The 71,815-nt window shown below is 38.9% G+C and overlaps 5 protein-coding genes across 8 annotated transcripts; 3 read left to right on the top strand and 2 right to left on the bottom strand.

Annotated features, from left to right (window-relative positions):
- The first annotated feature begins 6 nt into the window (after positions 1–6).
- On the top strand, positions 7–3,891 carry LOC115765015. Of its 2 annotated transcripts, XM_030708368.1 has the most exons (10): positions 7–477; positions 531–640; positions 705–855; positions 914–1,097; positions 1,294–1,964; positions 2,018–2,154; positions 2,548–2,737; positions 2,794–2,841; positions 3,545–3,653; positions 3,711–3,891. In XM_030708368.1, exons 1-10 carry the CDS (start codon positions 351–353, stop codon positions 3,766–3,768), a joined length of 1,785 nt encoding a protein of 594 aa, XP_030564228.1. In that variant the 5' UTR covers positions 7–350; the 3' UTR covers positions 3,769–3,891. The 2 variants fall into 2 exon arrangements, with proteins under 2 accessions (XP_030564228.1, XP_030564229.1); XM_030708369.1 differs by lacking the exon at positions 7–477 and having other exon boundaries at positions 587–640; positions 697–855; positions 3,711–3,889.
- A 3,048-nt stretch (positions 3,892–6,939) lies between these two features.
- LOC115765065 lies at positions 6,940–8,826 on the bottom strand. The gene is made up of 2 exons (XM_030708439.1): positions 8,158–8,826; positions 6,940–8,088 (listed from the first exon to the last, which is right to left on the bottom strand). Exons 1-2 carry the CDS (start codon positions 8,824–8,826, stop codon positions 6,940–6,942), a joined length of 1,818 nt encoding a protein of 605 aa, XP_030564299.1.
- Positions 8,827–11,233: 2,407 nt separating this feature from the next.
- On the top strand, positions 11,234–18,824 carry LOC115764947 (uncharacterized protein DDB_G0283357). Its single transcript, XM_030708268.1, has 5 exons — positions 11,234–11,610; positions 16,738–17,199; positions 17,281–17,368; positions 17,437–17,708; positions 18,354–18,824. Exons 1-4 carry the CDS (start codon positions 11,481–11,483, stop codon positions 17,630–17,632), a joined length of 876 nt encoding a protein of 291 aa, XP_030564128.1. The 5' UTR covers positions 11,234–11,480; the 3' UTR covers positions 17,633–17,708; positions 18,354–18,824.
- Positions 18,825–39,923: 21,099 nt separating this feature from the next.
- On the bottom strand, positions 39,924–59,436 carry LOC115765023 (transcription factor SOX-8). 3 transcript variants are annotated; one of them, XM_030708378.1, is made up of 3 exons: positions 59,111–59,436; positions 42,620–42,766; positions 39,924–42,005 (listed from the first exon to the last, which is right to left on the bottom strand). In XM_030708378.1, the coding sequence occupies exons 1-3, from the start codon at positions 59,296–59,298 to the stop codon at positions 40,697–40,699; spliced, it is 1,644 nt and encodes a 547-aa protein (XP_030564238.1). In that variant the 5' UTR covers positions 59,299–59,436; the 3' UTR covers positions 39,924–40,696. The 3 variants fall into 3 exon arrangements, with proteins under 3 accessions (XP_030564238.1, XP_030564240.1, XP_030564239.1); XM_030708380.1 differs by lacking the exon at positions 59,111–59,436 and adding an exon at positions 43,398–43,691; XM_030708379.1 differs by lacking the exon at positions 59,111–59,436 and adding an exon at positions 43,570–43,691.
- An 8,345-nt stretch (positions 59,437–67,781) lies between these two features.
- LOC115765029 (discs overgrown protein kinase) lies at positions 67,782–70,368 on the top strand. The gene is made up of 3 exons (XM_030708392.1): positions 67,782–67,878; positions 67,992–69,389; positions 69,936–70,368. Exons 2-3 carry the CDS (start codon positions 68,088–68,090, stop codon positions 70,023–70,025), a joined length of 1,392 nt encoding a protein of 463 aa, XP_030564252.1. The 5' UTR covers positions 67,782–67,878; positions 67,992–68,087; the 3' UTR covers positions 70,026–70,368.
- The last annotated feature ends 1,447 nt before the right edge of the window (positions 70,369–71,815 follow it).

Raw genomic sequence — 71,815 nt, 5'->3', positions numbered from 1 at the left:
ATCGAGCTTGTTGACGACCCGAGTACGGAGCCGGTTTCGTGTCGCCTCAGTGAATTATTTCGAGGGCCGTTTTCGGAAATGGAATACGTTTAACAAGCGTAGCGAGCCCAATAATTATAAAACCAATTAAATTAATACATTTGATTTATGTTATAAGTGAAAGCTCAAAATAAAAATTAATTTAATTATTTTGCAGATGAGTGCAAAAATTAGTCAAGGTTAAAAAACAAAGATTTTAATTAAGTTTGTGATGAAATAAAATAACGAAATTTTAGCAATTGTTTATTACTAAAAAAAAAAATAAAATTAACACAAATATAATTCCTTTAAAGTGCTTTGTCTAAAAATCAATGGTTGAGAAAGTTTCTATATCAACGGCAGTCGATAAGCTGAAAAGTTTGCCATGGCGAGAACTATTCTACATGTTTTATATAGAGCCAGTTGTATTTATGCTTATATTTTCGCATCTGCTGTCGGGTAAGCATTCACTTTTTAATAGGAATTGAATAAAACAGTATCAAATATTGCAGGCACTGTAATGCGTAATCAAATTATATATCAGACATGCCGAGTAATATTTCATTACAATGAGACCGACTGCAGGCAGCTGGATGACAAAGATGCCAGCCATGAAATTCATGTATGTGCAGTCCAATTAATGACACAATGCGTGAGAAATTATTTAAATGTCATTAGGTTTTCAGGCCATTGAAACGGAGATTCAATCGTATGTGGCCGATATGTTTCTCATCCGGACCTTAATGGAGAGCATTGTGCCAGCCGTTTGTGGGCTATTTATTGGCTCCTGGTCGGATCATTATGGACGCAAGCCATTGCTGGTGGTTTCAATGATTGGTAGGCAAGGCTCAAGCGCAAGCCCTATCAACCTTTAAATCCTTTGATGTCCTTGCAGGTTTCTCTGGCTCTGCGTTGATAAATACCTTAATATGTGCGCTATCCAGCAGTCGGGACATAAATCCCTGGTGGTATACGATGGCTGCAGTGCCGCACTCCCTGCTGGGCGGCATGTGTGTATTTTCTGTGGCAGCCTTTTGTTTTCTATCGGATATTACAGATATTAGAACCAGACCCTACAGGTGGGTACGAGCTCTGCACTCAGAGAAAAAGGATGGGAATTTTGTACCTAAGTCAAGCACAAATATTGCCAAGGGTTTTATCTTATTATTACAATGATGAGTTATACACAACTAAAGAATATTCATAGGCAAAATTTACAGAATTTTCTAAGTGTACCTTATGAAGTATTTTATACCTTTACTTTTCGCCCTATAGAATGATTGCCATAGAGTTTCTAATGTTCATAGCTATCAGCAGTGGCTCCTTGTTGTCCAGTTATGTGTATGAAGCCACCAGTGCATCTATAACCCAGAGCATTTCAGCAGCCATTGTCGTATTGGCCACATTATTTATTGTATGCTATGTGCCAGAGAGTTTGCACATACGCCTGGAGAAGGATGCGGCAGAGAAGGCTGAAAAACCCGAAAAGGATGTGCCCCTTTCAGCATGCGATTTGCAACTAAATACTGTGTCCATTGATTGTCCAAATGATGTTATAGATGACGAAAAGAAAGAGCACGACAAAGAGATAGTTCCTATAGCCAAAGAAACAAGGCCAAAAGCCGCAACAGATACCAAAAATATAAGTTTATTTGGACTCAAAATTAATGACAAGCAAGAGGGTTCGACAAATGAGCTTTACACATCTGAAATACATTTGGACGAAAGTAAGGAGCCTAAGCAGCTGGATTCTGTGGCCAATGAAGCGAAGCAGCAGCAACAACAGACTGAGCCGGAGGCTGCCACGGATGCTAATAATATGGGTCTTTTCAGCTTGACCCACATCAAAGATATGTTCAGAACCTGCTGCAAGCCACGTGACAATCACGCACGCGAAATCATTTGGCTGGTGACCTTGGCCATGTTTATGGCAATGTTTGTTGTGGGTGAGTGGTATTATATGAATTAACGTGCTCATATCTAATTGCCTTCCATTTAGATGGTGCTATGACAGTCATGTATTTGTTTGTGCGCCAAAAATTCCACTGGTCCGTGCGGGAGTTTACCTTATTTGAGACTATCAGCCAAATGGTGCCCATGGTAGGCGCTCTAATTGGTATTCTTTTGCTGCGCAAGGTATGTTACAAAGCTTGTGTAACTTGTTAGACTCTTGTTGAGGGTATTGTAATTTCATCACGGAATTTATAGGAGCATATATGCATTCTTGATCCATATCATCAACCAAATTAGTGTGTACATGTACTCTCCATCCATCCGTCTGTCTGATTCTCTCCGGACCACTTATCCTGTCAAAAGATACGTTATTGTATAAAACAATATTTGTTGTACGGAAAATATTCTGTTTTTCTAGATATGTATCTTTGCCAAACTCAGCATTAGCGAACTTCAATGGTCGCCTAAGGCGGACTATTATGTGGCTCCTTTGACAACAAATTGAAAATATCCTTTTTTTCCTACAAGCTAATTTTTATTTATTTATTCACATTAATTTTATTTGCAAATTTTTAGGTTTTTGGTCTTTCTGTGGTCACCTTGGCTCTGCTCTCCCTGTGCTCGGAAATATTAAGCAATCTAACCAGAGGTTTTGCTTCTTTGCCTTGGCACATGTATTTATCAGTGGCTTTTGGCATATTTCGTTCCATTGGCGGACCCATGTGCCGCACTATTGTCTCGAATATAGTGCCCGCCTCTGACTTGGGCAAGTATATGAAGCCTTATAGATATATACCTTAAATAACATAAATGTACTTACAGGTAAAATTTTCTCTATCAAGAATGTTTTTCAATCCTTTGCGCCTTTCGGTATGTGCCTTACTTAAAAGTTTTGTATTCAGTTTATTATACCCATTAAAAATGGGCAAAAAGGGTATTTCTGCAAATGTATGTAACAGCCAGAAGGAAGCGTCTCTGGCCCCATAAAGTATATATATTCTTGATCTAGCTAAGCCTGTCTGTCTGTCTGTCCGTCCCTCCGTCCGCAAGGATCTCTGAACGTATAAAAGCTAGAGTCTTGAATTTTGGGATGCAGGTCCTCCTAGTGTCCGAGCAGTACGAGCTTGTTTCTGAAAATCGATAACTTGCCCGATTACAGGTAATCGATGAAAATCGATACCGAAATTATGTTTTTTAAGGAAATCTCGGAAAACTTGACGTTCTTCTAGAATAAATCAAGGAAATAAGCCATTTTGTATTGCCCATTTTCATTAATTATCTTGGCTAATCGCGGAATTTATTAGTTTTACTATGCTCCTCATATATACGTAAAATCTTAGATAAGGGTAAAAGCACTATAATCATTATGAAAAGGTTTGGTCCGCATGGGTATTATATCTTCGGCATGCCGAAGATTATTACTGCTAAAACAAAGGAGCGTTTAGCGCGATCTGCGTTTGGTTTTGGTAGAAGAGGGTTAAAGGTATCCCCTAGTCGGCAACTCCCGACTAGAGCCTCTTACTTGATTTTACACTATTACATATCTAATTTACAATATTTTCATTTTTATCAGTCGCCGCTCCGCTCTATACATTAATCTATCAGCACTCGTTGTCTGTTTTTCCGGGTCTCTTCAATTTTCTTAGCGCGGCGCTCTTTTTGGTGGCTTTTGTTGCAATCGGGTAAGTCACAATTTAAAATTGATTTAACTTCAACTTATTCATTTCGCTTCATTCTAGTTTCGTCTGGCGTTTTAAACTTATTCACAAGCAACATTATGCCGAGCTATTAAAGTAAAGATTCGACCAATTATAACTTTAACCGTTCTGAGGATTGTATTAAAAATAAATGTGAATGAGCAAAACTGTTTTAAAAAAATAATAAAAAATAAAAGAATTCAATTCATTCCGATATGTATGCTTAACGTTATACATGGAAAGCTGAACAGTCCTAAGAACGGCGTGCTTAACAAGTCCCCAAATATGTTTTCTCTTTCCCTTTGCTCAGCACTATACATTATAAACCTATTTGTATGGCAAATCGCAAGGCTCCACCGATCCACCGATCCTATAATTTCTAGTCGAATAGTTACCACTTATTCAAAAGCTGAAATATTCCTAATGCGAGAGCAGGAAAATCCACGCTCCATCCGACGAGCTTCAGCACCGAAAGCAACAAGTGAACGACCCCCGAAATTCTATATACACCAGTAGGTTTCCTTAACCAGTGGTACGTCTAGCTCAATGGCCAGGGCCGTACAAGACAAGCGGCGATCCACAGGTACTGGGCAAATACAACGCACACACTACAATTTTAAGTCATTTTGCTCATACCGAAGGACACACTGATGGACAAAATAATTTAAGAATATATATTAGTTAATCACTTTCAATTTAGTCTTTTCTTTCATAAGGTGCTCAAGCCGTGTGAGATTTATTAAAGCGCTTAAAGCTGACAACACAAATGATTTAAATACATAACTTGCCCTAAAATCTGATGTTTATACTACGATTATACTGTTGCGACTATGGCTCCAGCGATAGTAGACCAACTCAAGCAAAAATACCACCAGACTCGTCGATATGCCACATGCGAATAATATAAAGCCTTTCTCAAAGAAAATCATGGGTAACGGATATCGGATGGGCGGCTCGTAAGGTGCCTCACTAAGAATTCCAGCCTTCTGCGCCTCACGCAGTCCCAGCTGCATCAGCTTTCTAGGCAGACCCGATTCGCGTACTTGGGCCATGAAGTATTTTAAAACTCTCGCGTAGGAAAGGTCCAAACGCAGATGAAACCTCAAATAACGTTGAACGCCGCATAACTTACTGGGGCCCAGTTGCAGCTTGGGCTGGAGCAGGCGCCGCTGGATGAAATCCAATAGCAGCCATTTGTGTGATTGCATCACATAGGCGTAGCTGTCGTTCAGGGCTTGAACATGCTTATCCCTCGTCTTCATATCAACAACTACAAGCCGTTCACTAAGAGCCGATGGTATTTCATCGAAGAGACTGTCCATCTGCTCGGGAAAAACCATGATACTTAGTCCACTGGCCAAAAATGTTTCGGCGTCCACAATTTCAGGCCTTGGAAAACCTGCGATAAGAGCCGTTGTCAAGGCGCCGACCAAAATGCTGTTGACCAGAACATTATATATATTCGTGGAGATCTCCATAAATTTATCTGCCAAGCACATGCGGCGAAATGACCTGCTGCTTACAGTTTGTCCCATGGCGAGCAGAAAATTCCTATATACCAGCACTCCTAATGGCAAGCGTGGATTGGCTATTCGCTTAATCACACCTTGTACGATGGTGTAAAATACAAAGAAGAGAACCAATGAATTGTTGCTGTTGTAGGCTAACGTATACTCCCGTATAGGAAGCACAGTATCGGGCAAGATCAGGCAGGTGCGTGTTGCCAATACTATCGGACTATAAGATGCAACACTCAAGTCCGTAACCGGATTCGCGCCAATGTCAATAGTTCGACCTCCCTTATGACCTTTGGCAATTGCATTCGAATAATCGCGAAATGACAGTGGCATAATGTCCATAGTTCCGTTGACATGGCGCATAAATTCATCCAGCAGAATACCAAGATGACCGCCAAGGGCAACAGTGCCGTCGCGGCTTTTGTACTGTCAAAACAAATATTTTTAGTTTTCGCGGAGTAAGAGCATTAAATCGTGTATATTGGCACTTACAAAAAATGTATCTGGCAAATTCTGGTAAACGGCAACTACGGATCGGTAATGTCCCATATCAGTGAGCTGATGATGAGCACGTTGTTCCTCTTGGCTTGGGGTCCAATTAGTTAGTCTATATATCTTCATTTCTCCTTTCATTTCATATGACCAGATTTCAAACGTGTTATTGTACTTATAAAAAAGCATAATATTGTAAAAATGTCTATTCCAGCACCAGGTAAAAAAGACTTGCAAGTGAACAATAGAGGGCATTAAATTCATTTCCGACTTGTACACAAATATGGTCATAATTGTCTTCAGACTTCTCAAGGTTTCATCCACCGTTCTCAACGTGGAATCATGCATACCATTAAAAAAAATGATCGCTAGATTTTGATCATTGATGATATTTCGAAGCAGCCCAGTTTCGGTACCAGCGACTATCACAGGTCGCTCGAAGGTTTCCATTAGACGTTGCTGCAGCGAAACGGAGGTTCCATATTCCTTTGCCAGCTCCTTGTTATCAGCGTATGTGATAAAGCTTTTGAATTTTACATATCTGTCCACTTTTGAGATGATTGTCAAAAATTCGTTTTGATATTCCTCTTCGGTTTCCACTACGGCCTTTATTTGGCCAATCACCAGGGCCGGAATGCAGCACCACCAGCAGCAGAGGCTAACACACCTCATGGCTGTAGTATCTCGACTGTTTTGCTATTAAAAGGGGTTACCCATTTTAAAGCTCTGCTATCCTTGTGTGCACAGCTATTAGGCACCATAACGTTGGGATTTTCATTTTGCCCCACTGTGCCATTCAATGTTATTATATATCAAGTTTTATTGCCAATGAAACTGGCTCTCGAAATTAAACTGCAATCATTTATGCGGCTTAATAGATAAATAAACAATATTACTTCCTATTTTTATTTCTGAGGTGGATATGAAATAAGAAAAAGCACTCTGTATTCTTTTCAACTCATCGTTCCTTTGTCATGTTTATAATATAGTCTCCCAATACTGTCGCCAACAAAAAGACTAACCTATGCAAAGACGATAACTTTAAAACTGAGAGACTAGCTCGCATAGAAACAGACGGACCGACATGGCTATATCATCGGCTGTTAATGATATTCTATAATGTGGTAGGAAATTCCTCTTTTAATTTAGTACACATATCATGACAACATTATAATACTCTCTACCAAGTTCTATTATAAGCGAAAATTCTTGTTGGGTGCTAAAGCAGTTCGGGGTTTATTAGGGGTTTGGAAACGTTATGTTTAAACTATGATAACAGTATTACGTGTCCTCCAATACGCGCATAGGCACTCCAGCACCAAAGTTACCAGACTCAAAAACATGCCCAAGCTGTAGAAAAAAAAAACTTCTCCATAGAATTTTATTTGCAGCGGCTGACGGATAAGCGGATCGTAGGGTGCCTGACTTAACATGCCGCTCGCCTCCGCCTGACGAAGTCCCAGTTGCAGCCACTTCTTACTAGCTAGCCCCGTCTCGTGTGCTTGGATTGCAAATTGTTTCAGAGCACGCGCGAAGCACAGACCCGAACGCATATGAAACCTCAAATACCGTTGAGCGCTGCACAACGCTTGTGGACCCAATCGCAGCTTAGGTTTGCGCAGGCGCCTCTGGATGAACTCCAATATTATCCATTTGTGTGTTTCCATGACATACGCATAGCTGTTGTTCAGGGAGTAAACATGACGATCCCTGGCACTCTGGTCCTCAACGATTAAACGATTACTTAACGCATGCGGTATATAGTCGAAGAGGCTCTGCACCTGCTCGGGAAAGACCATGATTTGCAGTCCACTGGCCAAAAACGTTTCAGTGTCCAGAATTTCGGGTTTGCGCAAACCTGTAATTAGAGCCGTCGCCAGGGCACTGCCAAAAAGGCTCACAATCAAAAGATTGTAGATCTGCGTAAAGACCTCTATTAACTTCTCTGGGAGGCCCAGACGACGGAATGTACGTCCTGGTATGGATTGTCCCGCTGCGAGCCGGAAACAACTAAACAGGCTCGCACCTAGAGATATGCGCGGATTCGCTATGCGCTTAATCACGGCATACACGACAGTGAAGAATACAATAAATATTAATAGAGAAAACTTCTTGTCGAACGATACTGGATAGACTTCCAGAGCAATCCAACTATCGTAGGGCAACACCAGGCAAGTTTGTGTCACCCTCAACACCGGACTCTGCGGAGATACACTGAAGTTTGATAGCATGTTTGCGCCGATATCAATGCATCTTTCTTGCGTACAGTCTTGTGGAACTTTCTTTATATATTCGTCATATGACAGTGGCAAAATGTCCATGGAGCCGTTTATGTGCTGAATAAATGACTTTAAGAGGAGGCCAGTATTACCGCCAAGGCTAATAGGGGTGCCATTCTTTGAAGAATTGTACTGTCAATTAAAAGTGAAATGATTTAATGGAGATGTAAATGAATTATAGCACACAAATCAATCATTTACCACAAATGCATCTGGCAAACTCTGGAAAACAGCAACCAAAGATCTGTACTGTCCCATTTCTCCGTGATTGCAAAATTTGTGACTTATCGCTTGGCCTATGGTCTTTACCGAAAACTGGAATATTCTCATTCTCCATTTAATTTCAAATGACCAAATCTCGTACTCGTTGTTTCGCTTCAAGACGAGCATCACATTATCGAAATTTGTATTATAGCACCAGTTAAAGAAGGCCTCTATTAAAATAGTTGTCGAAGCCAAAATTCCATCCGTTTTGTACACAAATATGCTCCACATTGATTGAAGCCCATTCAATGATTTATGCGCCACGCTTAGCATAGGATCTTGAATGCCGTTAAAAAAAATCACCGCCAGATTTTCAGAATTTATAAAATTGTGAAGTACCCCGATTTTGGTACCAGCCACAATCACCGGACGCTCGAAGGCTTCCATTAGAGATTGGTGCAACGCTGGAGCCACTGCAAATCTTTTGCCCAGCTCCCGATTATCAAAGTATGTGATGAAATTTCTGATAGGTACCAATCGATCGACTTCTGAAATAATCGAAAGAACTATCCCATTTTCCTCTTCGGTTTCGACTATGCCCTTTATTTGGCCAACCACCAGGGTCGGAATGCAGCACCACCAGCAACAGAAGCTGGCACACCTCATGGCTGTAGTTTCTCGACTATTCTACTGTCCGACGAAGTTACCAATTTTAGAGTTCTGCACTTCTTGTTTGCGCAATTATTAGGCACTATTACATTGAGGCTATAACTTTGCCCCATTGCGGTATTAAATTTGATTATTCACTAGCGAATAGCCCGTGTCCGGGGTTGAGTCTTATTAACACATTTTTCTTTTTTTATATGTGTAAAAAAGAACAAAGGCAGAAGAGAAAAGAGGGAAGACGTAAGAGTGAAAATGCAAGACACTAAATTAATCTGACAGTATGAGCAGAGATAAAGTTAATAAATGTGCCAACACTGCTCACTAATTTGATACTTTTATCAAAGTATGAAAATCTGTGTTACTTTAGTTTATAAGAATCACATAGTAAGGCAATTTGTAAAAATACATGTTTTGCAGATTATTTTGCATGCCAAATGTATTAGTTGATGCGTTAAATAAATGATATGGCAACGTTTTTGTACTCCATTTCCGTTTATCAATTTAGATGCCAACTTTATCTTCGAGCTTACCTGTCAATTCATTTAATTACGGAATATGCCAGCACCTTCTGTATGTTTGTAGTTGTTTTGTTGGATGTATCGGCCATGCATTAGCCATGATAATAAATAATTTATATGACAAAACTTGGGACAGCATAACACAAAGTTCAATTTACATTTGCTATCGATTACAATTCGCTTGACTCATTGACGTTGGCACGTACGAAATGAATATTTGATATGCCCAAATGCCGAAAAGTTCTGCGCTTGCAATTCGTGGCAATTTGAATTGATAATTGCCATATTAATATTTAATGAGTACAGACGATTGGCATATGACCAAATGTTGTCCGGCATGTGCAAAGATAATATTTAAGTAAATTAGCTAATTGGGAAAAACGCATTGCAGACAGAATTTAAGAGCGATAATATTTTTTAAAAAATGTCATATAAATATACTGAAAATATTATTTGCAATATAGTATTTATATGTTATAGTATATAGCTAACCTGCCACAGATTGTTGTTGCAACATTCCAAAGGCAAATATATATTGTTTTATTTTCTTTTAAGAACTACCCATCAGAACAACTCACAGTCATAAGGGGGTAACTTAAGCCTTAGCTTAGAACCTAATTTATTTTATTTTATTATTATTTTATTTTTAAGGTTAAGTCCATATAGCTGATTTCCTATACTTATATTAGCTCAGGTTTTGATTTGATTCTCCTTGCCTCTAACACGCAATCTCTAAATTTTTGTATACTATATCGAAAAATAATTTGATGTATCTAGCTCTTGTAACTGACAAGCTTTGCTTTAAAGCCATGTCTCAAAATCTATATTTAACGATATAATGAAAATGGAATGCATATCGACATATATTTCAAATTTTAAGTATGTAGCTATTATGTTCCCAAAAGTGACGCGTTCATACAGTCGGACTAACATTATTCACATCATTATTCTGATCAGAAATATGAATACCTTAGGAATCGACGATGCTCCCTTCCGTCAGCTTAATAGATTTTTATTTTTAAGTGCACACACATCACCTACTCCCTGCCATTCATCATTTTGAAATATCAAGTTGCACCGTTTGCTGTTTGGTCGTGAATAAACAAACAAAATCGCGTAACTCAAACTATGAGTAAAAGTTGTTCGAGCGCAATGGTAGCTGCTGGGCAGTGCTTTTGTAATTTGTCGTGTGGCACTAAAGTCGCAAACGCTTAATGCTTTTCAGAGCGCAACTAAAGGCGACAATTTGCGGGGCATGAACCCTGGACTTGCACTTGGTCTTGGTCTCGCTCTTGAACCTAATGGCATGTATGTTCTTGTAAGCGCTAAAGTTTTCTCCTGCTGCATGTGCTGCCGGCAGTTAAGTTTTATGAGACATGGGCGTGGCGCGCCATATGCGTGCAGCACACTTTAAATGCCGTTGACAATAGTGTCCGGGTGGCTTCCGGTCCCTGATAGATGGTCAGTTTAATGTGCAGACAGCTGGACTGAAAAGCGCCCATTAACCCAAATGTTAACATGGTGCATCTAGGCGTTTATGTCCCTTTAAGGCTAAACAGTTTTGAAGACCAAAAGTGTTTCAACTTGCAATTGTTGACCAAGGTCAAGTTCAGCATTTAGCATACTCTTGTCGACGTCTGCAGCAAGTAGCGGAAGTGGCTACGTTGGCAGCAAATGCACAGTTGGCAAATCGCTTAAGCTTGCGCTTACGTTACGTAGCGTAATGTTCCGTCAAACGTACGGCTCGACAGGCTCGCTCTCGCCATGAGGCTCTCTCCCTGTGGCACTCTCTTACTTCAGTTGTACGCTCTCGCCTGCTGTCGTCTATAAAAAGGCAGCGCCGATGCCAGTATCAGTCAGTTAGCTGCAGACAACGCGACGCCACGGAACAGCTGCCAGCGCCATTTTGGGCTAAGCTTTTCTATACTCGTCGAACGTATGCGTTCGCGTCGCTGTCTCTCACTCGCTTATTTGCTCGCGCTCGCTGTCATTGCGTCTCATTTGTTCGCGCTTATCGGCACACGCTTTAAAATGCCGTCGCTGCGTTTCGCTTAGTTCGTAGCATACTTTTTAGTGTAACATATCAGACAAGAATAACAACAGCAGCTGCTACTTGCAACAGCAACAACTGAAAACATGTTTTGGATCTTACGTCGCACAGGCGCCGCCAATTTTTTCAACTCCCTCAACAACAATTGCAGCTTCAGCAAAGGCAACGGCAATGGTGGCGCCGGCGGCAGTGGCAACCACAGCAACAGCACCCAGGGTAAGTTGCACGATCCAGGTAGCAATTATATGATTAGATTTCGGTAACAAGGGCTCTAATTGAGTGGACTGCCTAATTAGTGTAACATGACTCAGCTGCCAATATGCTCAGCTCAACGCGCATCTCTGTAATCAAAGAAAAAAGCTGTGAACCCGTGAAGCAAATAACGTCCGGTTCCCGCATCTTGAATTCGCTAAAGAAACACTGTATTGAAACGGATTCGGGTTCAAATGCCAGGCGGGTTCAAATCCCAGGATGGATGTAGTATTGATTTAGTCACGGATCATAGTTAGCCAGTGCTATAAAGTTACGTTAATAGCTAAATAATGATATGAACATCATAATAGTAAAAAAATGCATTATCATAGTATATTAATAATCTGATGCGGCTGACTCAGACACATGTAATGTCTGTAAGAAAAGACAAGATTGACAGACAGGCAGACAGATTTAATAGGGTCGGTGCTGTCTACGGCAATGCAATATTTGCCATGCGCCAAACCTTAAACCGGATTAGCTTACTTAAGAACAGAACAGCCAACCTGAACCATATGTGTATATAAATATGTGCATACAAAATTATCAATTGAAATAAATCAAATTCTTTTAAAAACGCTCAAGCAAAAGATGTAAGGAACGAGATTCAAACCAAAAACTGGGTTCACAGATGTAAACAACTGCTCTTGCGAGCTGAAATTTAAGGATGTAGTTTAAGCCGTGAACCGAACCACCTTATTTTTGTTAGTTTACACTCTTAATATTACATGTTTTACTTAAAACAATTTGTATCCTTGTTCGACAAAGCATAGTTCAATATACATTAATGTTTATTGCTTTAAAACCTCACGCTGTTTATTAACAGGCTCGAAGATAACGCCTACTTATTTTACCAGCTTGTTTTTCCATTAAAACTTAAGCGCAAATACAACAAAGCAATTCTAATCTGAGGTTGAAGCATTATCTTGAACTCATAATACTTCGCACGTAACAAAACAAGTTAATTAAAATTCCCCCAATGACTTGAGAAGCACATAATAATATACACTAACATATGTGTGCATGTGTGTGTGTGGGTGTGTATATTGTACTTAAGTACACACTTGTACCTATTGTTTGCACAAAATCTTCTAGCTCTCTGGCCATGTCGATGCCTGATGGAAAAATGCGAGTCCGTTCAGGCAAAGCAAATACGAGCCACAAAAACTCTCTTAATAATAAGCCCGTCCTTATGGTTTTACTCACACATGTGTTTGAGTGTGTGTGCGTGTATTGTGAGGGAGTAGGAGTGTCACAAACGTGCCACGGATATGACTGTCGAAAAAAACACTTCAGGCATTTTCCCAAGATGCTTTTGTCTAAGCGCTAAGCCTCGCGCCAAATCAAACGCCCAAAGCTCGTGATAAGCCGAGAAGTGATAGGAAGCCCGGAACGGAAACTCTAGATACGTAGATAACTTTAGATAAGAATTTCATTTAGATGTGTAAAAAGAAAGGATGTGTAAATATAAATAACTTTTTGTTAGCAACAATAATATGCACATAGCTTATACAGAAATCGAAATTATATTTATTTCTAGATAGTTTCATTATATAAATTGTAAGCTTATTAGAATAACTTGAGCTTTGCATTTAACATAACATTTATTCTCTTTGCATATTAATGTAACAATTTACATGTAAATTAAAAATAAACATTACATTTCAAAATACAATTGAAACCCTAAAAATTAGAATACTCAAGGAATAATAACACAAATGCATTCATAATAATGCTTATAATTGGCTCATTGATATAAGTATATCGCTTTATTGAACCTTTTTAAATTACTTATTAGCTTATGGAAATAAATATATTAAATGAATTGCTTATTGACAATTGAAATAACCTATAGATAAACATTTTTAATTTAATTGCATATTTGAAAAGCAGAAACAGTATTTTTGCCAGCATAACATCTCAATCAAATATTTATTTATGTATTGTTATATTTAAAATTGAAAACCCACTCGAAAACGTGTTGTTGTATGCCAATATTAACTTTTTCAACAATATTTAAGCTTATGGATGAAATTTCTGTTGCCCATTACTGAAAAAAAAGAATACAAGCATATTTTATTTATTGCGCATTATTTCAGCCAAATGAACAACATATGTTGAGCACACACACAAGCACACACAGGTCATTTATTATGCAAATGCTGGTCAACATATGTCAGCGGCATTAACCGATAATTATGACAACCATTTGTCATTGATATAAATACCCGCCATATTCCCATTTGTACTGACATATTCGTAATGCATTCAATTTACGGCAATTGTTCAACAACAAAAGCAATTATACGCACATTTATGCCATTTATGTGTGTGCGTGTGTGTGTATGAGCCAATTAGTACTGAGACACGCACAAAAAACTTGGCAATTTTTGAAGGCCATACGACTTCTTGTTTTTATTGGCAGCTAATTTGGAAAACTTTGCCTGCAGACACCATTAGCAGAACACCATGTGAACGGGATTGTGGATGGCGGGTGGCCCGAAGGGAATCTACTACAATCATAAATTATGTTGCAGCAGCGTTTTATTCGTATACCCTGTAGCTTATGATGGGCAAGAAAGTCTCTTAAATGAAAGTAAGCAATTATTATTTATTTATGATCATTATTATTATTATTATTATTATTATTATTATTATTATTATTATTATTATTATTATTATTATTATTATTATTATTATTATTATTATTATTATTATTATTATTATTATTATTATTATTATTATTATTATTATTATTATTATTATTATTATTATTATTATTAATATTATTATTATTATTATTATTATTATTACTAAAATTACTATTATTTTAACTTAGTTAAAATTGCATTATATCTTCATGCAAATCATTTAATATACGTGCTCTATGGGGTATTTATCAGTTAGTCAAGACGGTTCGTTAAGCGCATTTTATCTTGTTTTGCTTTTTTTGGATAATTCAAATATTTCACACAGGCTGGCAAATGATTGGGCGTTTATCGGGTGTATTAATAAAGCCGCCAGCCAAAGTTCTGGCCATGATTTATGTTTTAGTAACCCAGAAAGCTGTCAGCCGCCGGCGCATCATTAGTAATCATTTTCTGTTGTAATGCGAAAGTTTCTACATACGCTTCATATTCGATTTATTTCAGATCATATTAGTCGGGGCCCGGGAGCTTTAAGGGCAACTATTTTTGTTATATTTCCTTTTCACTCTTTCTATATATCGATCCCTTTCTCTCGCCACCCCTTCCTTATTTGCTTCCACTTGTGTCATAAATTTCAATCTGCGCGTAGCAAAAGGCCAGCGGCAACTGTCGCACACACACATGCTACATAGCGTTAAATGCTTTCTCGCAAAACTTGTTGGTGCATACTTTTTAGCGCGCTGCTCACACAACGGCAAACTCACACACACACGGACACACACACTCTCGAGCAATAAAAATGAGTTTTATTTGGCTTCATAGGCGAACGCGCGCTTACACAGCTCCACAAACAATTTTTGAATTTTTTTTCCCACCCAGCTTACAGTGTGTTAGTATGCGTGTGCGTGTATTGGTGTTTGCATGTCACGCTTTTTAATATTCATGCTCGCCTTTATTTACTTCATTTTGCTTTGCTAGCATAACAAAATTCTAGCAATAACCATTTGACATTTTACTTTTTCCATCGATTTCAATGAAGACTTCATTCACTCGAACTTAGCGTAGTTCGTGGACTAAAACAATCTATATATAATCGCACATGCTTTAATTAATTTACGGCTTGATTTCTATATGATAAATATATATTAAGCATGTCTAAGAAAACTTGTAAACTCTTTTAAATTGAAACTAGTAAAACCGACACGGAAATGTCAAGAGAATGTGAATTCTATTGGATTCTGTTTCTTAAATAAACTTCTTATATGTGATAAGGCCCAAAATATTGAATAAAATTATTCACATAAATGGTCCGCCTTGAGGCTTTTTTGTTTTTTAGGTTTTGGCTAATTTTAATTTAAGGTTCGAACCTTGCTCGGCTTTAGCTCATTGAACAACCTTGGTTTTATATCGTATACGTCAAGTTTACCTTAAAGTTTTGAACCAGGACCGCAAACTGATCTGTTAATGAGCGCTCAAAAGCCAGTTTTCTAAATAAATGTGTGTCGGTAGCGCCATAAATATGGGTCATAAATAAAAGCTTTGTATAATTTTAAAGGCCGGCTAGTATTTATTGTAAGCCTCAGTCAGCGCGCACACACACACATACACATTCCGACAATGGGCACAATAAATCTCATTTTATCACTTCACCGCTCGAGGACAGGCAGCAAAACTTTTGTGCTGCCCTAGGACACAGGACACGGGACACCAGACAGAAACCTGAGCTGAGTCAAAGTTCGAAACAAAGCCCGCAGGCAACACAAAGACGCACATAAATTGTCAGCTGCAGTGAAAAGAAATAAAAAAGTTTTAATTTCGATGTGGCGAAAATATAGTTTTTGTCGAGCCAAGCAAGATGGTAGGACGCATGTGTTCTAGCGGGGGCGTATCAGGGTGTGGCTGTGCAAAGGCGCCAAAATATTTTACACAAACGAAATGCTTTTCTTATCGTCCTTACTTTTCTCGCTATATCCTTGAAGAGGGTAGTATCACCTTGGCAACAAATGTGAGTAAGAAGATGTCACCGACCACATAAAGTTATATATTCCTGATTGGCATCAACATCCGTCGTGCCGTGTCTTTTTCTTTGCATGCTAGATTCACAGCTTTAAGGCTATCGTCAGACCGAACCACTGTTATCATATAGCCGCCAATGAAATTTCATTAACATTTACTAGTTAAACCATGCTCCAGACTAATTATATGTGTAAAATCTTCTCAACATGGACCTACAAAATCATATCGCTTTATAGAAAGAAGCGATCGAAATAGAAATTTTTGAATTGAAACTTTTTGTTTTTCAACATATCCTTACCAAACTTAGCTTTTACAAAATGACATCAATTCACCCTGCTAAGCTTATGTCTACAAGAGTATTTTGTGTTCGGTGTGCCGAAAATGAACGTAACAGCCTTTTGTTATTATTGTTGTTTTTGCACATCAGACAAATATGTGAAGCGGCCGCCACGCAAAGCTTACGGCAGGCTGAGCGCAGAGGCGGACGATACCGTGTCACTGGGCCATAAAATCGATGATCCATTCGATGAGCTAGACGATTTTGAAATGCTGGCACCTGGTGCCGCCAGCAGCAGTAGCAATGGCAATAACCATAACCACAACGGCAACGGCAACAACAACACGAACAGGAACAACATCAATGGCCATGAGGAGGCCAATGGCAATGAGAAGGGCCTGCAGCTATTGCCATGTACGAATGCCGATTGCCAGGGAAACTTTGTGGTGGAGAACGCTTTATGTGAGCTTGGCCTGTGCCAGACCAAAGGCAAATCATCAAAGGACCTGTCAACGTCTGCCATGTCCATGTCCACATCCAGTAAACAGATTAACGAAAGCACAATAAGCCGCCTCCACGCACTGGCCATGGCCGACGATGATGACGACTATGGTGAGTGTCCCAAAATTTGGGGATTTCACTATGTTTGAGGCACTGATTAGTATAATCTGCGGGCGGGTTTTCAACATACAGATGAATCGCTAACCTGCAATGTGTGTGATCGCTCCTTCCATTGCCATCGGCAGCTGGCCTCGCATCAGCAAAAGAAGCGACACTTTGGGTAATAAACGGTGCCCGCTTCTACCAGCAGCCTCATCGAACATAATCATTCTTGTTTTGTTGTTCTAGCTGCAGCGGCTGCGATAGCTTGTTCCCCTCGCTGATGCTGCTGGAGCACCACAAAGAGGAGTTCGAGCATTGGAGCGACGATGAAATGGGGCGTCGTGTCTGCTGTCGACGCAATCGCTGCGACGATGACTACTTCACGGACACCGACTCGTACATAAGCGATGCGGAGAGTGAGGACCTCGAAAGGTTGTTGTAAACATCCTAACAGCAGCAGGTGCAGCACACTGATGAGTGGCACAGCTGTTGCCGTCGTTAGAAAAAAGCGTGTGATGGTGCGTATTTACCAATATTTTTTCACATTTTCTGTGTATTATATTTTGCACAGCATTTTCTTAAATTGAAAAGAGTTAAACGGGTATCCAAATATATTTTGTGACACGAACAGCCATGACTCGGAACGAAGTGTGCACGTTTTAGAATGTGGTGTCGAGTGTGTTTGCGTTTTTCGAGCTAGCACAACTTATTACGACTTATTGAACACGAAATATCGTTACCAAACACAACTGAACACCTCTTATAATATCACTAAAGAACACGAGCGCACACAATTAAGCACGGCTTATCACGACCATGCATGAACTTTCACGACTGAAATCAACTCAACAAGACTAAGCACGACTTACTTCACACGACTGAACAGCACAGTGAATACGACTTATAAAGATTGATCATGACTTAGCACGAGCTATCACTACTGAACGCAACTAACCATGATTAACACCTTAACAAGACCATTTTCTACTGTTCAAGTATGAACAAATTTTGTATAAGAAATATACTTGCCTGTCTTTGTGAATATATGTTACTCTCATGCCTGAGGTTAAATCTTTATCGCCTGAAATTCCTAAAAGATTTGCATTACCACAACAAAAAAATAAAAATTTAAAAACGAAACGAAATTCTTTTGTTTATTGCAGTCAAAGGCAAAGCCTTTGGGAGCTGGCGTTGTGCGGCGTCGATTGTAAGGACTAAAAGCTGGGTTAAGAGCGCACCAGAAATGGCCGTGAGTATTGCGAGCAAATGTGGCCGATAATGAAAATAAATTAAAGCAGCTGACAAACGGAGTCCGCGAACAATGAGAAATGTGCCGGCAACCTCTGCAGCAGAAATTGGCAAACAAGTCGAATAAATTATTTTCGAAGCAGCACATTGTATTATTTTAAGAGTTTAACTGCAGACCTTTAGCAAATGGTCTTAAAACAAATATGTACATGATATTTATATATATATGTATATGGTATATATATCGAACAGCTAGTTGCTTGTATGCAGTGTGTTAAGATACATTTAAAAGCCCGAAACAATGAAATCATATCATATAATGCATATGTGTCAACAAAACTGAAACTATTTATGTGCGAGTACGTATGTGCATGTGTAATATATATAAAAAAAAAGAAACAAACATGTATTTTTAAAAATCCCAAATAAATATGTGTAAATCGTAAGACCGAAACGCTTTTCACTTGCAGGGATATTTCTAGATTCATTAAAATGCGACGCAATTAAAGGCAAATTATAAATGCGGAGAATTCATATTTAAATTATGTTCTGCGCTGAAAAGTATGCTACGAAAAAGACGCCTGCCTAAGTCAATACCCAAAAGAGACACAATCAACAAGAAGGAGTGGAAGAAAATAAAGAGCATAGCAAATACTGAATGGCCCTGCGGACATTTGTTAAATTATTTAACGGGGCGAACTGAGAGACAAATGTCCCCATCATTAAAAACTTGATTGACTTCATAAACTTATTGGTGAAGGGGGACAGTTGTGGGGGAGTGCAAAATCGCTCTGAAAACTTTTTGTCACTTAAGGCTATTTCGCTATGCAAAGAAATGAAAACGACTTGAAATGTGCGTAAAGTACGTTTTAGAGGTAAGAATGAGGCCACTTGAGACGTGACATTGGGCAGCATTACGTTAAACGATAGTTATAGAACTTGATTGTTAAGCCGTAAGAGCTAGGAAGCTGCAATTTTCTCTGTAAATAACTTATGTGATGGAGATGCAGGGTTTTTCCACAAGTGTGGAAAAATCAAGAATAAATTTTGTAAAAATGAATATATATTTGATTATTAACAAGATCACTACTAACTTATACTGACAGCTTAAGCTAGTTATATATGAAGGGGTTAGTTATATACCAATGAGTATTACACATACCATCCGATAGGCCTCAAATCATTTTCAAAGATCTCTGCTTAAAAATGATTTAAGGAATGTTTTGCACATTTCTAGAAATCCATTCTTTCTTGGTATAAGTAGGAATCAAAGATTTGGTGGGTAAAATTTACTTGTAACGTGATTCATACTTTTCACAGAATTAAAGCTTCCTCGTTAAAAATGCGGCTCAACGATTTTTAAGGCGAAGTTATAAGTCTCGTCCGATTTGTTTTAAGCCTTTTTTCCAAGCCCTACATAAGAACTTATGAAATACGTGTTCCACCGATTTTGAAAATTCCATCCTTAAAACTGTGGTAATTTTCGGAAAACGGTTGCATGAAAGTTTGTTGCTTAACACCCGAAGACATTGCAATTTTCTATGGGCGGGATGAATAAGTAATATTCCAAATTTTTAGCACACATCTTTCCCCGGGCAAGGTCGCTAGTTATTTATTTATTTTGTATACTAACAATCTTTCATAGAACAAGCAAAACTTTACAGAACGCATTCACATATTTATTGACTTTTTCATCATATTATAAAAAATATACCACTTCGTGCTTATCATGTTGTTGTCAACTCGGCGAAGGTCAATTTTAAACAATCGGAAGAAAAACAAGCAAAATATTTCCTTAGTATTTTATTTCGAGTTTATACTATAAATATGCAAACAAATTTCTTGTGTACGATTCGGAATGTGCGAGAGCATCCGTTTTCAGGCGGGATTAAATGAAGCCTTTGTTCTGTCCCCTAGGAACCAAAGGACTGGCATTCGGTTCACGTAATTCATTTCCTGATTGCACAAAGGCACTGGCGACAGCCTTTTTGATTGATGCGTGTAAAGTCCCTTTCAGCTGGCATGCAAATTGGCCAACGCATGGGCTGCACGCCCTTCCCACTCTGCCCCCTCTCCCAACAAAAGCCATATGCGTCAGCCCAACCAAGTGTCCTGCTGCGGACAGCTCATTTGACAATTTGATAGATGCAGGGGCATAAAACTTACTGCGAGTAACCAACCGGACAGGCAAAGAGACACGCGCAGCGATGTTGGGGCGACAGGGGCGAAACACATTCCCAGGACATTAAATTTTGATATGATTTTATTACGGCACTCGTAAAGGCAAACATTTTATGCGTACATCACACGCCCTGTTAGCCAGGCGACTATTTACCATTTACCATACACATAAAACCAAAAGAGCAGTCATTGGACAACCGGACGGCAGTGAATTTGTAATGGTCGCAGTTTTCCTATTTAAATTAAACCGCGTAAGCGATCCTAACAGCTTGCGTTTGTGTAACGACGCTATAGCGATCAGCTTTTGTCTGTCATGGTCAGCTGCGAATGAGTCAGCCGCTGCTATAAACCGCCTGCGTGCACGTTGGCAGCGCAGCTATCTTCCCTCTAATCCGGGAAAGAAAAAAGCTCTGAGACCCTATATAAGCCTGCAGGTCCCGGATATAACCCTTTTTTTTTTCAAAAGTTACTTTACCATCGAAGGTCTGGCTACGGCGGTGCGGACATAGCCCCACCAAAATATTAATCTAAAAGCAACAAGTTCGGGCATCAGTCGTTTAATTCGTTTAATTTAAATTCCAACTAAATTGAACCAAAAACAACAAAAAAATAAAAAGAAAAACCCTAAAAGTAACCGATTGGCGAAATAAATTTTTTTTGTTCATTTGATGATAACCTTTCGCTCCGCCACCCGGCCACCAGCACCTCACCGGCATATATTTCTTTGTGCCAAGATCTGGTCACAGTTTTAACCAGTTCTTGCTTGCCTGCCGAAAGTAATTTTTGGAGGAATAAATCTTGCCGCCGCCGTCTCTGACAGAAAAACCCACTTATTTTGAGGCAGCCGCCACGTGTGCCAATTGGACGGCACTGTAATTTCTTGGGACGGCAATGACATTTCTGCCCCCATTAAATAGACGTCAGCCTCAACGGCGGATCAGCTGCCATACCCTTGCTCATGCCAGCAAGGGCAGGCGCCGTTTCCACAGTTTGGAATCCGGAAGAGGCAGTAGCCTTCTGGGCCCCATTGACGCGCCGCTGATCAGAAGCCCAGATGACATCGCCAATTAAGTTGGCCGGAGCGTGCAGATGCATGAAAATTGCTGTTAAATGTTTTTAGTAAAAAAATTGTTAACTAAATCTTGTGAGAGACTTCCAAAAGTTTGTGAAAAGTGCATTTATTAGGCCCTCAAAAAACCGCGTGCAAGTGCAGTGAAAAAGAAAAATTGACATCTATATACATAGCTTTATATATATAGAAAGGAATACTAGTATAAATCTATCCCCCTTCTTGTAGAGTCCAAAGTCATTTCAGAATTTTTTTTATATTTTTTTTCCCACTTATTTTCGGAGAGTATCTTCTTAGTACTCACAATTTAAAAACCCTCCTGTGCCATAATAATATAATCAAAACAATTTAAAGCCCCACAGAAGACAAAAGAAAACAAATGAAAAAAAAATTAAATAAAATTTGCTGCAAACTCTCCGCTGGAAGGCCTTTCATCGAGGAATACATGTAAGTTTTTAACCTTTTGTTTTGAGTATATTTTCTTATTTTGGCACAGATAAGCACAGCCAAACTGACATGCGCACCTGCTGAGTTTTTTTTACTTTCTGTTTCACATTACGCTTTAGCTCCGATCAATATGTTTATGACCGTGTCAGTCTGGTGAATGCTTATCATCTTTGATTCTACCTACACCCCGCTCAATTACTAGCTGAAACAGAAGCAACCTAAAAGAAAAGATTTTTAACAGAATCAAATATATGTACACAAAGATGTATCATCGTATTCACCGATCAGCTGGTTGCGCTGCGCTCCGATTTGCCCATGCGCTTTGAGCTTAACCTTCTGTTGCCCATATTTTTTTCGACCATACAATTAACCATCAACTACAATTGTATTGACTCTATTATAATAACTTTTTTTTTTGCTTTTGCCGAATACACTTTAGTTCAATTTACGAATGTCATTTTTTTCTTACCTAGCTATATTCTATAATTATTAAAATGCACTTTAGCGAAATTTGGAGAGTTTCTTTTTGATCAATAAGAAAAAAAAATATTAACTGAATAGTTTATAAAATGAATTATTTTTGAAGAATCTTTGAGACATTGTAAAAATATTAACGGACTAGTTTTAGTTACTGAATTATTGTTGAATCATTAATGCCACTTGTAATAAGATGCAGATTATCTAACGGAAGGATTCAGTTTCATTGAATAATGCTTTTGTTTATAATAAATATTAATTACGGATTTTGATTATGAATTGCTAAGTTTTCTTTCCTGGTGACATGGTGATATAATGTAGTAGAAGAATGTTTTTTTTGGGATCTTCAAAACCTTAAACGCTGAAGATCATGGTTGGGAGGGTATCGAACGCGAGAGTCAGCTTACATCCAAGACTTCGCCTCTTCGGAATATATATGCCCTAATGAAAGCTATCACCATTGTATTGGCACTTTAAGTGCTCGTTAAGTTATGCCTGTTTGAGATTTTGTTTCTGCGGAGTATCGGTCTCCAATTTAGATTCTGTAGGGATCCTAAAATAAAATTGTGTATGCAGGTCGAGACATGGCAAAAAGAACCCCCCCACCCGAAAGAGCTAGGGAACAAGAGGATCCCGCCCTGCCATGCTAACTCAACCACGAGGGGCCTCGGTGACTACTTCCCGAATTATTTTGTGAAGATTGGCTGCCAACCGCCGTCACCGTTGCTACCCGATATGTATTGCTAGAGTAGCTTCACCACAGTACTTGCTACATAAATTTTTGGCGCCCAATCATGGGGCCCGAGGTTGTCTATAAAAAAAAAAAAAAATAAAAAAAAAAAAAAAAATGAGTCTTTATATTATTGTCCACGCACGCTGACGTCGATGTGACTGGTTTAGTCTATCTTCCGCATGCGCAGATACTGGTAGTATACAAGATAGTAATTAGGACTACGATGCTTACAATTCAGAGCTTGAATTATGCCGAGAATCTGACCTTACTATATTGTTGAGTGCCTATATATAAACACGACTATAGTTATTAACACCAGCTATACAATCGGTCCCATACATTTGCTCGTTTTCTTTCTTATAATTTTGGAGAAACAACAGATTAGGTTTGCTTAGGTAGAAATACTTTCAAATGCAATTTTAGAATACTGCATATTTTGCTAAGATATCAGTACTGATTGCTACTTGATAGCTTGTTGATGGTTAAGTAAATCTCAGTCTTCGTGGAGCCAAAAGTTATAAAGTTAGATTGAATGGTTTTGTATTAACGATACTATCAAAGATAGTTAGAATGTTGCCCGGAACTTGGCCATATGCTGCTTTGCATATCCTTGCCGAACATTTCTGATTAGATTAAAATGTTGAATATTACAAACCGCTTTCTATAGTAGTTTCAATAAACCAGATAAATTACCTACTTTCATTGAGGCGATTATATTTCGTAATTAAAAAAAAAAAAAAAAAAAAAAAAAAAAAAAAAAAACAAATAACTTCGACTTTATTATATTACCAAACCAATGTCACGAATCAGGAAAATATGAATGAAGCATGTTGCCTTTACGCAGCCCACAAAATGTACAGCCGTCGTCAGAGACCGCTGATAACCACTGTGTTCTATGCCAGTTAGTAATGGACAATACACAGTCTTGCTATTGCACCCCTTGTAGGCATGTTTTCCACAAACTTTGCTTGGAAGGTTGGTTGGTAAACCATGCTAAATGTCCCAGTTGTAGTGCTGTGATTGATCCAGCCTCAATTAAATTAGTTGTTGGAGATTGCTCGCCGAGAGGAAAACAATCTGCCCCACCTCCACCTACTAACATAGGGAGAACGGTAACGCGCAGTCTAGCAAAATCTCTTAATCCTGGTCCGACCCAGAGTGGCGAGAATCCAACAGCAAGGTTATTAGATGTTAGTGATGTACCACAATCAGGACTCGACGCTAGCAATAGCACGAATCCACCTGAAATCGCTCCTGCACGACCAGCTCCTGGTGTAAGAAGAAGAGGAAGACCCACTCAGTCCAATTATACCCGCCAAAATCTGGGAGTGGACTATAGGATAATTCAGGAGATGATCGAACAATCAATTACTCGCGTTATGTCATCACTGCAAATACAAGCACCACCCTTTCCAAGAGTGTTGCCAACCCCGATCCAGGTGTCGCCTAGTAGTTCGTCATTCCGAAATGGGAAAATTGCTGACACCATGCAAAAATGGAATCTTCATTTTGATGGGTCTACCGAAGGATTAGGGGTAGAAGAATTTCTGTATAGAGTCAAAACATTGACTGATGAAACTTTGGACAGCGACTTTATGGGTCTCTGTAAGCACTTACATGTGCTATTTTTAGGCAAAGCCCGTGACTGGTACTGGCGGTACCACAAGCAGGTAGACCACATAGTCTGGACTGAATTTTGTACTGCACTTCGCCATCAGTACAAAGATTATCGGTCCGATTTTATGAGCAAAGAACTGGTAAGAGCTAGAAAGCAAAACCCTGGGGAATCATTTGTGTCGTTCCATGACGCTGTAGCGTCACTGATCGATAAATTTGCAATTAAAATTGACGAGGAGGAGTTAATCGAAATTTTAAAAAATAATTTATTACCCGAAACCCGACATAAACTGCTATACCAGCCAATAAGTTCAGTTGGCCATCTACGTAGATTGGTCCAAATGAACGAGAATTTAGTTCATGAGCTCAGTTGTCGCACTGATGGTATGAATAAATCCAGAACTATTGGCCGTCGCCAAGTATATGGACTAGAAGAGTCTTTTAATGAACCGGAGGTAGAAAATTCAGAAGATACAAACTTTGACATCGCAGCAATTCGTAGATGTCATACCAACTTTAAATGTTGGAACTGCGAAGAGCAAGGGCATCTGTGGGAAAATTGCCTTGCTGACCGCCGTATATTTTGTTACGGATGCGGGGCACCCAACATTTATAAGCCCCAGTGCCAAAACTGTATCCGTAAAGCTTCGGAAAACCAACAGAAGGGTGCATCCAGCAGCAGTCGGATGCCCCCAAAAATCTAATTAATTCCCATACGAACTTTGTAACTGTGGACCGAAGCAAAAGCTTGGTCCCTACACCGACTTTAAAGTCACATTCCAACAATTTAGAAATAGCTAAAACTATTAAATTACGATTTTTACCGTATCATGAACGGTTAGCTAATTATTTGCATGTCCGAAATAAGATTTTTTATGAAGAAAAACCCCGTATTTCTCAGCGTACGCAGCGCTTGAAAAATTATTATTCAAAAATCAAGCAACATAGCAAGCTTTTAGTTTCGACCGTTTTTTGCAATCCCACCGATATGCGCAGCTATGCCGAAGTGTCGTTTTTAACCTTTACCGAGCTTGGTCTATTGGATACAGGCGCGAATATTAGCTGCATAGGTTCTACGCTTGCGCAACAAGATTTTACCGTAATGCCGGAATTTAAGCCTATTAAATCGCATGTCAGAACAGCAGATGGCCATAGTCAGAAAGTCATCGGAGTGCTTGAAGTTAAAATGCAGTATAAATCGGCTACCAAGTCCTTGAAACTGTATGTGATTCCTTCTATAAACCAAAATCTAATTTTGGGTCATGATTTTTGGAGAGCCTTTGAGCTCGCACCAAGCATTATAAATTCTGTAGAACTAAAATCAATGGAAAAAGAGCAGGAAACAGAGTCGATTGCATACCCTTTAGATAGCCAGCAAACGCAACAGCTGCACGTAGTAAAGCAGTTGTTCCCCAACGCTGTTGATAGATTAGGCCGCACAACATTGATCCAACACCGTATAGATATAGGAGACGCACGTCCAGTGAAACAAAGATTCTATCCTGTAAGTCCGGCCGTAGAAAAGTTGTTATATGCAGAAATTGATCGCATGTTGCAGCTTGGAGTTATTGAGCCGTCGGTAAGCGCCTGGAGCTCGCCTATGCGACTCGTCCTTAAGCCCAACAAGGTTCGCCTTTGTCTGGATGCTCGAAGACTGAATGACGCCACAAAAAAAGATGCTTATCCTTTGCCGAGCATCGATGGCATTTTTTCGCGGCTACCTAAGGCGAATATAATTTCCAAACTAGATTTGAAAGACGCCTATTGGCAAATAGAACTTTCCGAGGATTCAAAGCCTCTCACTGCTTTTACGGTCCCCGGAAGACCGCTATATCAGTTTAAGGTCATGCCCTTTGGCCTTTGTAACGCGCCTTCTACCATGTGTCGGTTAATGGACGAGATAATTCCTTCTGACCTGCGCTATTGCGTGTTTGGATATTTAGATGATCTGTGTATTGTGTCCGAAGATTTCAGTTCACATCTGGCGGTATTGGTTCGCATCGCTGAGCAGTTTAGAAAAGCCAACTTGACTTTAAATATTTCGAAAAGTCAATTCTGTGTAACAAGTATCAATTATCTTGGCTACGTGATTGGTAGCGGAGGTATTTGCACAGATCCGGAAAAAGTAGCTTGTATTGTAAATTGGCCGCCGCAAAAAAACTTGAAGCAAGTTCGAGGATTTCTAGGAGTTTGCGGTTGGTATCGTCGGTTTATATGCAACTTTTCCGATCTCACTTGCCCCATAACGGACGTATTATCGACAAAGAAAAAGTTTGAGTGGACCCCTGAAGCACAGACCGCAATGGACAACTTAAAAACAGTGCTAACATCCTCGCCGGTTTTAAAAAATGCTGACTTTAAGAAGAAATTTTTCTTACATTGTGACGCTAGTGATTTTGGCATTGGCGCCGTTTTAGTACAGATGTCTGAAGATAATGAAGAACAACCGATAGCTTTCATGTCAAAAAAATTAAACCGTGCGCAGCGAAACTATAGTGTTACCGAGCGTGAATGCCTAGCAGTCATATTAGCCATCGAAAAGTTCCGATGTTATTTGGAACTCCAGGAATTTGAAGTGGTTACCGACCATTCTAGTTTGCTATGGCTTATGCGCCAGCAAAATATATCGGGTAGACTGGCACGATGGGTTTTTAGACTGCAACAATTTAAATTTTCCGTCTCCCATCGGAAAGGCAAAGACCACATTGTTCCCGACGCTTTGTCTCGGTTGCCTGAGAATGAAATCGCTCAATTAGACATGGGTCCTGTAATAGATCTTGAGTCCGATACATTTATGGACGCCAGCTATGTACAAATTAAAGACAAATTTTCCCAAAATTTTACTCAGTTTCCGGACATAAAAATAGTTGATAAGTTTTTGTATGTACGCACCGAACATTCGAGGGGAGACTCGTCACAAGAAAGTCCTTCGTGGAAACTATGGGTGCCTGATCGACTTAAAGTCGATGTGCTCAAACAAGCCCATGACAGCATAACGTCGTCTCACGCCGGCATGCAAAAAACCATTGAGAGAATCCGCAGACATTTGTTCTGGCCAGGATTAGTTAAAGATGTACGTGAATACATACGAAATTGCGAGATATGTAAAGAAACTAAGGCTCCAAATTATACCCTTCGGCCACCTATGGGTGCTCACATCCCAACTTGCAGACCATTTCAAAGGCTTTATATTGACCTGCTTGGGCCATACCCTAGAAGCAAAAGCGGTCATGTGGGATTGTTAATAGTCTTAGATCACTTTAGCAAGTATCATTGGTTGCAGCCCCTGAAGAAATTCACCTCAGCTGTGATACAAAAATTTCTTCTTGAACAAATTTTCCATTGTTTTGGTGTGCCACAAACTATAATAAGTGACAACGGCACCCAGTTCAAAGCTCGTGAGTTCAATGCCTTCTTAGCCGAACTTGGCATTAAACATCTGTATACAGCTCTATATTCACCGCAGAGCAATGCTGCAGAACGAGTTAACCGCTCAATACTCGCCGCCATTCGCTCGTATTTAAAACAGGATCAGACCCATTGGGATGAACATATTACAGGGATTTCATGCTCCTTAAGGTCTGCTCTGCACCAATCGATTGGGTGTTCTCCATACCGTGCCCTATTCGGGGTGGATATGATCACTCATGGTACCGATTACAAATTATTGAAGGAGTTGTCCTTATTGGAAGAACCGCAGGCCCCCCTGTTGCGGTCTGACCATTTGGCATTGCTAAGGACAGATATTCAGAAAAACATCAGGAAAGCCTATGAGCGCAATGCGGCTCAATATAATTTACGCAGCAAGCCTGTTTCTTTCGTGAAGGACAGGAGGTGTTCTGTCGAAATTTTGCGCTTAGTAAATTCTCACACAATTTTAATGCTAAACTGGCTCCCCAGTTTATTAAATGCCGTGTCAAAAAGAAACTCGGAAATTGTTTTTATTCCCTTGAAAATCAGCAAGGAAAAGAAATTGGTACTTTTCATGCCAAGGACATTAGAGTCTAATTCCCGCTAATATACCCGTCTAACGGTAGGATATTATCGGGTGGTGTAATGGTCGCAGTTTTCCTATTTAAATTAAACCGCGTAAGCGATCCTAACAGCTTGCGTTTGTGTAACGACGCTATAGCGATCAGCTTTTGTCTGTCATGGTCAGCTGCGAATGAGTCAGCCGCTGCTATAAACCGCCTGCGTGCACGTTGGCAGCGCAGCTATCTTCCCTCTAATCCGGGAAAGAAAAAAGCTCTGAGACCCTATATAAGCCTGCAGGTCCCGGATATAACCCTTTTTTTTTTCAAAAGTTACTTTACCATCGAAGGTCTGGCTACGGCGGTGCGGACATAGCCCCACCAAAATATTAATCTAAAAGCAACAAGTTCGGGCATCAGTCGTTTAATTCGTTTAATTTAAATTCCAACTAAATTGAACCAAAAACAACAAAAAAATAAAAAGAAAAACCCTAAAAGTAACCGATTGGCGAAATAAATTTTTTTTGTTCATTTGATGATAACCTTTCGCTCCGCCACCCGGCCACCAGCACCTCACCGGCATATATTTCTTTGTGCCAAGATCTGGTCACAGTTTTAACCAGTTCTTGCTTGCCTGCCGAAAGTAATTTTTGGAGGAATAAATCTTGCCGCCGCCGTCTCTGACAGAAAAACCCACTTATTTTGAGGCAGCCGCCACGTGTGCCAATTGGACGGCACTGTAATTTCTTGGGACGGCAATGACATTTCTGCCCCCATTAAATAGACGTCAGCCTCAACGGCGGATCAGCTGCCATACCCTTGCTCATGCCAGCAAGGGCAGGCGCCGTTTCCACAGTTTGGAATCCGGAAGAGGCAGTAGCCTTCTGGGCCCCATTGACGCGCCGCTGATCAGAAGCCCAGATGACATCGCCAATTAAGTTGGCCGGAGCGTGCAGATGCATGAAAATTGCTGTTAAATGTTTTTAGTAAAAAAATTGTTAACTAAATCTTGTGAGAGACTTCCAAAAGTTTGTGAAAAGTGCATTTATTAGGCCCTCAAAAAACCGCGTGCAAGTGCAGTGAAAAAGAAAAATTGACATCTATATACATAGCTTTATATATATAGAAAGGAATACTAGTATAAATCTATCCCCCTTCTTGTAGAGTCCAAAGTCATTTCAGAATTTTTTTTATATTTTTTTTCCCACTTATTTTCGGAGAGTATCTTCTTAGTACTCACAATTTAAAAACCCTCCTGTGCCATAATAATATAATCAAAACAATTTAAAGCCCCACAGAAGACAAAAGAAAACAAATGAAAAAAAAATTAAATAAAATTTGCTGCAAACTCTCCGCTGGAAGGCCTTTCATCGAGGAATACATGTAAGTTTTTAACCTTTTGTTTTGAGTATATTTTCTTATTTTGGCACAGATAAGCACAGCCAAACTGACATGCGCACCTGCTGAGTTTTTTTTACTTTCTGTTTCACATTACGCTTTAGCTCCGATCAATATGTTTATGACCGTGTCAGTCTGGTGAATGCTTATCATCTTTGATTCTACCTACACCCCGCTCAATTACTAGCTGAAACAGAAGCAACCTAAAAGAAAAGATTTTTAACAGAATCAAATATATGTACACAAAGATGTATCATCGTATTCACCGATCAGCTGGTTGCGCTGCGCTCCGATTTGCCCATGCGCTTTGAGCTTAACCTTCTGTTGCCCATATTTTTTTCGACCATACAATTAACCATCAACTACAATTGTATTGACTCTATTATAATAACTTTTTTTTTTGCTTTTGCCGAATACACTTTAGTTCAATTTACGAATGTCATTTTTTTCTTACCTAGCTATATTCTATAATTATTAAAATGCACTTTAGCGAAATTTGGAGAGTTTCTTTTTGATCAATAAGAAAAAAAAATATTAACTGAATAGTTTATAAAATGAATTATTTTTGAAGAATCTTTGAGACATTGTAAAAATATTAACGGACTAGTTTTAGTTACTGAATTATTGTTGAATCATTAATGCCACTTGTAATAAGATGCAGATTATCTAACGGAAGGATTCAGTTTCATTGAATAATGCTTTTGTTTATAATAAATATTAATTACGGATTTTGATTATGAATTGCTAAGTTTTCTTTCCTGGTGACATGGTGATATAATGTAGTAGAAGAATGTTTTTTTTGGGATCTTCAAAACCTTAAACGCTGAAGATCATGGTTGGGAGGGTATCGAACGCGAGAGTCAGCTTACATCCAAGACTTCGCCTCTTCGGAATATATATGCCCTAATGAAAGCTATCACCATTGTATTGGCACTTTAAGTGCTCGTTAAGTTATGCCTGTTTGAGATTTTGTTTCTGCGGAGTATCGGTCTCCAATTTAGATTCTGTAGGGATCCTAAAATAAAATTGTGTATGCAGGTCGAGACATGGCAAAAAGAACCCCCCCACCCGAAAGAGCTAGGGAACAAGAGGATCCCGCCCTGCCATGCTAACTCAACCACGAGGGGCCTCGGTGACTACTTCCCGAATTATTTTGTGAAGATTGGCTGCCAACCGCCGTCACCGTTGCTACCCGATATGTATTGCTAGAGTAGCTTCACCACAGTACTTGCTACAAATTGTTTATGCGGCCACGCATCAAAAGCCGCTTTCAAAAAACAATTCAAATGCAAATTTACATAAGCCATTAAATTTTTTGTCCATTGTGCTGCCCGTGGACCTCTTGTCCTCATCCTCGTGTTGGCCAACAGATGTTTGCCACACAGCCACAGGCTGCGCTGAGACGCTGCTCAGCTCTTGTCGTCGCAACATCCGAGCGACGCAGAGCGGCAGGTATTCTTATGATGAGGTTTTTTGCTTTTGTACTGCTAGGTAGCTCATCCTGGTCTTTTGTGCCCAACCCCTTTCAACACCAGTTTTGTAAAGATTACGGGCTTTGAATTGAGGGTTTCTATATTTTCTCTCTTAAATGCAAAGAAAAGGAATAGAATTCATATTATATTCTGTTGTTAAATATGTGACATATTTCGTTCTTGAATACACTTACATTAAATATAATTCATCCATCATTTCAATCAGAAGTGATACAAAAAGGGGGAAAATAAAGGATTGGATTAAGTACTATAAATAATTGAATTATAAGATAATTATAGATAATGGAACTATAAGAAATAGGTTAATTGAAATAAGCTTTTCTTGTATTTAGAAATTCAAATTCCTAAAAAAAAGAAAAATTAAATTATTATGAACCTTAACATTTCTTCTTCATTTTTTTTTTTATTATTTTCTGTCCAAATACGTTTCCTTGTCGAATATATATATAATATGGCACCTTTAACTTGCGCGTCTTGTGCTTAAGGAGATACATAGACACGCCGCAAACGAACGCAAAAGATTAAAGTGTCCTTTGAACTAAATGTTTCTTTGAACTTAATGGCTTTCTTTTAGATATATTGCATTAGCATACTGTCACGGGTAAATATCTGTTCCAAAACGCTTAAACATCTGTGCCATCTCGTCAAGTTTAAAGTGCCCCAACGCAGCTAGAAGCCACACCTCCATTGTCAGGGCTGACAACAGGCTGTGGCTGCCACGTACGAGTAAAACCCATATTAAAATCGCACAAAGACTCATAAAGTCTGCCTGACAGGCAGACAGTAGCCGAGCGAATGGCGCGAAAAATATTGCATTATTAAAATGCAGGTGAGGTTAACGTAAAAAGTATGCGGCTCAAATGCCAAAAGCCCGCTGACATGCTGCATGCCATTTAGGCCAATTTGTTGGCCAAATTGGGCATTCCGCAAGAAGCTGCAGTCCAAGCCACGTTCCGTGTGAGACAAGCGATGCCACTGCCATTAGCTAATTAAGCGCCCAAGCTTTTTCAGCGCCCATACACAAAAAAGGAACTAAAAACGCAGACAAATGCCTTGCAAGGCAAAGAAAAACACGAAAAAAAAAACCAAGAAAAACTACATTAAAATGCAAAACATCTTACACTTAACATTCGGCTCGCGTTGAGTGTATATTAAAAATGCATTGTTCAACAATTTAATAAACTTTGGCTCAGCTTCAAGTTTACTTCAAGTTTACGTTTTTGGCTTCTTGTTGGCTGCGCTTGTCGGAAATAGCTAAGAATTTGATTTTTCGAATAAATTGGCTGCTTAACTTTGTGAGCTTCACTTAAAAATAGTTGCATTGCGTTTACTAAGTGAGTGTTGTATAATAACCATACCAAAGCTATTGAAAAAAAGTATGAAAAAAGTTTAACATGTAGGAAAACCACTTTTATGTTGCATGAACACAGCCAAAATTAACTATGTTCATATATGTATTTGACTTAATTTCGTAAGTTTTTCTTGTATGCCTCTTTGCGAAGCCCTCCCTTATAGCGTTGCATACCTTAGCCTAACGTTACCCAACACTGCTCTCTATTAGTTCATGTTTTGTTTTGTTTTGCAGTTAACATTCACATAAAAATAAATATTGAAAGCAATCGAAGCTGCTAATCTTAGGAAACATCAAAGATAATCCCTAATGTTTTTTTTAGCATTTACCAACACATCAAATTAAATGGGTTGTTTGGGTTTTTAAAAAAATATCTCTTAAAATTAAGTTGTCTCCTTTCTTTGGTTGCTCTACCCGCAATATAGTTGAACCAAATGATTTGCAATTTAAAAATACTCTGAAATTCATTGAAATATTTCTATGTACATAATTAAGCATTCTTTTAAGAACACTTGACGGCACTCTGATATATCACAAGTATTTTGTATTTATTTAATTTGCGTTTTAATTAAATTTTCAGCGCCCGAAGCCACAACGAGTTAATTATAAAACTGCTGACTCTTGTCAACGCCGTTTTGTCAAGACAAACCGCAGACTATTATGTTTATAAATGGGATTATTATAGAAAAGATGAGTGTCAGCAGAATTCACAATTATCAGTAAAACTAATTGCATATGAATTACAGAATGAGAAACAGCCTGAGGTTAGCAGAATGATGGCCAACAAAGGGTAATGTAAAGGCTGATTATGTTCGCACATCTGCTACTGACAAGCCTTCAGTCAATCTCGCTGCGTAGGCTTTACGGGTGTATCACACGATTTCGCTTCATTGCCTGTTTTGTTAACCAACTAACTGGGTAACTGAGTTACTGACAAGCTGTTCCCTGTGCTTTCGCATAGCCATTTTCTAAATATTAACATTGTCATGTTAGCAATCGTATACCCTGCCATTGTGAGCTCAAGGGGTATATAATTAGGTGTAGCTAAAACAAACTTAATTTTAGTATAGGCGGCGTATAAGAAACATATATAACATAATAACAAGCACAAATGCACTAGTCAGTAGAGTTTAACTTGAAGATATTCCTTGCCCAACGCCAAGCTGGCCTTACGAACAATTTAGCATCCTTCTTCGTAAATAAACGACAACACACATAAATAGATCTGTTGTGCTTCTTCTTGGCTTAGCCGCGCACTGTTGCAAATGCACTCTCAAATAACTTCGGTGCTTATAGTCTGTCTTTATGAAATTCTCAAGTCTTAAACACAGTTTACAGTGTGAATATGCCAAACCGCAAGAATTAGCATTTAAGACGAACGAGAACCTACAACATACCATGTTTGCTGCTTCGATCTCCTTTAAAAATCGATAGTCGTCGATATTATAGAAATGAAAGGATATATCGACTTAATATGATAAGCCTGTATTGCGAATGGCTTACAAGAATATATATTTTAAAATTTCTCTAGCCTCTTGTAGTTTCCGAGGCCGACACGTTTACACAGACAGACAAAGGGACAAGCCGACGGACAAGGCTAGATCGACTCAGCTCGTTGTCTTGCTTTCTTCTACCTGTCACATACATTTGCATAAAACCAATGGGTCCAGTGCTTTAAAAAGCACAGTATTTTGAGTAGTTCATAGGTATTTTATAGTATATACTACTCCGCTTTCGCTGTTACTCGTGACTGTCAAATGCAAACGTGCTTCAAAGTTGAGTCCCATTTGAGCCCAGTTGGATGAGGAGGCGGAGGCCATTACTGGCAAAAGTTACTCAATGTTCATTGATGAGCACAAGCACACACACAAACGCACAAGCACAAGCACAGTAACAGCCATACACCCACACACATAAAGAGTTGTGCGTGCTTTGGCGTAGCTGCTGGATAATTGAAAACATGCTGGAAAAAAAGCTGCAAAATGTCGGTCGGGAAAATCGCTTGCAACCTGCAGTTGACCAAAATGAAGTGCAGCAAAATGGAACATTAAACCTAATGAAAGAGTTGCAAGTGATAAGGTTGCCCAGCCAAGTCAATATATTTTTGTAACTAGGTTTTTCTTAACCAACTTTGCAGATGTTTTTTTGTGTATCCTTTTGTATAGCTCGAAGTTGTGATGGTTAATTTTTAATTTGTATTTAAACTAAGTTGTATAATTTATTCTTGATTTTTATATATATTATATATTGAGCGGAAAAATAAATCTGATCAGGTTTTAAAATGCATTAAATATTTTTTTCTTAGAAAAGCCACTTATCTTCAGCTAAATTGACAATGATAGCATTGTTTTTCAAAAGCTACCTTGAAGCCATTGCCGGTTGCCTGCTCTCTGTTAATCTCATTCTGTGTTTTTTCATGATTAATTACAAATAATTTATATGATGCACTAATTAATTTGACATTTACGGGCTGTTTGTTCAGCTGACAACTGGGCCCAGCTGAAGGACACACGCACACACACACACACAATGTCCGTGTAAATGTAATTTTTCCGGCTACGCCTTGCTGTGGTTGCTTTCCTGGTATGCATGCATTTTCCAATATGTAATTTCTTTCATCAAGGTAAACATTTTAATAAGCACACACTAATTAAAATTTCATCAGCCTGTAAAAAAACAATCATAGTTCCGATGAAATGTGTAGTTTGATTAACGTGCAATTTGTTTCATGCTAAAATACTCGAGGGATAATAAGGGAAAATGTTAAAGATATAGTTAAACAGCTTGGCACACGTATATTTCAATTGTCACAGCAATCTATTATTAAACAGTAGTTGAAACTGTTCTGTGTATTGGATATCTGCACTCAAACGAGTTTCTTTACTTATTTTACATGCTCGTGGCAGTTTACTAAGCGACAGCTTCGCACATTTTGTCACATTGTGTGGCATTTGCCGCATGACAGCAAAAATTATTGACAAATAATATCAATTTGAGCCATGGCAAACCAGCCACAGACAGTATTTTATGATATGAGTATGGATAAGCTCCTTGGTTTGACGCTGACTGATGCTGATGGATGACAGTCGTAAGTTGACTAAGCTGCCAATCACCTAGCCATAAGACATTTACAGCATGTCTATCGAATTTTATATTAAATATGCAAGTGTTTCTCTAAGTATATACCATAAGTTTGTCCCATAAATATGTATACATATATACACATTTTTGTTGTTGTAATTTTAAGGTTCCTCCACAACTTTTATGACACTGCCTACGCAACTTGGTTTTTGTTGATGGTTGGTGCAAGATTAATATGATAGAAGACTGTGCATATGCTTGACGCTCAGTGTAGCATCAACATGATAAACGCTGATGGGCGCTCATAAATTAGAACAGTTTTTCTTTTATTTAAATTTGTTATTTAACGCACATGCAGGGTACTTTAAATGCGAAATATGTTCACTCTAAAATTTAAATACATCCGCCCTAGAGTATGCTGCAAACATTTTGCGCAATTCAAAATTTTCGATTATTTTCAGAGAAAGATTTTGCTGCCACGCTAACATGTAATTATGTAACTTTATTACACATTTTCCACTCATTATTACGTAATGAGCTCCGAATAGGGTACGCAGTTGGCTCTGCAGGCATATTAAATATCATTCGGGTAGCTGCCTAAAATTTAACCGACATTTAAATTGCGAATTTCAGCTGCTGCCTTGCCATTTGCTGTTTCTTTTCTTTTTTCCTAAATATCATTGGCTCGCCAGCTATATTAAAAAATGTTTATATATGTGCGTCTGAATTCTGGACTGCGCTTTGACCAACACAGCGGGCACATACAAAAATGAATACAAAATAAATGTAACTTTTAATGAATCGTGCATACCCTTCACGAAATATAGAGAACTATTTTTGATCATATTTTGATCGTGTTATCACTAAAACTGAATTCATACAACGTATATACTTATTATTATTCGAATACCATTTTTCATATTTTGTCTGGATTCCGATTGCTTAACCAAATAAATATATATTAAAAGATCTTTTTTCTTGCCTTTTTTAAAACACTGTTTTGGTTTATTAATGTGTCTATGCACACTCAAGAAAGGGTATACGAGAGCCAAGCCAAATTTTCAATTCAGTCGAGACGTCGCTGTTGTGGCTTTTACATTACATTTAACTTTTCTCGCCTTATATTTTATTCAAATGTTTTTGCCGCAGATAAGTTGCTGCTGCTTGAGTGCCTGACGTTTCGATTGCCGTGAAAATTTGAAAGAAAAGCGAAAACCGAGTCAGAGAAAGAGAGAGAGGGAGAGAGAGGGTGAGTGAGGGAGGAGAGGGCGACAGAGATGAAGGCCTAACTAGACCGGAATGTACAATTATCAAAGGCATCTCAACGCGCCGTCATTGTCCAAGGAAACGACTTGACAAGCTGCCCGCCTGCCCGGCAGCCGCCACTTCACGCTACTTCCAATGGAATTTGGAATTTCATGCTCCGCTATTTGTGGGTCAACGAGGACGCGCAGCGCATTAAATGTGCAGCTTCAAGTCAGCTCAATGACCATTAGGCGGATCTGCTAGTCCCAATTTGAATATATTTTCTCTTTATTTTTTTTTTACCCCGGGCAGGTGACCGGCCCAAGCTGCCGGTCAGTTTAATGAGCGGCTTAAATTCGCAGCGAGTTTTAAGTGAATTTAAACATGTTCGGACCCTGGTTTGAGGTCAGCAATTAATTGAGTTACAAAAGCACAAGGCACACAAAATTTCATTACGCATACGACCCGGTGTTGCATGACCAGCAGAACAATAAGACGGCAAGGCTGTGACTGTAGCAACTGAAAGCCCGGCAAAGTTTGCCGTAAACGTCATTAGTTTCAATAACATTTACACAAAAGCACGAGCACACACAAACACACAGGCTTGTTGTTGCTTGTGTTTTTGTCAGGGCATAAATTAATCCAGGCAAATCACTTGCCGCCTCGTGCCACATTTTAATTGAGATTTAACGCCTTCTAATTGCAGCGAATAAATTGAAATATATATATATAATATACATGTAAATTATATAAATCAGCAGTAAGTCTTGCGGCTTATCCATATGGTCCTTAAAAATGTAACCAATTATAAAGATAACTTCCAAAGGTCTCACATCATTTGAATAAATACTGTGAATAAATAAACAATTGCCCGGAAATGTGTTAATTTGGCTTAGCGAACACTTTTGGCCAATTTTTGTGTATTTTCAACTTTCTAAATGTGCACCCGCATATTTATTTTTTAAGTATACAATTTGTATACACTTGCCGAAAAAGGGCATCTTTCACTTTATGTATTTTTACATGTTGTAGATTTACTTATTCAGAGAGTAGTTAACACTCCTGGAGTCTTAGAAATATGTTGAAGGAATGCAAGATGATGGAGGAATGCTGTCCAAGAGGAATATCAATTTGATCGGAACAGTTATCTTTTGTTAAGCTGAGTGGATTATGGCTTTTAAGATTTTAAGAAAAATTTAAAATCTGCCTACCGAATAAACAACATTTATCTATTTGAAAAACCTATCTCTAAGATGAGTCCTGAAGATAACATACGTAATCAGGAAGAAGCTGTCTGATAAACGAGCTGGAAAAGATGCTGCTGTTCAATTGATAAGACTTGAGCTAAACTGGGATGTCGGCAATCAACCAGTACACTAGGGCTGAGACTTGCCACTTCTTGGTTCATGCATCAGAGAAAGGCTTAATATTACTTACCCAAGTAGAAAAGTATTCTGTAGACTGAAGAGACTGCAGCTGTGATACCTGCAGCCACTGTGAATCTTGGCTGCAATAATTGCTCCACATTCCCACAAATATACCGCCACTGCATCGGATGTAAACCTAAACGACCCCTCCCAGACGGGTCACAGAGAGCATGGGAGCATAGGGAATTTAAGCCTCGGCATCTCCATTCAAACTGTTCATTTTGTGATTCGTTCAGCTTTACCTTCGGCCATTTTGTGTTATGGCCATTTTACCATTGGTTCGGTACGGTTTGGTCTGCTAATTCTCATTTTCATTTGTTTTCTCGCCCTGTTTGCGCTTCAATTAACAACAACTTGTTACATGCGCAAATTGCACTAAACTCTGAGAGTACAAACATAAATAACAAAAATAAATAAATAAATAAACGTGGCTAAATGAAAAAAATGTAAATATATTAGCATACATACACACATACATATATATGTATGTACGTATGTGTATATCCAACATTGCCGTTGCGCTGCTGCGTAAGGTTTCCATTTTGGTTAGGCTGTGCAAAAAGAAGAAAGAGAAATATATAAACAGGTAAAAGGCCCATTTGGAGGGCGGGTGTTAATTTCATAGGAATTTTGAATTTATGAAATTTACAGGTGCTGTTGTAGTCACACGCACACACACACAGACACGCATACGAGTTGTGTGTCTGGGAAAATATGAATACGTTGAAATTTAAACAAAAAGGCCAGCTAAAAATGTAGGTGAAATTATTTAAAAAATATTGAATATTTTTATATTTTATACTTTTTACAAATGAGAGTTTAATTTAAATTGAAAAATATTTACATTTTATTAAAATATGTTTAAAATAGTTTTCCCACATTTATATACATGCAACAGCTCTTTATAATTTATATTAAATATCAATAAATATAACTAATTTTTTTATTTTATATTTTCAATTGTATTAAAAAATATAACTAGGGCCACATGGCGTATGCGCAATAAACATGTTGCAATTAAATGCATATTCTTTCAATAAAAAGGAAACTTTTTGATGCTATTCTCTTTTCTTTGAAATTTCTGTACTGCTAAAACAGTTTAATTAATAAAACTAACTAATTTATGTTGATAACGCCTAAGATCAGCCAACTATTGTACTAAAAACGAATGCCCATTTGATTTGCAATACGAAACAAGTGTGTTTATTAATTGACGAATGAATAATCAAATATTTATGCGCAGCATCGAAATGTGAACTCAAATGAAAGCCAAGCAATCAATTCAATGATAATAATAATATTAATAATAATAATATTAATAATAATAATAATAATAATAATAATAATAAAAATAAGCTCGCCCCTCAACCCCCAATTTGGCTAGCGAAAATGGTAGCCAATGCCATTTGTATTTCAATATCCCCCTCTCCCGGCCAAACTATCATATCTTCCAACGCATTTTCCATGGCACAATGCATACAATTTGCAAGTTGAATATTCGTAAATTTCTATATGAATATCGAGCATCGTTTGTGCAGCATCATAAATGGCTAGCTGAAGCATTTGTATGGCTGCATCTATCGATTTGGCCATAAACGAAAATCGCACCGATTAGCTTAAATTGCACAACATGGACAAGTGAATCCACCGACAAAGTCAGGACACCCTAACCTCGATATTGCCACAGACAATAAACCAATAAACGAAAGCCATGTACTGAGCCATAAAGGTCAGCCAGCAGCAGCCGAGTGTCCACAAATTAAGTAGCTTAGGGATTCACATAAGTGCCCCAAAGATGATGTTGCTGCTGCGACAGCTGCTGCTGCTGCTCATGTTGCTGATGGGAATGTAGCTCCTGCTGATGCTGCTGCTGTTGTTGTGGGGAGTCTGGCACTGCTGGTGGATAGTGTGCATAGCCAGCTGAGCCATTCTGTGCCTGCGTCGTGTAGCTCATGTGCTCGTAGTAAGGCGAGGCCAGGCACTCAACCGGCTGGGAGCTGGCGCTGGAGCAGGCCGAGGACAGCGAGGCGGATGAGTTGAGCGGCGGCGAGTGTGCGGCAGCGGCCACTGCGCCGGCGGGCACATGCTGTTGCGTTAGTGGCAGCATTTGATCCATAAGATACTGGTCGATTTCCTTGGGATCAATGTCGACAGCCGCCGCCGCCGGCTTGCTCAAGTAATTTAGCGCTCCATTGGCGTGTGACGATGCTGCAGCAGCAGCAGCAGCCGCAGCAGCTGTAAAATTCCCAGTTGCAGTTGCGGCTCCATTGTAGCCATTGTAGCTGGTGTAGCTGGCACGCTGGGCATAACCATAGCCGCTCATGTTCTCCAGAAAATCCAACTCCTGCACGGCCGCGCCCACACCCACGCCCACGCCCACACCATTTTGTCCACCATTGTAGTTGAGCTCACCCAGCGCTATGTACTCCCGGCCTGCGTCGAGCAGCACGCCGTAGTCATTGCTGCCGGCAATTGTCGCGCTGCTCGGCTCGCTCAGCTGGCGCAGCAGCAAGCTGGAATTGTGCAGCATGCCAGTTGGCTGTTTGGCAACGCCTGTATATGGCGTGGCAGGTGGTGTGAGTGATGAAAGAGAGCTGGCCGTCGAACAGGGTGAGTCCAGCATTCCGCGCTCCGTTTCGCTGCCCAAAGCCAGACCCTGCTCCAGCAGGCTGGCCGCGCAGGCGCTGTTCAGCGACTTCATGAACGCCTCATTGCTAAAGACATCAGGACTGGAGCTGCTGTGGGTGGTGCTATTGGTGGTGCTGTTGTTGGGGCCTAGGCTGCCGCCAACGCTGCTCGAGGAATTGTTATGCGCTTTGCCGGAGCGACGCTGTGAGGCATGGCTAGTGGAACTGCGTCGCGCAGTTGAAGTGTTTGCTGCTGATGTTGCTGCGGTCGTTGCTGTTGCTGGCGTGGCAGCAACTGTTGCTGCGGTCATTGTTGCCTCCGTTTGTGGCATGATGCGCGCCTTTTTGCGCCGCGGCTGATATTTATAGTCGGGATGCTCCTGCTTGTGCGTCATGCGCAGCTTCTCTGCAAATTCCATGAACGGCTTCTTATCGCTATCCTTCAGATTTCTGCGAAGCAAAAAGCAGAGAAGGGTTGAGCAAGGGGCATAGAGAGGGGAAGGGCGAATGCGCAATCAGCGCTTTAATTTATGGCCACTTCAGTCAAATGTTCGCTTATTTATTGGTCTACAAATTGGTCGCCAAGTGACAAGCGGTGCGGCCTTCTAATTAACTCTCAAGGCGGATGCTTTGGCTCAGCCTCTTATCAGCGCATTCCCGAGATTTTCAAACTCTTATCGCGCGCCCGCTGAACTGTGAAATTTTAATTTCAAAACCGTTTTTATTACAAACAATATGAAGACGACGCCGAAGCGGCGACTTTTTGTATCACATATATGAAAAATGTCAACTTTTATGTCAGCTGAATTGCGAATCGGAAAACTGTGAGGTCATACACTTGTCTACCTAAGGCATGGCAACAATGTTGACATGAAAATGGGTTCAGCCTTTATCGAATACAAAACTCGGTTCAGTTTTTGACAAAGAGTCATTAGAGAATTGGAAAAGTATTTGGTAGAGTATTTGGAATAAACTCAGACGCTTTGTCTTTTAGCCTCAGCCATTTGAGAATTAATGAAGATTATTAATTGTGGCGCCCGTGCACTGACATATTGTCTACTCACTTCCACAGTTTGCCCAGGGATTTGCTCAGCTCGGAGTTTTGCAGGTGCGGATATTGTTTGGACATGACTCGACGTGCTGCCTGGGCCCAGACCATGAACGCATTCATGGGTCGCTTGATGTGCTCCTTTTTGCGATCGGAGGGTGCTCTGCAAGATATAGAAAGGCAAACAAAGTGAGATGAGTTTACGTGTAGGATTTTGTTTTTGTTAGTGCAAACGCCTTACGGCATTCACTTGACATTAATTACAACAGCAACGAGCAGAAACAAAAATGGCCCCGCGCAAAGTGTTTCCTGTCAGCGGCCGCCGTTGGCGTTGAGAAATTCGCGAATTATGTCAAACTGAAAATTGCAATTAAAACTTTTATTTGTCCGGAGCAAGAAACAGAGGCTGCGCCCGAGGCAAACAAACTTCTAGATTGCAGCCAGAACTTTATTTAACCCGAAATAAAAAACAAGAAAAACAACGGCATCAAAAGAAACCACAGAATTGCAATGTCTGCAAGTGGCTGTTTCAGCCATTTCAACGACAGCAAATAAGAGTGGTCTAGTCGGGAATACCTGACTAGCAGACACCCTGTACATACACACAGAACACAACTACGCACGCATACACACAAGACTTCTTTTTCCCCTAACCACATAATTTACAATTTTCTTGCAGAACTTCGGTGTTCATTGCCCGATTCTTATAATATTGTCAGGGCATAGACGTGGCATTCTAATGTGTAGAATTGAAATATTCTTAATTTGTGTGTGCCTTAACAGAGTCTACATACCATGTCTACATACAAGTAATCAACAATGTGAAACAAGAGTCTAGCTCTTTTAGTCTCTGAAATCAAAGCAATTGACTGCCCGACTCAAGTGTTGACGCTAAATAGGAATATATACACTTCTTGGGATCGAAGATTGATTCTTCTGCCTGTTACATACATCAGCCTGTCTTACATTTTCAGTGGAATAAGAACACAAAAAACTTCCATAGAATTGCAGTTTATACGGTATACAGGAAAATATTGCAATTTGATACATTTTAAATGCGTTTAGGGCACACAAATCATCGATGGAAATAAATTATATAGTATATGCCAAAAAATAGTTGTAAATTGATTGAAATAGAAATTCGTTTGAAAGTTATAATATGTTATTTTATTTATCTGTGCATACCTTGATTCGAAATTTATTGAAATTTTAAAACATATCCACAAAGGAAAATAAATTGCCATGGAATTTATTACAACAAATGAAATGTGCAATTGGTTTTCGTGTCTCCTGTTGGCATACCTGACCTACATCGATTGTACAAGAAACTAAAATTTCATGTCCTCGCATGTCACAGGCACTACTGCAGGAAAATTAAGATATATAAGGCTTACCACACACACATTCATACACTTGCACACCCTCTCGCTATCGCTATAAGTGGTTTTCCCAAATTCAAATAAAGTTGACGAGGCGTATGATAACTTCAGGGCCGTAAGAGTGCACAGGAAAAATATGTACAAAGCCTAACTCACTTTTACGAAGCCAGACACACATGCACAAAAATATATGTACATTTACATATTTATTATACCCTAACAAAAGATAACTTTATAAAAAATCAGTATGCTTCTACCAAGAGCTCTAGCGCTTGATAACTTTTCTTTAATTTAAATAGATATTTTTAAATGATTTTCGGTCAATCAAATGAAACAACAAAAGTGGCGATTATAAAAATAATAATATATTTTTTTGTTTCAAAATGTCTTTAATTATAATTGGATATCTGCCAGTCGGGCATACAGAAGAGCGGGAAGCCTCATTGTGATTTAGCATGTTGGGGCAAAAAATAAAATAAATAAGCTCTCAGACACAAATTCAATCAAAGGAATGGGCATGGCAGGTGGGCGTTAGATAAAGGTTGCCTCCATGCGGATTACTTTTATACGCTCGTTTCATGTATATTGAATTATTTATCCTAAATAAACATAAGCCGGCAACAGATTTTACTAGCTGAGGCAATGAATTTCGATTGTCCTTGGGCAAAGGTAGGTGTATGTGTGTGTGTGGTTGGCGTGTGTGTGTGCTGTAACTGCACAGGTGTCAATTTGTGCTTAACAGAGTTTCTTGCCAAGCACGGGCTTGGTTCAGCAAAATTGCCTTTAATCAAAGCAATTCAATAGCTTAACAAAGTCCCATCTTAAAATTCAGCCAACAAATAGTCTTAACCAGGTGGTAAGTAAACATTTGTTTAGTAAGAGAAAGTTAGCAACATTTCCGCCTACTTATGAAAGTGTTTACTCGAAATAAGGATTCTGTTTTCTGTAACTAGTTAATAAAAACAAAGCCCTTCAATTTGACTATAGATAGTGATATATTTTGAATATATAATCAGTTAAAGCCTTAATCAAGCTTGGAATATACAAAATCTGTCTCATCCCACATTTTTTAATGAACCACATTAAATAGGCACAAATTAGTTTAAATGATTTATCATTATTTAATATTATTATTAAACTTTTTTCTATGTTATATATATATTTATGTTTATATCCTACACAGACAACCCCCAACCAACTCATACATGCGAGTCGCCTAATTAAATACGACCTTGCTCCTGTTTATCCCCACCTTACCTTTGTCTTAGACATAAATGCATTTAAACATTTGCATTAAGTTAGGCATCTAACTGATTTCGTGTATCTCAAGTTACGCACAATTTGCGCATGCAAAACACTAGAAGCTAGCCGAATTAATTTCTAGGCCTTTACCTGAATACACATTTACAGGACCTTGAAATCAAGTCTTGAGTGAATGGCATTTAATGTTGTTCGTGAAAATAGTTAATGCATAAATTTATTAAATTGTAAGAAAAGTCAGAACTGAAGTTAAGTGTATGCTAATATCTTATATAAGTAAATCTGTTTTTGAAGAGATTATCTATTTAATACTAAATTGAAAACAGAGCAAATTAACAAGTAAGAGCGCTTCCTTCCATACTTACACAAAACTCAAAAACCTCTTGCTGCGGCTTAGCTTCTTTTGTTAACCCCACGCTTTGGAAAATACTTTGTTCATTAACTTCGCTGTGTATTTAAGGATCTTTATGAAAATTTCTGTGTAAGAATATGGCATCCAATACCAAGCCAAGGAAAATAACTAAAAAAAAATTAATTGTAACAATGTTGGGGGAATGAACAGAAGGATTCCACTACGTGAAATATTCTAAGTCTAAGTATGCAACCAGATTAAGTATATGTAGCCATTATAAGCTTCAGGCTTATGATCAAAAAACGATCAATTTCAATATCACTTCTTATCAATTCTATGGAAGCGGGTAAAGCTATCGATGATCTTAAATAAACTTTATCTGAAGGAGCAATTTGAAGACCTTCAGCCTTTAGCTGCTATAGTAAACGATTTCGTACATACGGACATTCTATGGGAACAATTGGGGGAACATGACTGGAATGACTCGACTGCACAAGAATATATATACAAGAATATATATATACATAGAAGAAAGTATCTTCTGTCTATTGCATACATTTGCACAAAAGCTTATACCCTTTTAACCCCTATTCAATGGTTTTCGATATTTCTCAATTCAATTCAATTATCGGATAATAAAATACTGTCTATTAATTGTTCTCATCAATTACGTCTAATGGGCCAAATCAATCACAATGGTGTCTCTTACAGACTCGGATTCTAAGAAACGAATTACGCAGGTGGTTTCCCATTTTCTACACAATTATTATTGTTATTATTGTGTATTTTAGTGTGGGAGCATGCACTTTGGATTGTGCGAGACAAAATTGACTTGACTTGACTTGTCTTTGTAAAACGTTAAGGTGTACTTATCATTCGAATAGCTCGATTTTTCACCTACAATTTATAGTATAATATTTTTATCATATTGTAAAAGACATTACATTTGTTGTTGGTTTTAAACACTATCTTTGCCAAAATGTGCAATCAAAAATCTTATTAACATGTGGTGAAAATATCGAATAGCTTTATGGAAGAATCTATTCATAAATAGTTCTTCAAGGGAAAACTTCTAAAACTTTCTTAGCAATCGAGAGCTGTACTCAAAAACATGATGGGCAATAAATTAAAGCACGGGTGGGGCAAATTTTCTTAAAGGGTATTGAATCTTCGGCGCGCCAAAAAACGAAAAAAACTGCCTTTTTCCTGCTATTAAATATTCAAATATAAATATTTGATATTCTTTCAATATGCTCAAAATCAGCTACAAATTGACTTTGTTGTTTACTTAAAAAATAATGTCTGTTACAGAGGTGCAGTGCAAGAACGTGCATGTGTGTGCGTGTGTGTACACATGTCAGCATGTGTATGTATCTGTGTGTGTTTAGGGTAGTGCACATCCTCTCTGCCATGCTGCTCCGCACTGCCTGGGCTTAATTACAACAACCCGAGCTCGAGTTGGAGCTTATTAAGCGATTAAAAACGCGCAGACCGGAGGCCAAATGGCGGTTCGGTTGGACAACTAGTTGCAAGTGGCAAGTGGCAAGTGGCAAGTTGCAAGCGGGAAGCTGCTTATCTGCTGTTGGTATCGTCGCGGCCCCCCAACCCGTCAAAAATGACGCACAGCAAGTGAATGTGTGTGTGTGTGCGTCTGTGTGCGTGTGTGTGTTTGTGTGTGTGTGTAGTGAGCTCTCACGCTTGACAGCACGCTAATCAGAATCAAGTGATGTTCGTTTTGCAGTAAACGTTGCACAACGCCAGTTCCGAGCACTTGGCAACTCGAGCACGTCTTCATTATTTTGTTGTTGCTCTTGTCTTTATTGTTGTTGCATTTGGAGATGCGCAAATCTCATTAAGTGATATCTTCAAGTGGCCGTTCGCTGCACATCCTATATGAAAAATGTGCATTTTTATACTTTGTACCCATTAAATATAGTTTAAGAGGGTATAATGCATTTAAGCAAATGTATGTAATAGGCGGAAGGAAGCAACGTACACTATATAATATATATATCAGTTCGATGATAGCTAATGATAGCTGTCCGTTTGTACAACAGCTAGATATTTAAAAATATATATATTATCTGTACCATAAAGCTTATCGTTTACTTTTCGATAACTGCTCCCATTTTCATATTATTGAAAAATATCGATTTTGGGACAAAGTTGTTTAAGCATAACTCAAAGATTATCACAGCTAGATACACTAAGCCTGAATGCAGGTTCTTGAATAGAATTCACAGGCTAAGAATATTTCACTTTTCAGATACTACTTCCATTACTCCCTAAACTGAAAATAAGTCAATTATTCAGGTTGAGTTAAGGCCTGCAATTTTGAGAAAGATTGGATAAAACTCCGGAGATATTGATGTATGCAAGGGGGGAAAGTAGCACAGGCGTGAAGTGTTTGTAATGTTAACTTGGCTTTGGGCTCAGGGTATCTCCTAGTCGAGCACTTCCAACTAGCGCTCTCTTTCATTTCTGTTGCATTTTGCATATGCCAAAGTTGTTGTTGTTGCCGCTGCTGTTGCTACATCTTTTATCAGCAATGGTCCATTTGACGCTTTTGTTATTAAAAACACACACACAAACATACAAAATAAAAAATTATTCATCAGACCCAAATATTTACAGGCGGGCTGTAAACACACAAATTTTTACAAATTTTTTCCTGTAAAAATGTCGACTACAAATGCAGCCAATTAGCAAGCGGCAAAACGGCTCACAGCGATTTTCACAAGCTCACAAATATATGAAATCTATATATATGTGCATATATATGTATCTAACAGATACAAATGCGTGTAAACAAATTGCAGTTGACGGCGACGGCAACTGCAGCCGCGCTTGTGTTTGCTTTGGACAGGCGCTGCTCATCAATTTCCCACGCAGTCGACGCCGCTTTTTTACGACACTTTTTGTTGCTGTTGGAATATTTCTCACTTCTTTTTTTTTTGGCCGCATTCAAATGCCCAACGGATGCTGTTGCCCCCCCCCCCCCCCCCCCCCCCCCCCCCCCCCCCTCTCGCTAATCTACATGTTGTGCCCCCCGTTAGGTGTTTGCTCTTTTTTATTTCGCTCGAAAAGAGCCGAAATAACAAAATAAAGTTGGTCAAACACTGATAAGCCGATAAGGCAACAGTTGCCCAGTTGCTGCTCCCCGTTCCCTCTGCCCATAACACACGCTCACACACACACACGCACACACGAGCAGCTACCGTGAGAGTTGCATGCGAGATGTGCACTTGGAGTTTGCTCAGCTTTTGTTATGACAGCGGCAACAGGCAACCACAGCAACAACAAACACTACAACACAACAACAAAAGTGACAACCGCAACCGCATTCAAGGCCCTTTGTTATTGTTGTTGTTGGTTGTCATGTGGAAGTGGGCTCGCATTGCTATTGACATTGAATGGCATTCTCAGAATAATGTCATCTTCTTCATCAGCCGCAGCCACCAAATATTCCTTGGAAATATTCAAAACAATCATTGAACCAATAAAAACTAGAATTTCATCAGGTTTTCCTTTGAAATAACACGCCTAAATAGAATTTAAGTGCAAATTAAAGTCGGTAAAATGTCATCAATTTTCACTTCAACTAAACTTTAAAATAAACTTTATTAAATATTAATAAAAATAATTAATAAAAATAATGATAATAATTATAAATAATAAAGCTCATGCATTACCATATTATACCAATACAAAATTGCATTAAAAAAATGTTCTTTCTAAGCCAACTTTAACTAACCGTTATACTCTACACTCGAAATTATTTTAATACCATAAAATTTCACAAGTATTCAAGTTTAAAGTTTCTATTGTTTCATTTAAATGAAAACTGATATATATGTCGTTTGTATACGTTAATATTTCAGGAAAATGTTGTTTTCAGACTAAACAATTCCTATAAAATAATTAAATTTGAATATTTACAGTGCAACTGCAAGTTCAAGCACAAAATGTTTTATTAATACGAAAATGCAAGTTTGCGCCACAAATAATTTGTTCACATTCTCATTCCATTTGCCAGAACTATAAAAACAACAATTTTTAAACTAAATAAAAATATATCAATTTTAAAATCCGTTAAAATTGAAAACCCTTCCTATCCAATATGTGACCCCCAATTTAGATACAGGAGGAGGGGAATTTATCTTTATAGGTTTGAAATCTATCGGATAAACCTTCCTTTCCAATAACATTTCACACAACGTCTAAAGCTAATTTTCTGCACTCGTGGTTATAATTTGCCCAATTTCCACGTAAATCCCATAAGATAACTATATAAAATTGTTCCGCTCCCTAGCTCTTACGATTTGAATTGAGCTTTAATCGCCAATCAGTCGAAATATTTGTGATTTAAAGATATATTTTATAGATATATTCAAAGATTTTTATATTTTCTTAAATATTTTCCAGTTTAAAGTATATTAAGTTTGCAGCTTAAGAAAATATAAATATATTAACAATACTTTAATAAAATTTAAAAAAAAAAAGTAGTTTAGTCAACATTAGTTTTTATATATAGAAACTACTGGGCTTAAATTAATATTAGAACAGGAGCACTTGACTGGAATTAAAATTTTCCTTAGCGCCTTAAAATTGAAAAGTACTTTCTTCGAGCTGCATTTTTTTCATTCGTTTTTTCTTTGTGCTTATAAACTGACAAGTGAACCTTGAACTTTCCATATCATTAACTTGGCATCCAATATTTTCAGCCTTATACGTAATTCCAAGAGCTTTTACTTTTCATATGAAGTCCCCGCCAGACCCCCCACCCACCAATGAGCTACCCTCTTCGCCGGCACTTGATACGCACTTCAGGGCCCGCTTTTTCGCTGCTTGTTTTTCAATTTCCAAGTCAATTTATTTTTACAGCCAGTCGTCGTCGCCGCCGCACACTCGAGCCGCAGCGAGAGGAGCCCAAGAGGATGCCATCAGGCCATCAGTGACCAGGGCAAGCATAGAGCACAGTTTTGGGCGTGCTCAGGGGTAGCGACAAGGCGATTTGGTTGGGAGGGGGCGGACGAAGGTTAAACACTCTCGGTCTGCCACTCGCAACCACGGAATGAAGAGCGACACTTAAAGTGCCCGGGTTCAGACCGAAACCCAAGCAAACTTGTTAAATACTCTTCTTGTTGCTGTTGTTTTGTTCTGTTACTGTTGTTGCTTCAATCATTTAAAGGAGTAAATAGAATCGATGATATGCGATATGGCTTGATATGTCTCTGACATTGCTTTTTGCCGTTCAAAGTGTCTCCTTCAGCAGCAACAACACTGGACAACAGCAGAAGCATTTGAATTGGAAACGTTTTGAAAGTCTACAAAATGTGCTTCTACTCCTAGAACACATTTGCTATTCATAGTGCGCTAGTAAATTTGCTACCTGTCCTGACCGTAGACTTTAGTTCAGAGTGTGCGAACTCTTACAGTCGGACAGAAGCATATTTTGTATCTATAATCGTTATAGACTACAACATTTCTTTTCTCTCAATACTTGAGACAAGGACTTAACACTCAAGGAAAATAAACTTAGGCCGAGATATAAGCCCACTGAAACTCTGTTTGACTTATTTGTTTAATTTAATACTTGATTTAAGAACATTTAAGCATAAAAATGAACTATTAAGTACTCGTTCGCCCAAAATTGAAACTAAAACACTTTAAACACAATTAGCTTCGGTGCTAATTGTCCTATCGCAATAAAATTTTGAGGCAACATTCAACTTTTTAAACCATTTTGTGGGGCTGTCTAAAATTAAATATTCTGGATAAAGTCTAGAGTCTAAAAATGGTGTCTCTAACAAGCTTCGATGTATGTCCAGAAACCGAATTTCGATATTCAATTTCGATCGATTGCATGAAATCGGTTCAATTTATCGATGTTTTGAAATGTGCTTGAAATCTACGAAAATCTGGCTCTCAAAGTCTCTGAAATCTTCCCGTTTATACACACGGACAGATATCCCTGGCCTGGATGGACTCTAATCTAGGATAAAAACATCACCCAGTCAGAAATTCGAGAAATCTTACACAAATCTGGCTTCTATACTAAAGAATTTTGTTAGATTAATTTGTAGGATGGTGTAGCACATATACATATATATATACCAGATAGTCAATAGGTCGGAAATGGCTTAAATTAAACTTTGCTTTGGCGCCTGAAATGCTTGGACCCTGGCTAGGGTTGGGTTAACAACCATCAAGACCAGAACTTGAGCAGCACATGTCCGTGTCATATGAAGCTGCGACGTGGCCAATATGTGATGTTGTCCCTTAACCGCACGCCCACACACACAAAGACACACACACACACAAACACACACGTCCTGCACTTTGCCCTTACCAATTGTCGATTTGTTTGGATCTGAGGACTTTCCCTGCGAACGCAAATCTTATGCCTCACCAAATAGGCGTCCCCACTTAAATGCATATTTTTTTTTTTTGTTAAATTTTGTATGAAATGCTAAAAAGGAAAAATATAAATTAAAAAAAGAATATATATATATATATTAATATGTATCAGTGTAAAAAAAACCGCTTGTCAAGTTAATATTCCACTTCATTTCCGGCTGTGTGGCAGCTGGCTTTAGCTTCAAATCCTGACAATTCCTGTGCTTGTGTGCGTTTCGCTCTCTCTATATATATGTATATATGTGTGTGTGTGTGTGTGTGTGTGTGCTATAGCACAACGTTTATTGCCTGATTCCAGGCATTGTCACGCACCTGTGCCTGGTCTCCGTATCTGGTACCTGGTCATAAAACCGCCAACACAGCCGCTGGCGGCCATTTTGGCAGGCGACCCACGCGGCGAATAAAAACCAAACATGACAAAGTGGTTGGGCTGGCAGAGGGTGTATATGTGTGAGGATGTGCTTGTGTGTGTGTAGCGGTAGGTGTTTGGGAGACGCTCTGTAAATTTACTGCGACTTGCAAACAATTTGGGCACCTGCTAAGCTGCCAAAACTGCAAAGCTGGCACACTGGGGAACTGTGGCTGCCAGCGGTTTGCATGGCCAGAGTCCAGTTTTTGACAAAGGTTCGGGGAGGGTTATGCAAAATCTAGTCAGACACGACACAGGGGTTCCAAACTTTGGGCTGGCTGTTGCGGTTATGAGCACCGCAGTGAAGCTGAGCAGACAACCACAGACACCTAGAGCAACAATAGCCAGAAAATCAATATTTGTCTTGTAAGCCGCACGTGTTTCTTGGTCGAAACTTCTTGTTCTTATTGTTGTTGCACAAATAGTAGAAGAGAGCGGGAGAAGGCGCGCAGCTGGATGTCTATACCAGCGCCTTGTCAGCTTCGCCAGAAGCAAATACAAACGGGACGCAAATTTCAAAGAAAAGTCTAAGAATCTTAGTAACTTCTACTACCCTATTTTTCCAAAACTAAATGATTTTCGCGTTCTTATTTTGAATACGCGGAATTCTACTTTTATTTCAGCCTTAAATGAAACCTTGAAGTGCACAAAAAATAATCAAGCCAAAACCAATCCAAATTTATTAACAATAATTTGCTTCGATTAAAAGAAACTGACGAACTTGAAAATGGTTTCAAATATTATTATTGGATACCACACCTTATTTTTAGCGGCATTGCCTCAGACATTCGTATATACACCCTTTTGTATTGTCATATTTAAGCTCCTACATTTTCATTAATATCGGACTTTGAATACCGAAGGTAATCAAGAGTAGTTTTTCCATATACAAAATGGGGCCAAGGAAAGAAGAAACACATTTAGAGCACAGCTTGGGACGTGACTTTAGAAAAAGAAGATCGAATATTTGTATCGTCAGCTCAGCGCTCTTTTCAGGGTATCTTCCAGTCGAACACTCCCGACTATATATATATATAAATATATTTTATTTCTTAAGCAACGATATATTTATTTTTATTCGATCAAAATTCATTTTTGCGCACATTTAAATTAGTAGAACGAAGTACCACGACCATAAAATATATATTGCCTAAGCCTAAAAGCTGCTTTGGTGAGAAAAAAAGGTATTCTACTGCTTAATATACATAAATAAACAAAGCGAATGTTATTTGTATAAGCTATAAATCGAGTTTTTTTTGTATTAAAAAAAATGTGACGCACCAAATTTTAAACCAGCAACTGCGCTCAGAGATGTGGGAAACCAAGAGCCTAACCTAAAGGCAAGGCGTTAACTAGGACCCTCCTTTTTGGGAATTGATGTCTTTGTATATCAATTTTTGTTTTCGCATTCTTCTTTGTTCTGCATTCGTTAATGTTTACAGCCAGCATAAGCACATTTCAATACACAAAGCACTCGCGCTTACTCTCTCGCGAGCGCAATGGAGTTTTCAACTCTGCTTTGAGTCGCATTCTTAAACTTTCTTACAGCAACAGATATTTTCCATTTAAATTATATTCTATATTGGTACGAGAATCTCAGGAACAAGTTAAATTGAGTTTGTGTCAATGTTCTGTGGTTTGACTTGTGTGCTGTTGGACGTGTTGTTCGCGCCCTGTGCTAGCTCTCGCACACACAAACACACCATAAGCAACACACACGCACACTCAGTGTTGAGTCTCGAATATTGGCTTAGGCAAGATCCAAATGTTGTGCATGTAAATTGACTGGGCGACTAAGCGCACCCCAAAAAACTTAGTCCATGCCCGATGATATCAGGGCTGGCGTGCACCCCACCTGGTGGGTAGTTGCTTTGATAACCAGCAAAGTCAGATAAGCAATAAATTATTTATAACATCGTTCCCGAAGCATATCCGAAATCGCCAACTTGCGTCTTATCTAATCGCCGTGTAAATACTTAGAGGAGCGCATTAAAAATATATATACAAGAAGTAAGAAGTAAAGCTATTCCCTCAAAAGGGGTTCAAATGTGAGTAGCTACAAATGGGGTGTATGGGGTGATATGCGAAGTGCTATACATATATAAATATATATATATATATATATATTTGTGTATATTAAAAGACACGGAAAGCGACAATAAAGTTATGCATGCAAAGACTGAGTGCTGGCAGGGGCGGGTCAGGCCAAATTGCGCCTTGATAAATGCAAGCGCCAACCGAGGAGCTCTTCAAGTGGTTGTCGCGCTTGCTGTTACTATTTTATTATCATTTTTAACAATTTGATGTTCTCATTTGATTTTCTTGGTGATTCATGCGCAAATTGAACAAATATTTTGGGCACACGAATTTGCGGTTTTCGCTTTGGGGGTTATAAAAGTCGCGGTGAAGCATCTGAAGCTTTCAGGCGGCAAAGATCACATCTGAGTTTTTAATTACGATATCATTTATTCTACCTGTTTGTCGTTTTATAGCAGTTGCATGTCAGGTTTTAGTTAAACGGAATTAAATCTTTAAATATTATGTAATACAACAATGCCTTTCTACGTTTTCAAAATAATGGAATGAAAGTCTTGTAGCTAGATCCATTTTGTTCGACTTTGTAAATTATAGTGGAATCTATTATAGCCAAATGTATTTTACAAGAATATTTCTCGCAAAGCCCACAAAGCCCTAGCATACATTTTAGGTTCGTTGGAATTAATTTCTCATGAGCAGTCTTTGATAAAGGAATTGAACCAGCAAGTGAAGAGAGAAGACACTGGTTCAAATATCAAACTGCTGTGAAGATGATATTGAAATTTATCATAACGAATATTCATTAAATATCTCACAGTCTAGCATATGTTTGGGGCTTCTTATGAGCAGTCCTTGATAAACGAGTTGACCTAGCAAGTGAAGAGAGAAGGCATTGGTTCAGTTCACATACTGCTGTGCGATCGAAGATAATTGAATTTTACGAATAATAATAAAATGTTAACATGTAACTTCTGGAATAGCACAAATATATCAAGTATCTTTCATTTTATCCTAGATCCTTTAACTATTATAGAGCTAAGATTCTAGATTCTCCAGCTTTGGCGAAACCTATTTCTAATATTTACGTAAGAGAGATAGAGATATTTCTACGTATGTATCCAGAGAGAGAAAAGCCAAGCCTTTCTAGAGTTCCCTACTTAGTCATCGATTGAGGTATATTTATATACACACAAAGTCAATTAGGATTTCCGAGAAACATTTTCAAATCTTTAAGTGTTTGTACAAAAATTAAACTAAATCAAATATTTAATATATATATATAAGTAAATGAAAGGCATGGCAGTTACGCATGTGCCCCTGACCCCGCTTCCGCCCTAACCTAGGCTAGTTGTAGCCATTTTAAAGAGAATTAAAGCAACAAAAATAAACTGGCGCATAAAGCGCTAGATAAACAATGTCTAGTGTGTGCAAACGTGTGTGAGATTGGGGCAGGCAAGGGTTGCTCTAGGATTAGGTGACTGGGGGCTGGGGGTGCTAGGCGCAGATAAAGGAAATAGAGTGCCCACCTCCTCGCCGTGTCCTTGTGCAAACACACACGTGTTCTTGACAGCGATTGCGCTTTTGCAGAATAAACACAACACGCTGAGCGCGTAGCCGATAAGCGAGCTAAATTACAGTGGACACCCGTTAGGGCGAACTGCCTATAATTGCTATTGAATCATCGCAATGCGAAATCAGGGATTTTTCTGGACCTTCAGAGTCGAGCCCTTGTATAATTTCATATATCGCTCACATATAATCTGGACTGTTGCTTTATTTTTAGAAAACGTTGAAGAATCTCGAAAAGCTCTTGGATCTTATATACAGCATCAGAAGTTTTTGTAGCAGAACCTCACAATTTTTAGCTTTAACCCCAAGAAATCAACGACACATTTATACAAGAGACAAAATAACTCAAGCAAATAAATATTTGACAACATTTTTTGAAAGACTAAACCAAGCATAAACAAGCATAATCTAAAAATAAAATAAAAAACTAATATCAAAAAATAAAAACAAAAAAAATAAATAAATAATAAAATACATATAGATTTGAAAGAATATATAAACATTTAAATAGAAAAAAAATCAACCAAAACATAAAAATAGGCCTAAAAACTAAATTATTAAAATTATAAAAAAGGAAAACAAAACCAAAAAAAAGTAATAATTAATAATAATGATAAGATACACATAATAAATGGAGAAAATAAAAATAATATCATAAGCTCAATAAAAATATTAATATATGTATATATATAAAAAAATTTAAAAAAATTCGCGTAAAAGTTAAATAACAATAACAAAAGTTAAAATACAATAAATGTAGACTTAAATAAAATAGAAAAAATTAGAAAAATATAGCAAAAAACTTAAAAAATCGCAATATGTAAATAAAATTTCCTAAAAGTAAAATAACATTGCGCAAAATATAAAAAAAATTGAGCATAAATCAATAAAATGTATATGAAGCATATGCGAGAGCAGCCAACTAATATTTTCCACCCTTTTCCACCACTCTACACTTGTCTGATTTGAAGTCATCCGCATTAGCGAGTGTCTACTGTGCCAGCTAATCATGTGGGCCAAACGCTAAGCAAATACTTAAGAAGCTGCTGCTGCTGTGGGCTGCTGTGGCTGACCGTTACAAGGATCACAGGGATCAGGGAGAGGCCGCCGCCAGGTCTTTCTCACGGATTTGCTGTGGCGCCAACTTGTTGACAACGCGGGGGCAGCCAACAACGTTGCACTTGCCACTTGCCAGTTGCCATTTGCCACATTTGCGACACAGCGCCCAAGTGTCAACGTTGTCTGTCTCGTATGTTATTTTCATTGGATTTGGTTCCACACACACACACACACATGTCTACACCTGCAGCCCCATACAGCCCCAAGGCGAAGAGCCATGCCCCACACCGTGCCCTGCCGCCCACCACCACCCCCCTACCCGTTGTCGTCTGGCCAGCTTGTTAGCAGTTAACATCTTTATGCTAAAAACATATTTATTCGCTTTTTATGCCTGAATTGATTTGTCGTCTTCATTTTGAACGTGTTTCGCCGCACATTTATTGTGCCTGCTCCCCCGTATTTCTTGTATTTTCCATACCAACTGAAGCCGACAATATAGATATATAGATATAGATATATGCATATAGATATATATATAGACGAGCTACTACTATGCGTTAAAATGTGTAAATTCAGCTCTCATATTTACATATGCGAACGTATTCCCAAACGTTTCGTTTCTGCTGCTGCTTCTTTAACTTTTTTTTCTTTGCGGCTCGCCGAGTTTGTTTATTCGTTTAAATAAAAAAAAAGAACAAGAACAACAACCGCAAGCACATAAAATTGTGCTAATCAGCGGTGCGAAGAGCGCCACGCTTAGTCATTCATAAATACGTTGACTCCAGGCCAACTCTGTGAGGTTTACCCCTGCGGAAATCCAGGAAATCCTTAGTACGCTTTATTTAAGCATTTTGCACTTGACGTTTCGCTCTCAATATGCGAAATTTGCAAATGTGTAGATATCCTTAGATTTCTTGCTTGTCTAAAAAGTTTATCCAAAGTGTGGTCCTTACTAGCATACATATGTTCCTTATATCCTTGTGACATCTTCGACCCCATTGAGTATATATTCCAGATTTTAGATGTCTGCCTAGGTCCGTCTTTCTGTAGGAAGGCAGTAGATATGTCGAAACTGGCCGGATCGAACCACTATACTATATAGGAACGATCTGTCGAAAAGTAGGCTCTAGTATAAATAACTTTATCTTTATCAAGACATCTTGACCAAACTCGGCAGTTAAGTTTCATTATACTCCCTATATATATGCAAAATCTTATCAATATCGGATTACTTTATTATATAGTTGCCATAGGAACGATCGGTCAAAAATTAAGTTTTTGTATAATAAACTTTTTTGTTTTTTAAGAAATCTAGATCAAACGAGCTTTACTTTTCTAGCATATCTGCAAGACCGTAAGGCAAATGGCAAATTACAAGGGTTGTAAATCTTCGGCCGCAGATTTCTTTACTTCATCTTTTTTTGTAATATTCTATTGACATTTTTAAAGTTTTTTCTTAGCTATAAGTTAAAAGTTTCTCAAATATTTAACTATTCGAAATGCGCAAAAGATTTGCTTAAATACTTTTTCTAAAGTTTGAAGTCAATATATGTGTATGATAAATTTTAATATCTATTAATTTTTAATATCTATTAATAATTTAAAGATAGCTCTAAGAACTGTTTCTAAATTTTGAATTCAAGTTATATTCCTCGAAGATTATTCCAGCTATAGAACAAGCCGCCAATCTTTAGAGTTCCAAGACTCTTTGAAGATTCTTAAAAATAAAGTGGAAATAATAAGCTTTAAAAAAAACAAGTGTCCACTTATTAATAAAATCTTTTTAAAGTTTCTGAGTGTGCTCCATTTAAAATCAATATTTAAAAACTAATCACAAGGTCTTAACCTGTGTAGCCTGACATCTCCAACCCCCATCCAATCTATAGGCCTTAACTGTTAATTAATTAATGTATTTAATAAAATATAAAAATTGAACTAAATTTAGGGATCTATATAAAATGGATTGTCCTGATATTAAACAGAATTTCTGTTTTGCCCAACTGGCGTTTACGTTGAACTTACTTGGCGGATGCCTGCACCAGATTCCAGTCATAACCCTCCAGCACCTTCATCACCGCGCTGGTGATGCGCTCGTCCTCCTTGCGACCACCCTGGCCGGCGGCACGCTTTTGCTCGGCCTTTAGCGCATAGTTGGCCAGGACTAGGGTCTCCACGGGCTTGGCGCGTTCAGCATTTGAATTGGCGCTCATAGTTTTTGTTTGGGCAGACAACTGGCTGACCGACGGCTGCTCGGCTCAAAACTCAGTCAAAGTCAGATAGAGCTGCGGCTTGAGATACAATTTCAGTTCGAGCTACAGATACAAATACTGATACAGATACAGATACACGGGCACTAAGGAACACTGAAAACACCCACACAGCTGGCGAGGCGACGCGACGCGGCAGACAAGCAAACTGCGACTGATCTGCGCCTGCCATCGGCGGCTGGCACTCGGCTCGGCTTGTCGGCGACGGGCGATCGGGTGAGATAAGCTCAAGACGCCGTTGGTTGGACGCTGCTCGGCTGGGCTCGTCTGCCTGTCCAACTGTCCCACTGTCCCACTGTCCCTCAGTCTGCTCCGTCTCGAACTGGAGCTGACGATCCGCGGCGGGGGCGCGCACATAAAAATCGCGGTACGCGTGTAAACATTAACATGTTCATGTGAAATTAGGTGGCCCCAGCAACGATCCTAAAGCGGGACCAAAGGGGACGATCGAGTGACAGTTGAAAGAAACGGGAGAAAGAAATAGACGGAAAGAGTGAGAGAGAGAGAGAGAGAGAGCGAGAGAGGGGGAAAGGGGCGCGAGCCCGAGTGTGGGGCAGAGAAAATACTTATACAGCAACAGAAACAGAACCGAACAGAAATTAGTACGCACTTTACAACCACATGTGGATTTATGACACCTCGACGGATCGGAGGCGACATCTGAAGTTGAAGAACTGGATGGCCACTTGTTGCAGCTGTATTTGATGGGCCAGCGATAAGATTGCCGAAGGCGCAGTCAAGGTGCTTGTTAAAGGATCGTTGGAAGGGATAAAGTGTGCTCCAAAGGGGCAAAGACGGGTAGCTAATGTGCTGTCATCCCTTGAAAGCGTATTTAGAAAATGTTTAGTGGAAATAATTATTATGTTTTATGAGGTTTGGTATATATCAACTATATCAAAAATGTAGTTTGAGAAATAATACCTATCAGTCAGTTCGTCAACTAGTTTATCGATTAGAGCGTCAATCAGACCGTCAATGAAACAGTCAACAAGTCAGTCGAGCTGTTCCCCAATTAATCATTCAACCAGTCTACCAAGCAAACAATCAATCTTATATTCATTTTCTCAGTAAATCGGTCCGTCAATCAACGATTCCGTCAATCAGTCAGTCCACCAATGTGTTCATTAATCAGTTCGTCAAAAGCTCTTTAAATAAGTCAGTCCATTTGTCAGTCAATCAAATCCTGAATTAGCTAGTGCATCAGAAGGTCAAGCTGTGTGTCGATCAGTCAGTCAGGCAGTCAACGAATCGGCCAAGCAGCCACTTAGTTCTCAGTCAGTCTATTAGTGAATCTATGGGAAAGTCAATCAATCAATCAAATAGTCAATCAATCAGTCATTAGGTCATTTAATCAGTCAGTCAATCACTTAATCAATGAATTAGCCAATCAATCAGTTCATCAAACCGTTACTTAGACAGTCAATCAGTCAGTCAATCAGTCAACGAATCGGCCAAGCAGCCACTTAGTTCTTAGTCAGTCTATTAGTGAATCTATGGGAAAGTCAATCAATCAATCAAATAGTCAATCAATCAGTCATTAGGTCATTTAATCAGTCAGTCAATCACTTAATCAATGAATTAGCCAATCAATCAGTTCATCAAACCGTTACTTAGACAGTCAATCAGTCAGTCAATCAGTCAACGAATCGGCCAAGCAGCCATTTAGTTCTTAGTCAGTCTATTAGTGAATCTATGGGAAAGTGAATCAGTCAATCAAATAGTCAATCAATCAGTCATTAGGTCATTTAATCAGTCAGTCAATCACTTAATCAATTAATTAGCCTATCAATCAGTTCATTAAACCGTTACTTAGACAGTCAATCAGTCAGTCAAGCTGTAAACGAAGCATAATAGCAGTCTACCAATCAATCAAGCAGTTAGTCATTAAGTCAGTCAATGAATGAGTTATTCAATCATATAGTCATCACAATCAGTCAGCCGATCAGTAATTACATCAATCAGTTCGTCAAGCAGTCAGTCAATTAGTCCATCAGTCAAGCTGTGAGTGAATCAGTCAGTAAAGCAACAATTAGTCAATCAATATGTCAGTCCCAATCAGTCAGTCAAGCAGTTTGCCAAGCAGTCAATCAATCAGCCAATCGATCAGCCTGGCAGGCATTTAGGACAAGTTTTCATACACGTGCGCAAATTAAAATATTTCACGACTATAAAAAAGATACAAAGTTATTAGATCAAAACGCAACTCGCAATAGTTAAGCATGTGTTTTTATGGGCGTTTAAAGATTAACAGAGCGAAGCAGTATTATCAGAATTTGCAGATGATAATAGCTTTAGGCCAGGGGATTACGCTGCACGCATTCTTCAGAAATATTTGTTGGCTCATCCAGTTTTCAAGCATATCTCGAAGACTCGGCCATAGAATACGAGATCATAAAAAATGCCAAAAAATTCAACGTGAGGAATAGCTGTGTCGAAACTAGACGCTATTCATTTCATGGCCATAAAAAGAATCGATTCGTATTTATGTTGGGCTTTTATTTATTATTGTTTTTTTTTTTTTTTGGTTTTTTTCTAATTCTCCTGTTTTTTAGCTGGTTTCAACTGGATGCGACTTTTACTCGGCATTTCTTCAACCCAAGGCTTGCTGGGTTTTTTTTACAGCTTTATAATTTTTACAACTCAATTAACTTTTTTTACTCAAACGCCGCCGGCGAACAAATAAAAAAAATCGAAAAAAAAGAACGCCGAAATGACCAAAAATTTAAACAATAAAACACGAAAATGCATAAACGAAATCATAAATACCTACTAGATACGATCGAGAGGCAGCCAAAGGCGATCCAAGACGCTTGCCAGATGAACGTTTTATGCGATAAAAAACAAATAACAAAAATACAAAATAAAAACAAAACTGAAGTGTCATAAAGGGCATCAAAATGGAAATAATACTCGCGCACACACACACACACACACACTTAACAGCGCTGTGGAAAATTGAATCGTGTCTAGCAGCTTAAAGGCCGCAGCTAACAAGTGGCCCCCGCCCTCAAGCCCGCTGCCACGCCCCCCGCCTCGCTGCTCGCCGGCAAACTTCAAAAGCCGCCTACTTTGTTGATAAACAAAACGCGCACTGCAAAAATATGCAAAAAATAAAAAAAAAACAAAAATAAATGTGAATAAAAAAAAATGAAATGAAAAATCGAATTAATTAAAATTTATTTTTTTGCGTATTATAGAAAAAGCCAAAAGGCGAAATGAAAATTGTTTTTTGCTGATTTTGTCAACGGCTTCTTCTTAATCTTCGGCGTTGCCTTTTTTTTTTTAATCAAACTGGAGCAGCGCCGAAAGGTCGCGGAAAAATGCAGCAGAGGCAGCGGCAGCGGCAGCAGCGGCAGCAGCAGCGGATGCGACGACCGCTTGACAATTTTGCGACTTGGCATGAAATCAAATTATTTGATCTAAGCCGCCGCCAGGGGAGCACGATAGGGGAAGGGGTAGCATAAGCCGCTGCTTTGCGACTAAACGAAACCAAATGGTGCGTTCGCTGAATGGCGACGGCGACGGCGACGGCGACGTCGCAGACGCTGGCGCTGAAGTTTGCTGCGCTAATGTTAGAAATTGCAGCCCAGCAGCCCCCTTCTCTTACGCGCACTCCTCCTCTCTCGCTCTGGCCCGCAAAGCTTGCCGACAGCCGCGCGACATATGTTGCGGAAATATTTTGCGAACGAAGCGTCAGGAAATACTTTGCCTAATGCACCCATCTCGCTCTGGCACACAACTAATTTACATGCGAACAACAGGCAAGGCAAAAACAAAAAGCACAAAGCAATAACAAAACGTTCGACGCTCCGGCATTTTGTTTTATTATTTCACACCTGATGCGCGTTCGTGTTTCGACGTTCGTTTGACCATCGGCACAAACTCGGGCTGCCATTCGCCAGATCGCTAATTGCCTCATCGTATGCTTGTGTGTGTGTGTGTAATTTAACTATATAAGTGTGTGCGCCTGTGTGCTTATGCATGTAATTTAGCGTAGATCGCAACCGCTTTTTGTTTTGCTTTGTTTTTCTCAACCAATCGGCACAGCTGGGGCGTGTGTTCCGTTAATTAATTATTTATATGTATATGATAAAGGCTGCCACCTTTTGCAAATATAACAGATATTGAAGATATTAAAATAACTCATAACGGACTGGCTTTCATTGAAAATTATCATCTATTTTTAATAATAATAATTAAATAATAAACTTTCTTCACATGTATATTTGCATGCATTACATTATTTGTATATGGAAATACATATAGCACAAATTAAGTGGTATGTGTCTCACATATTTTCCCGTGCTAAATTTAATGTTGTGTCCGTTTATCTGATGGTACCTATGTATGTATGTCTGTAAGTACGTACGTCAGTTAGTATACAAATGCATTCAGATGATTTCATTACATCTGGTGTGTGTCTTGGCTAATGTTAGCAGTCGAAAACTGACTGCTGCGAAAGTGAACAAATATATGAAACGTCGTCATTTTCGACCGACCGCCACATTCTACCGACCAGGGACGTTAAATGTTCCATGCTGAACTTCACAATTTCCACAATTATAAGCCCATAAAATTAGCAAAATGCTCGTTTATACTCCCTATGGCAGCGTTTAAAACTCTCAATTCTGCCCATTATTATTTACATAAATGGCGAAATTGAATAAGCTTATAGGGCCTACTAATAACGCTGTTTTAATAAGCTGTTAGAATTCGAGGTCCGTGGTGCTCAGACTTTCCGTAATTGTTTTTTATTTTAAAAGCTGGCTATAAATAATGAACACATCACCAATATTCTTGGATTTTCTAAAATATCTATTAAAACAAAAAAAACACTTATTTATCAATAGCGTGACAAAATGGCTCACGGTTTGATTCAGTGGTGGAACCAATAGTTCCGCAACTGTTCAAATGGTTCTCAGATGGAACTTCTGGTTGAGCCTGTTGTTGGTGTTGTTGCCGTTCCCAAGATTTATTCTAGCAAATAATTTATAAAAGAAATTAAACCATTTATGTAAAATTGCAAAGAAATACAATAAAAATAAGCGCAAAATGTAAGTTGGTGTTAGATTTGTACAAATATGCAACGTGCGCGTGCTAAATTGTGAAAATTGTGCGTAACAAAAAGCCAAAGAGACTACTTCGGCCACAGTGCCCCTAGTGGTGGCTACTTTTTTTCGTCTCGCTTTATGTGTGCTTCGTTGTCGTATACGTATAGACTTGTTGGCATGCTTGTGTTGGTGTGAAAACGCTGAAACAGTCAGGCTAGCAACGTGCTCGCTGTAGAGCCAACAATAGTGCAAGCGAGACAACCCTACTACAGCATGCATACGTGCGTCCGTGTGTGTGTCTGTGTGTGTGTGCGTGTATGAGTGCCAGGGCAAACGACTCGCTTGTATTTTTTCGTGTGTCGCCGTCGTCGTCTCCGTTAAAGTTTTTCTTTGCCTCAACGCAATCTTAACAAATTTTTAAACATATTGTGTTTGTTTCAAACGGTTCTCATTGTCGTTAATGAGAAACATTTGCCCAAAGCCAGCGCGCTGCTAGTACATATCTAAAGCGCCAGACGTGCGTGCCCGTACACTCGAACAAAGCGCGGCTGAGAAAAAAAAATTGAAAAAAGAAACCGAAAATCATTAAACAATACATAATTGCAAAAAAAAAAATTGCCAAACGGCCACTATGGCCCTGGCTTGAGCCGTTAGGAAATGCATAAAACGAATTGTGTCCGATATTGCGTAAATGTGAGTGTATGTGTGTGTCTCTCTCAAAAACAAAAACAAAGAAAGTTGAAATGATTGTGCTGCCTTGTTTCCACTTATCATGACGTCGTCGTCGTCTCGAGTGTTGTTGTTGTTGTTGCTCTTGTGAAATTGAAATCCAATTAAACGCAGTGCATTTTCAGCTGGAAATTTAAGCAAAAGTCAAGTGCAAGCAGCAGCAGCAGGAGCGGAGCAGTCTGGCCACACTGTGACTCCCAAATCCGCCAAGGTAGGAATCAAAAATAACTTTTCACCTCTCTCACTCGCACACAGACAGACTAGAGCCAGACAGTTAGCCGTTATAATAGTTCGGGTTGAAAAAAATAAATACAAAAACAAAACGTATGCAGTTTAACGTTAGGTTGCCTCGTCCTCGGCAGCGAGGCCATTGACTGCAGCAGCGGAGTCAACGTTGTCGCCTTTAAAATTAATTGCCTAGATTGTTTTATTAGCCAGGCTTCTTTTTTTTCGTATAAGTTGCTGACGCTTATTGGGCTGCTGTTTATACAACTGTTTGTGCTTGCTGCTTCTTCTTTCGTACGTAACCGTTGGTTGTTGCCTTTGTGGTGGCGCTTGTATTTTGCGGAAGTCTTATTTGGCGCCCGCCAACGCAACGTGCCGCCGATTTGCAATTGTAATAAGGCCCCAGCAAATTAACATAGCTTACTTATATACATACAGACATACATACATACACTTGTATGGCATGTCTGCCGGAACTAGCAGCAAGAACAGGAACAACAATAAGAAGCCGTCGCACTGCACTCCCACCACGATCAGCTGTTGCTCTCACAAGCACACACAACACAACAAACACCCACACATATACACACACTTAGAGAGAGTAAGAGCCTGCGACCATCTCACTTGCGCACCTGTCAAACGCAGGCAGCAACATAACTAGAACGTGCATTTAAAAAGGTAACAAAAAAGAACGGTAAACGTTACTTTTTTTTTTTTTGTAAACGAAACTGACGACAGCGACATGAGCGGAGTGCTAATAAATCAGCGTAGGCAAAGAAAGCAAACAACAATTACAAGCACATATATTTATATATTTGTATGTGTGTGTGAATGTGTAGGTGTGCATTTATAAAGCTTGACCAGTTTTGAGGTTAGAATCGACCCAGCTTCACAGGTCAAACACACACAAACGCACACTCATACATATGTATAGATAAAATCATGTTGTTGTAGGTGCGTGTTGGACAACATCAAAAGAAAGCGCAGCAAATAGTGAGAGAAGCAGACAGAATGTAGATAACTACAAGACAAGCGACAGCAGCTATTATAATAGGCACAATAATAATTGTTTCCTATTTGAAGAAAGCAAAACTAACAACAACGAAACAAAATTTTGTCATTTATTTTGTTAGCGAGCTAGAGAAAATTTCAGTTCCACTGTTGCTGTGCGCCTTTTGCCCAACTGCTTAAGATTTGTCTGTTTGCTGGGGCGCGACTCCATTTTTAATATGCATGTATGTGTGCGTGTGTGAGTGTGCTTTTCACCATTGAAAGTGTCATTTAAATGGCATTTTTGTCTGTTTGTTGCTTCTTTTCTACCTACTGTTCATCTCTAATTGTTTACCTACACACACAAACACACTCACGGTTGTCTTTATGGTATCTGGCTGACAGCAGGTTATTGTTAGGGTTTTTTTTCTTGTCTTTTTAACCGCCTTGCAACTTTTGCGCTGATTCATCGCTTAATATTAATGCCGTCATGTGCGATGCGCTGTGTTTGTTATTTTTAGATATGTATGTATGTATGTATTTACGCAGAATTGGCGCCGTAGAAATCCCGCTGATAAGATGTCAGGACGTTTAAGTCGCTGTGTAATTCCTTGTTCACACAGAGAACATTTATTTATTTATTGATTTTAAGCTATTTATAGTAAAGCACCTGTCGAATTCAGTCATTAGCTCAAAACCTGTAAAAGATATCGTGAATTTCGTGATTTATCCACGCCGTGTGTGACGTCAATAAAATAATAACATTGTCTGAAAGGGGAATGCATGGGCAGATATTCGAACTTTAAAATCTCAAACGGATAGACGCGCGTTAATCAAATCCAATATATTCGCTAACACTATGTGAACAGTGTGCTACAGTCTTCGATTTTGGTTATACTGTTATACGCGGTGGTGCCACACTGTGAAGTTTCGCTTATGCTGAAAACTGCAGTGCTTTGCATTTACAGTTAGTTATCTTTGTGTTTGCGTTGTGAGACGTGAGTGACGCTCAGTTTCGTTTTGTATTCTTATCTAATTGAAACATCACACGTCGCCAGCTCACGCCGCCCGCTATCAGCGTTTTCTTTTATACATGTACATATATGTAAATGTTGTTTTGCATTTTGTTGTGAGATTTACAGCTGCAGCTCAATCGATAGCTGTCACACATTTATCGATGACAACAAAGCTGCTCACATATTCAATTATTTTAAATAAATAAAAAAAAAAAACAAAAACAAATAATTTGTAAATATATTTTGGAAATATATTTATATTATATGTAGGTTCTTGCATGTGTTTCTCACTATATCTAACTGTAATAACAACAACAAGAAATGCTTAAGAAAGTTCTTTCCTTAATTGCAGCAGCCGCAGCGCCCGCGACTTGCACGAAACGCCGACAACGCCTGAGCGCGCGCCTTAAATACGAAGAACAAAACACAACAGAGATAAGAGAGAAGAAGCAGCAGCAGCAACAGGAACGAGAGTGCAAGTTTTTTGCAAACGGACAAAAGGACAGCGCAAGGTTTTTATATAAATACATAAATATATTATAAAGTATTGCTCATTGTGGATATATCATAAATGAGTGAATTTCCAAGGTGGAATTTGGTATTAAACTAATTTTCTTTTGCACAGGCAACGTTGTGCGACGCCACACGCACACGCGCACGCAAACATATTGACACACATACATTTATATACATATACATATATATAAGGACAGACACCAATATGGAACTGCGCGTTGGGAACAAATATCGCCTGGGCCGCAAAATTGGCTCCGGCTCATTCGGCGACATCTATTTGGGCACAACAATCAATACGGGCGAGGAGGTGGCCATCAAATTGGAATGCATACGCACCAAACATCCACAGCTGCACATCGAATCGAAATTTTATAAGACAATGCAGGGCGGCATTGGCATACCCCGGATCATTTGGTGCGGCAGCGAGGGTGATTACAATGTGATGGTGATGGAGCTGCTTGGACCCTCGCTGGAGGATCTGTTCAATTTCTGTTCGCGCCGCTTCTCATTGAAAACCGTGCTGCTGCTGGCGGATCAAATGATATCGCGCATCGATTATATACACTCGCGCGATTTCATACATCGCGACATCAAGCCGGACAACTTCCTGATGGGTCTGGGCAAGAAGGGCAATCTGGTGTACATAATTGATTTTGGTTTGGCCAAAAAGTTCCGGGACGCACGCTCCTTGAAGCACATAGCATATCGGGAAAACAAGAATCTGACAGGCACCGCACGCTACGCCTCGATCAATACACATCTGGGCATTGAGCAGTCGCGACGTGACGATCTGGAATCGCTTGGATACGTGCTCATGTACTTCAACTTGGGCGCCTTGCCCTGGCAGGGTCTGAAGGCGGCCAATAAGCGACAGAAATACGAGCGCATATCCGAGAAGAAACTATCCACATCGATTGTTGTTCTCTGCAAGGGCTTCCCCAGCGAATTTGTCAATTATCTGAATTTCTGCCGACAGATGCACTTTGACCAGCGTCCCGATTACTGCCATTTGCGTAAATTGTTCCGCAACCTATTCCATCGCCTGGGCTTCACCTATGACTATGTGTTCGACTGGAATTTGCTCAAGTTTGGCGGACCGCGCAATCCGCAGGCCATCCAGCAGGCGCAGGATGGCACCGATGGCCAAGGCCAGGGCCAGGATGCCGCAGCGGCAGCAGTAGCCGCCGCCGCCGCCGCCACTCATCAGCAGCAACAGCACAAGGTTAACACAGCTATGGCCACTGCCGGCGGCAGCACACAACAGATGTTGAGCAGCAATTCGGCTGCTGGACAAACGCTTGCCATGCTCGGCGGCGGCGGTATCGTCGGCGCCGGCGGCGGCAATGGTGGAGCCGGTGCGCAGTTAATTGGCAACGGTGGACTCAATATGGATGACTCAATGGCCGCCACAAATTCATCGCGACAGCCCTACGATACGCCCGAGCGACGTCCATCGATACGGATGCGCCAGGGCGGCGGCCTGCAGGCTGGCGGTGTTGTGGGTGATGTACGAAATGCTAAATAATATTTTATTGTTTAGAATGTTGTGCGACGATGCGAATTAAGCGCTGGACACACACACACACACGTCCACACAGAGAACGAGTACATACAGCAGATGCAGCCACACATACACACATTTAGTATATATATATATATGTATAAATATATACATATTTATGTGTGTATATATATATATATATTTAATGTACGCATATATAACATGTTATATGTATAGAACAGTCAGCGACCTGGTCGCTGGCAACATGTTGCAGTAACACACACACACACACACGCATACAAGCATACCCGAGCACACACACACACACGCACGCAACGAGAAGCAAACAGCTGCGCTTTCCTTTTGTACATTTTTGTTTGTTTTTATTATTTTTTTCGCTTAAATATTTGCGTTTTGCTTCGATGCTTTTTCTAATGATGATGATGATGATTACTATTATTATTATTATTATTATTATTATTATTAGTGTGTGGATTAATCACATGGCAACGCTTATGATTAACCTATGCTAAGTTTAACTTATAATTTTAGTTGATAAACAATTGCAAGTCGGCCGCAAAAAGGCGAAAGTATGCACTACTTTTAGCAACAGCTCCATCTGCAAGATACCGTTATTCGTAAACTGTAAAAGCAAAGAGACAGGATGACAAAAATGATATGACGACAGAGAAAGAGAGAGAGAGAGAGAGAGTGCGTGTGTGAGACAGTGGGCGAATGGGGGCGAGAGAGCATGCAAGCGTGGCTCATTGAGAAGATAACAATACGAAATAACTAACTCGCACACAAAGCTCTGCAATAACACACACATACACATACACACACACACACTCACTGCCTCTCTTATCCACTTGCTAGCTACTTCTGTGTGTTTTGCATTTACACTGCTCTACGGGAACAGGATAAACAAAATATTTGGTTAAATGCATTTTTTTTTTGTTTTTGTGCTCTGTGCTAACTATAAAAAAAAAACTAACAGCAACATAAACATCAACAACAAGAACAAGAACAACAACAACAAATAAGAAACTTATCAACAGACTCAACTGAACAAAGGGCATACAATTTATATTAAATGAAGGGCATATAATCTAATATTTAAATATTAACAAATATTTTGAGTATAAGTTGTAAGCTTGAGAGTGTAAAGGAAACAAACAAAGGACACAATATTCGCCAGTGTCCCTAACTTTTAGTCTAGAAACTTAGCATTAATCTAAAAATATATATATATATACATATATATATATAAAATACAACAAATGCAAATAACTAACAATTCGTAAAACAAACAAAATATAAGCAAAAAACAAAAACGATAAGCAGAAATTAAAGCGTTTTGTGCACCAATCACCCACATATTTAAATTTAAGTGTACAATTCATAATGAAAACATTTTGAAAGCAGCCTAGCAAGTAAATCCCCTTTTCCCCTTTCCCCTGCCCCGAACCCGCGTAGCTTTAAGCAACTCTCTAATTTGTAAAGCCTCGATGTTAAACAACAGGAATTCATAATCTATAATTCAATAACATTTTGTTTTCTTTCGTTTATCATCTTTGATAATATATGTATGTGTTCAATATTATTTGCGAGCTCTGTTTCAGCGTATTTCTCAACAATATAACTAAAAGAAGAAAAAAACGTCAAAAATCGTGTAACTAATAACTTAATACAAATCATAATTATATACACACACACACATACACACACACACACACACTATATAAAAATATGTACTTTGCATTATATATATTATATATTTTCAATTAGTTTGTAAAGTCGTTAAGGGGCGTGAGCTGCGAGCACGCATTAAAATTATAACGCTAGCTAATAAATTGTAGCTATAATATGAAATTTGTTTATAAGTAATACCAAACCAATAAAACAAAATAAACAAGAAAGATATCTACAATTCGTATTCTGCGCAAGTCAAGATTATGAATTATGAACATTAATGCAAGAGCTAAGAACGTGCAACAACAACAAAACAAAAGTTTATCTTATGAAACGCATATGAAACACGTAAACATTAAATATTAAAAAACAAAAACAAATCTTATGTAAAACTTTACACAACGCGCCGATATGCCGTTTATATAGCAGTAAAAGAGATCATAAATAAATGATTACATAAAATACAATAAATGTTTAAAGGCAGGCGAATTCAAGTAAAAAGTAACATCCGAAAGTTAAATAAAAAATGCATTACGTGATATTTCTTACAATTTGTTTCATTTGCTTTCTTTTGTTTATACTTTCATTTCGAGATACTTTTCATTTGCCTTCCTCTTAATTGGATCGGAAACTCGAGTTTATCGCCGAGAACCTCTTTCGACTCCGGAGACGCACGCCTTGTAACTTGACCAAAAACCAAACGAAAAACGAAAACTGAAAAAAGAAGCAAATTAAGATTA

Source organism: Drosophila novamexicana, unplaced genomic scaffold (assembly GCF_003285875.2).
Source record: "Drosophila novamexicana strain 15010-1031.04,08,12 unplaced genomic scaffold, DnovRS2.1 tig00000877-arrow-arrow-pilon, whole genome shotgun sequence".
NCBI classification, from domain to species: domain Eukaryota; kingdom Metazoa; phylum Arthropoda; class Insecta; order Diptera; family Drosophilidae; genus Drosophila; species Drosophila novamexicana.
The sequence above is the reverse complement of the archived record's forward strand: the minus strand, read 5'-3'. Positions and strand labels throughout refer to the sequence as shown.

What these genes read in the sequence shown, in the direction of transcription:
- LOC115765015 (XM_030708368.1), top strand. Translation starts at nt 351, where the DNA reads ATGGTTGAGAAAGTTTCTATATCAACGGCAGTCGATAAGCTGAAAAGT. An exon ending in GTATTCTTTTGCTGCGCAAG is followed by an intron (nt 2,155 to 2,547) that starts GTATGTTACAAA and finishes GCAAATTTTTAG; the next exon opens with GTTTTTGGTCTTTCTGTGGT. An exon ending in AGTGCCCGCCTCTGACTTGG is followed by an intron (nt 2,738 to 2,793) that starts GCAAGTATATGA and finishes ATGTACTTACAG; the next exon opens with GTAAAATTTTCTCTATCAAG.
- LOC115765065 (XM_030708439.1), bottom strand. Translation starts at nt 8,826, where the DNA reads ATGAGGTGTGCCAGCTTCTGTTGCTGGTGGTGCTGCATTCCGACCCTG. An exon ending in GTTTGCCAGATGCATTTGTG is followed by an intron (nt 8,089 to 8,157) that starts GTAAATGATTGA and finishes TTTAATTGACAG; the next exon opens with TACAATTCTTCAAAGAATGG.
- LOC115764947 (XM_030708268.1), top strand. Translation starts at nt 11,481, where the DNA reads ATGTTTTGGATCTTACGTCGCACAGGCGCCGCCAATTTTTTCAACTCC. An exon ending in CCACAGCAACAGCACCCAGG is followed by an intron (nt 11,611 to 16,737) that starts GTAAGTTGCACG and finishes TTTGCACATCAG; the next exon opens with ACAAATATGTGAAGCGGCCG. An exon ending in CGACGATGATGACGACTATG is followed by an intron (nt 17,200 to 17,280) that starts GTGAGTGTCCCA and finishes TTCAACATACAG; the next exon opens with ATGAATCGCTAACCTGCAAT.
- LOC115765023 (XM_030708378.1), bottom strand. Translation starts at nt 59,298, where the DNA reads ATGAGCGCCAATTCAAATGCTGAACGCGCCAAGCCCGTGGAGACCCTA. An exon ending in CTGGTGCAGGCATCCGCCAA is followed by an intron (nt 42,767 to 59,110) that starts GTAAGTTCAACG and finishes TATATCTTGCAG; the next exon opens with AGCACCCTCCGATCGCAAAA. An exon ending in TCCCTGGGCAAACTGTGGAA is followed by an intron (nt 42,006 to 42,619) that starts GTGAGTAGACAA and finishes TTTGCTTCGCAG; the next exon opens with AAATCTGAAGGATAGCGATA.
- LOC115765029 (XM_030708392.1), top strand. Translation starts at nt 68,088, where the DNA reads ATGGAACTGCGCGTTGGGAACAAATATCGCCTGGGCCGCAAAATTGGC. An exon ending in CTGGCGGTGTTGTGGGTGAT is followed by an intron (nt 69,390 to 69,935) that starts GTACGAAATGCT and finishes TTATAATTTTAG; the next exon opens with TTGATAAACAATTGCAAGTC.